Consider the following 60948-nt stretch of genomic DNA (forward strand, 5'->3'; position numbering starts at 1 on the left):
GACAAGTGTACGGGCGAGATCGTGGCACGATATTCGATAAACGATCCTAACGGTTATGCTTTTTCTATAAATACCCCCCCCCCCTTGTTGCCAAAAACCCACACAATCTGATCAAGAGCTCTAAGTTGGAACCTTTGTTTCATACCTGAGCCATTTTGATCTAGATTAGCATTCGGGGACCCTCCGTAAGTATTCTTTCGCTCTTTTATTCGCTTTTCGAGTCCGAAAGTCAACGTTTTGTTGACTTTCTGCATTGACCAGCCTATGGTCAACACGAAGTTCATGGAACTTCATAACGTGAGCGTGATCACGATGGTTATAGTCCGTAGTGACTATACCTACTGATTACCACGTTATCTAGGCTCAGTGACGAGTCGTAGTTTTGGCCAAAATGTGCATTCTTGCATATTTTGTAACCAAACTACTCGTGAGTATCAAAACCGTTTGTTTTGATACCAAACCTGTTTTCTAAACTTAGTTAAGCATGTTTTAACATGCTTAGCTCGTCACTTTTAGTTTAGTGCTTATATAGGGTCGTAAGGTAAGCGATCTAAACCATCGCTTATACTTTCAGACCCGACCCATTTGGTCGATCATTAGGATCCGACCAAACACATTAGGTGACCATAGCTATAACCTTCCGAGGTTATACCTTGTGGTCGCGATGTTAGGCGTTCCGAACGCGTTCTACGCGAACGACGCGTTAGGGTAGCATAAGCTACCTAAACGGGTCGTGATGCACCGTAAGCACTTAGGTTAAGTTTCATTTTAGTATGTAGGCTTTGTTAAACCATATTACACGAGTCTCCATACTCGTTTGGTTTACGAACCCGCGTACTATCCGATCCTTCCGATTTGGTCCGGTATATTAACATAGCTACCTATTAGGTGTCGTTTGATATCCCGTGATCTTTAGCATTATCTGGTTATTATACAAGAACTCCAAAGCAATCTTAGGTGAGTACATTGAACCCCTCTTTTACTGTTTTCCAAACTGTTTTGGGGTGAAACACATGTGCCTATCTGTTACTTTCATGCTTTCCTGTTTTCACATCATATACTTGCTATGTTCGATAGTACATATATAGTACATGATTTCATTATGTTTATGCTATGTATGCCCATTGTGTGCGTACTTAGTACATCGCTTTACATTTTATGCTATGTATGCCCATTGTGTGCGTACTTAGTACATCGCTTTACATTTTATGCTATGTATGCCCATTGTGTGCGTACTTAGTACATCGCTTTACATTTCATGCTATGTATGCCCATTGTGTGCGTACTTAGTACATCGTTTTACATTACATGCTATGTATGCCCATTGTGTGCGTACTTAGTACATCGTTTTACATTACATGCTATGTATGCCCATTGTGTGCGTACTTAGTACATTGCTTTACATTACATGCTATGTATGCCCATTGTGTGCGTACTTAGTACATTGTTTTACATTGCATTTCTGTTGCATATGCTCCTCCAGCATATGAACATATTATGCTTCATTTTGAACCGTTGTGACCATTTGACTATGTGAACCGTCTAAACCCGTTTGATTATATGAACCGTTTGTAACCATTAAACCGTGTGAACCAGTTGTATCCGTTGACATGATTTACATTTGACAATAGATATTTGACTATACATAAACATTTCTACCGTTGTTAAACATTTCATCTTGATGGTTTGGTTTGAGTAAGTGATTAAGTAACGAGGCGTGTGTAATATGATACAAGCATGGTGGATACGCCGCTGGTACTTCCTATATATGAGTGTTTGTATGGTATTACATATCGTAGCGTTATTTGAATCATTTCAATTTGAGACATATGACATTTTATACAAATAACACACTTTTCATGAGACATTGTTTTACAAACTCATTTTACATGGGTATCCATTTAACCATACAGTGTTCTCTTATTTATACATATCATCTGATCTTATCGTTTTTCAAATGATTTACAAGACAAAGCAAATTACAAGGTTCATGACTAAACATTTTCTCAAACATAAGTCATGAATCTCGTTTTCACAAAACCAATGTATCTCACAGGCATTTTTATGCTGACGTACCTACTTTCACATGTGTTTTCAGGAGATGATGCATAGGACTTATCAAGACATACTTAGGCGGACCTGTGCCTTAGTGACTTAAAACGAGACAAGAACTAGTTAATTCATGTTATGTACTCTTTGGTTCTTGTTTAAACAATGTATACTTTCATATTTGATCAATAAAACGAAACTTCAATTGCCATGGATTTGAAACAATTGATTCTGTTACAACACTCCCCGACGTTTCCGCCACGTTCTTTATGTTCTACGTGGTCGGGGTGTGACAAGAATAGCTGATAGTGGTGATTGAAGAGAAAGAGAGAGTTTGAAGGATGCTTCAGCGTCAAACATTTTTGGAAAGCGTGAAGACTGATCAAGACTGAAGTTTTGACGTACTAAAGTCTCATACTAAAGACTCCGTCAACATCCAAGGGGGAGACTGTTGGTGCATATGTCTGTTGACTTCGTCTTATATCGAGTCTTGGTTTCGTTGCGGATCTGAACAAGAATGATGTCATCATTCTTAATGATGAAATCATATATATGACATCACTCTTGCATCATGGAATTATAGCATCACACGAAATCACATGCACACATGAAACAGACTTTTAATTCCACACGAAATAGGAAATTATGTTATAATTTCGTTTGAACCTGTAATATCGCATGAACTCGTAATTTCGTTTGAGTTCTCATGTTGTGTTTCAAACGAGATTAAGTTGCCTATAAATAGACTTATGGTCTTTTCATTTGGCACGGAATTAGAAGTTGTGTAACAAAGTGCTGCTGGATTTTCAAGTCAAATGTTAATGAGAAACGTGTTTTAAAGTATCATACTCTGTTTCTACTCATTTCTTTAACTGATTCTAGGCTGTTTGTTTGTTTCTGCCTCTCAAACAGTTGTGTATTGATTCTAATTAACTCATTCGATCGTCAAAATGATCCTACATTCATTATCTGTTCCTCTGGTAGGGTTCAATCCCAATAGACATTCAACCTATTAGTAAAAATATCAATGGTTTTTGTCACGTCGAAGAATTTCAAAGATATTCTGATTTTTTGTCATCATTTTATGATGTGTGAGGATATCAATCACTTCCATAATTCATGATAGTAAGAATAGTAATTAAATATTAATAAAAAAATTAAAAACTTATATTTGAAAGGAAAACTACATGACCTACTCCTAAGATCTAAAATATTTCTCTTTAAATAGATTTGAACTCTCACCACATAAGATATAAATATCAATACAACACTCTTGATAGTATTATTAACTATGTGGTATATAAGCAATAAATATTTTGAATACTTAAAATATTGATAATAATAAAAAGAATACTGAAATCTGAAAATGTTATATTAAAATTTTAATTTAGACTCATGAACTTCTTTAAAAAAAATAACAATAACACTATTGTCTGAATTTAATTAATAAACAGTAATGATAATTATTATGGTAACACTGATAATTAATTAATAACAGTAATGATGATTGTTATGGTAACATTGATCATAATTAGATTGTTTCCTAATGTATCCATGTTTATTTAGAATAAAACTAGAAAATAAAAATATTTTAAATCTTGCAAGTCTATTTCTGATCAAAAGCTGTCAATAAAAACCATTTTTTAAAGAAATAGATAGTCACTTACTTAGTTTAGTATGCATACCAAATTTAGAATATGTGAGCGTGTCATTAGGTATGGAAGAATCTTTTTCGTCAATTATAATGGTGCAGAGGATTTGTAGCATGCTTCCTTTCTGAATAAATTGGAAGTTGAAGTTGTATCGTAGAATGAATTGTACCAAAATGGCTAACAAGAATTTGAGCATCATCATCCTCATAGCAACACTAGTGGCTCAAGCTACTTAGGTTAGAGCAGCAGAGCATATAGTTGGAGATGATAAAGGTTGGGCCGAGGGTGTCGATTACGAAGCATGGGCTAAGGGCTGGGAATTCAAGCAGGGAGACAAACTTGGTAAATATTACACATGCTTTGTTGATAATTATATGTCTATGTCTTGCAGCAAGCTAACGATGTTGTTGGTTTAGTGTTCAATTACGACCCAGCAAAATATATGGTATTATACGTCACTATGGACAAATACAAGTGTTGTTGTGCTGCGGGACCAATTATGGGCATAAAGAAAGATGTCATCTTAGGAGGAGTGGGCGACTATCCGTTTATTGCTAATCGAAATGAGTGTTTGAAAGGTATGAAGCTTTTTGTGTCCGTCAAGCCATCTGGAGGGTGTCCTGGTGGATGTCCCGGAGGATGTCCAGGTGGGTGTCCCGGTGGGTGTCCTGGAGGATGTCCCGGTGGGTGTCCCGGTGGATGTCCCGGAGGGTGTCCCGGTGGATGTCCAGGAGGGTGTCCTGGTGGATGTCCTGGAGGATGTCCATGTCCTGCAAAGCCATCATGTCCTCCATGATACAAGCATAAAACTCTAAGCTTCGAAGATGGCATGTCTTGTTTCTTTTTTTATTTGTTGTTTGTTAATAAATGTTAAAATCTGATCAATAATTATATCATATGTATTGGAGAATAATGAATTTAAGATTTATCATGATCAATATCAGTTGTTAAGTAAAGTTCTGTTAAGTAAAGTTCTGCATTAAAATAAATAAGAATTACGATATCTTGAGTGATGATAACTACAATATGATATTCTAAACCAAAAATATTAACTAGTCCACCATGAAACCCATGATATTTGTTGGAATTATGGTGCACATCACGCAAAAAGACCTTTTGTAACAGTTGAAGGCGTTGTCGAACTGTCACAAGTGCTCTTTTGTGGCTGATTTCCGCAGTTATGGAATCATTGGTCGGAACCTATTTTTGTGACTATTATTATTTATCAAATGAAATTTCATCTCAAACTGGGCATCATATTTGTTTGCAACTAAACCAATTACCACAGAATTCACACCTAGGTTGCTTTTGCCACAAAAATTGTGACAAAATGTTTTTGCAACCTACATAACTTTTGAAATTTTATTACTTTAAGAATTACAGTCACGGTCCTTTATTTGGAAAACCCATTACACCTTACGTCCTTTATCACTAACCTTATTAATTTTTTTAGTTAACTATGACATGTGCCTTGCACATGAGGGTAGGTTAGTCATTTTACTAGTATAAAGGACCAAAATTGTAATTTACCCTCTCTCTATCCAACTAACCCTCCCAAATCCCACCCCCACCACCATCGCTGAGATAACTCTCCATCATTCCACACCGACTGGTAAATTCAATCATCAGTTGTTTGGAAGCATGTCCCACAATATGGTTGTGTTTGTAGCGATAAGAATCGGAGAATCAACAATATGATGATCTCTAACATAAAACGATTTAAGACTAAGTTTCCCTTAATTGCACCCTAAATTAAACGGAGAAGACGAGAGTGAGAATGTCGAAGGGAATAAAAAAATATGTCATCATTTATATAGGCCCGGTAGCAAAGACTCTACCTGAACCAACCATCCTAATCCAGTCAAACCATTCTAAACCCACATGTAAAGCCTAACTGCTTGCTACTTAACTTGGCTTAAGTTGAATAAGGACATCATTTACTGATAGACAATTGGATGGCCTTGTTATAGTTAACCATATCGCAAACCCTGTCAATACGATTAGGTTGTTTCAGAAAGGGGCAAGTATGGGCGGCACAAACTTGTTTCGGTTTGAAACTTATGTTATGTATGCCTTCTTCTGAATTTGAAAAGTTTTTTTTTGGGGGGGGGGGGGGTTCATCTATGAGCTCACAAAGCTTTTCATCACATCCATTAAAGTGTAGAAATGCTCATTATTTGGCAAGAAATAGAACCCAATTGTAGCCTTTTTCAAAAACAATAACTCTACTTGTTGCTATGCATCCTCCAACCTTCAACATATGCCAATTGCCAATCTTCAACAAGATCCAATCCAGCCACAACCACTAAACTTTTTGGAAATTTAACCCATTTGATGATGGTGTTTTGATTTAGGGTTTGGTTTGGGGATCTGGGGGTTTTGGGTTAGTGGGGATTGTGGTGAAGATGATGGGAGAGAGAGCATGAGAGAGAGAGAAAAAGAGATTTGAGATAAAAGAGTTGGGTTTTGCTTTATTTATAAATTTGTTTTAGATATACTAGTAAATTACTAAACTACCCGCATGTGCAAGGCACATGCTATAGTTAACAGAAAAAATTAACCAGGTTAGTGATAAAGGACGTAAGTTGTAATGAGTTTTCCAAATAAAGGACGGTGACTATAATTATTGAAGTAGAGGTCATCTATTGCAATCTGATACAAACATAAAGGACGAAAAGTGTAATTTACCCTAGAAACTATCTAAACTCTGAGCTTCGAGGATTGTATGTCTCGTGTCTTTTTTTATTTGCTGTTTGCTAATTCATATGGATCAGGTATATATGAAACTGATCAACATTATATCATATGTATTGGAGCATAATGAATTTAAGATTTATATGTCATGACCGAAATGTTAAGTTCTATAATAAAACCAAACAAGAATCACAGAGTGATGATAACTACAATATGATGCTCTAAATTAGGAAATATTTTATCCACGCAACCATGAAAGCCTTGATACTTATTGGAATTATGGTGCACATTACGAAGATAAAAACGACCAACTACAACAGTTGAAACCATCGTAATACTATCAGAATTTGTGACAGATTTCACCATTAGAAAACCATTAAACACTTTAAACCGAGAAAACTACCGATCATTAAACTTTTTTATTTTACTTGTCCTTTCTTTTAATTGTAAGTGTTAGACAATTATAACATTTATGTTTTCATTAATTCTTTGTATGTATTTACTTCGTTCTCTATGGTGCACTATGTAAATTTGTTTGTTTATTAATATCCTAAAACTATTCAAGGTGACAGAACTATTCCCAATCCTCTGTGTGCTTCCTGTACTGCTAATGATCAGAAGGCCGTCATCCTCATCAACATAAGAAGATACAGCCTAACTCCTCGGGTTAATCACCGCTCATGAAATTTGGCTTGCACTTGAATTGACCTATAGTAACACATCTATACTACAAAGATTTCGGGCAATAGCGGCGACCACTACAAAGAATTCGCGCAATAGCGGCGCCTTTTGTCGCCGCTAATACTCCAAAAAGTCGCCACTAAAGTATACGTCGCCGCTAATGAGTCGCCGCTATTGATCTGTCGCGAATACTTACATGTCGCCGCTAATAGTATACGTTGCCGCTAATGCTTGTACCTTTTTAGCGACAAGTTTTGTTTCGCGAAGACAATTGTGGTCGCTAAAGACATCTGCGCCACGTCAGCAAATATTATTAGCGGTCGCCGCTTAAAGTCAAAACCAAAAAACTCTTATTTTCTCGCTTAATCCCAGTATGCCGAATACCGTAACCTACTGTTTCATTTAGTTTTCCAGAGGCAAACAATTCTTCAAACAACAAGTTTTAAAGATAAAACTACAACAAAATATTTTGTTTGGTTAAGTTAAAGTTTTGAAACCCCTAAATTCAATACAAATACATCATCTCCCCCCTCGTCCGTGTCATTTTTGTTGCCTTTTCTTGATTCCTTCTTATCCATAGCTTGGTAGACTCATTCCATAAATCTCGGGTCTTCAAACAATTCGTCAAAATAATCCCACAAAATAAGATGCACCTTATTAGTTGAACTATTTAAACACTTTTTTCTAAAGAATTTACCAATCTATTAATGTTTATCCAACCCATTTTGACCTATTCAAGCTTAAAATTGGATGTGTTAGGCCGAATTAGTGTGTTCTGGCCATTTTCACCCATTTAAGCTGAAGCTACTAAACTAACATCCACAATCATAAAATAAGTTAGTGTTACCTCATAAAATTGCAGTTGTGTCTTCTCCTTCACATGAGGACTCATGAAGATCAAGAAGGTTTACGCCCAAGTCCCCTATAAATTCCACGCCAAACACTAGACACCTTTTCAAAAACTTGAACATTACTAGGGGCAGGTGTACTACTTTCACAGAGTTCACCCCCACCTTCCAAGAGCGGGTTATATTGGGTCCTTTGGGATTCAAATTCTTCCTGTATTTCACAAAGATAATTATATATATATATATATATATATATATATATATATATATATATATATATATATATATAAACGGGATCAGGAGAAAACGCCCTGAAGTGTGAGAACGGATCCTATTTGAAAACGTGGTGCACGATATAATTAGGGCGGGGGGCTTTTTTGTCTTTTTATCTTCCTTTTTTTTTTCAATTCGTGTGTCACAGTACTGCCTCATTTTTGGCATCTAAAATTTTTTTGGCGTTTAGCTAGATTCAATAACTACCTAGCGTTTTACTTGTCTTTTTTTTAGATCTGTCTCGTTGAATTAATCGTTTTTGTGTCACATAGATAATATTTTGGCGTTTATGGCGTTCCCAAATTCATTAAAATTAATTAATAATTCTAACATCTTCGAGTTTTGTAGATTTTACCAAATTCATTATATACCTTTAATAATTCAAACTTTACATTTTTTTGGCGTTTTGTAAATTTTACCATTAATACCATATATCTTATAAAGGTAAATTTTTTGGCATTCATGGCATTCTTAATAATTCAAAAGATTACAATAAGACAAATTCATAACAAACTAATAGTCTTTGTGTATGGGATTACATTAGAGATGTACTCATCGCTTTGTTCATCACTTTTTTCAGATTCATCATCATCATCATGTTGTCCATTGGCGTATAACGCCATTATCTCATCTCGTCTTTACTACAGCCTATACTTAAATATCATGACAGCCCTAAATCTTTCATCATTCGAAGGTACTAATCACAGAGTTGTTCAAGAAGATGTAGTCTCTCGGTCTTCAGCATTTCATCCATCGGCAATGAATATTCCACCCCGTGTTGATAAGTCACTTTAATCGTTCTTGCTTGTTCATCCAAACCCCAACTGCTAACTGTTGTTAGACCAGTATCGTCAATATCATCATCATCATCATCTTCATCTTCATCTGCTGGAAATTTTCTCTTCAATCTTCTTATTACCTTTCGAGTCCTTTCATAATGGTCGGCCTTTGGAACCCCAAGGGCCAACATATCCCTCTGAAGAGCTTCATCCATACTAAGTATGGCCTTGTTTGTCTTGACCTTCACCCTTCTTCTGTTAGGGAACTTTAGGACGACACGTTTCCCCGAGCTCTCAAACCTCCATGCAATACTTAAGCCACGTTTTTAAGTTGTACGACGTTTTAGAAAATGTGTGGTGTGTTAGAGAATATGTGGAGTGTTAAGTTTTGTTTATGTGTTCTACTTATGTAATGATTTTTCTTCCACCATGTAGGATGCAGTCCTATAAAATGACATGTTATTATGATGTTTTTGAAAAGATAAATAAATTTAAGTACCTATGGAGTGCCTTCTAATATAATAAATGTTAGTAATAAAGTTTTTGTCGTTTCAGTTTTACTATTTGTAGTTACTGTTTGTTTAGCTTAATTTGTTAAGGCTGTAACACGTCCCATCTTTTAGATTTTCGCATTTTGTATTTTCAATGGCGTTTAGACAAGATGACACATTGTTCTATTATTGTTGTAGAGTTTTGGCGTTTGTGGTATCTTGGCGTTTTACAAGCATTTTGTTAGAGAAATAATGTATTTTTATAGCGTAAAATTAGATTACAAACCACAGAAAAAATAGAAGCGGAAAAAATAAATTAAAAATCCTAATTGAATTTCTCTTCCAAATCTTCGCTGTCTTTGGTACTTTCTTCTTTGAAACTACAAGAACTATCACAAATGTATGGCGCTTTGTTTTTGGTATGATTGATTGTTGTTCGTTTGTTGAAGTGGCTTTGTGGATGTTGGGGACATTAATCGATGTCGTGTGAGTGAGTTTTTTGCTTGGTCTTCATCTTTATCTTCATCCCACTCTTCAGTGTCATCGATCTCTTCTCCTCATCCAAGCCTTCTTCAAGAACAAAGAACACAAAATGACATATGACTATCATCGGTCTCTTTTTTCTTAAAGATTTGTCCATCTCATGCAGCAAAATCTTACTGAGTTACTCCCCTCAGCTAACAATCCATTCAGTGAAACTTCACGCAGAACAATACTGAATATCCAAGAAAGGATGTTTGCCATCTTTGATTTTTTAACTTTTTTGACGTTTTACAAGGAGTAGTATTTAGGAACCATGACGTTTGTTTTTTTGGTGTGATCAATGGAATGTGCTGAGATGTTTATCTTTATGGGATGTCTTTGGCGCGTTGTTTAGGCAGGATAAATGTGATTAATAAAGTATCTGTCGTTCTAGATACTGTTTGTATTTACTGTTTTGCTCAGCTGTATCTGTTAAGCCTGTAACACGTCTCATCTTTCAAGTTTGGCGTTTTATTTTTAATGGCGTTTTTGTAGACTAAGATTATATAATACACTAGCTAAAACATAGAAATTTACAAGGAAAAATATTTTTTATTATTTGGCGTTTTCTATTTAGGTGGCGTTTTATATTTAATGGCGTTTTTACATAAGAAACAATGTTTTACCCTTTTGTACCCTTAATGAAGCACCTTCCAAGTAATAAAATTGATGTTATTTATGAAAATGCCACCGCGCCAATCTAGTCCATAGATTGTTTTGATCTGACGATCCATAAGTGTTCTCACCGTTCTCACATTTTTCACCGTTTTTCCTAAATCCTTTTATATATATATATATATATATATATATATATATATAGGGGACCGCTAAAATGAAAACCACCTCTAGTTGTAAGAACCATGGGAACCACTTTTTAGCCCTTAGATCAACTAGATGGATGGATGAGATTAATCGAATATAAAATTAATTTCTAACTTTTTGTCTTTTGTGCTTTTGATTTTTTTATTAAGAAAAAGGGTATTTTGGTAAAACGTTTTGGTGAGCCAAAAGCTATATACCTGCACAATTTAGCATGCATGTCCAATCACAATTAAAATTTTTCAAATCTCTATGTTTACTAACCTTCTTTCTTCCCTCATAACACACACAACACCCAAACCTAAATCTCTCTGCTCTCTATTACGCGACGAAGAAACCCCAAAATTTGCCTTCGGCGATTCCGAACCCGGCGTCCCCAGTTGAAAGTGGCGAAGACTCCCATCTTTCCCCCGGAGAAGATTTAGGACCCCGGCGAGAACCCCAGCTTCAAACGTAGAAAAAATTGAAAAGGATGGTGTCTCCCCCCCTTCCTCCCAAATTGTGAATTTGTAATGGGTTTTTACATGGTTGCTTTTTGATATTCTTGGGAACGGCTTGTCACACCCCCAAAATCCACCTGCGGAGTATCACCGCTTGGGAGCGTGACTGACCAGGATCAAGCCACCAATCATATTGAACATGCATTTGATATTAAGTAAAGTAAATGAAAACCATTCATTCAATACAAAAGGTGATCAAACAAATTCATCGTTCAAAGTGTAGCGGAAGCATAGTAAATAAACCAGTAATAGTTAACAGTTTAAGTGTCATAATAGTTCAGGGAAAAAGCCACGATCCTTGTCCACAACGACCCGCTTCTCCAGCGCAAGCTCCAAGTACCTAGCAATCTGCAAGGCATGTAACAGAATGATCAACAAACTAGTTGAGCGAGTTCACTGAAAGTAAATGCGTAATAGTAAGTTCATTTGTAATAGGTGGCTCTTCTGGGCCGATTGTATGTTCTATTGGTGGTGGTGTTCCACGTTACTTGTGGTGGTGTTCCACGTTTCCTGTGGTGGTGTTCCACGTTTCCTGTGGTGGTGTTCCACGTTTCCTGTGGTGGTGTTCCACGTTTTCCTGTGGTGGTGTTCCACGTTTCCTGTGGTGGTGTTCCACGTTTCCTGTGGTGGTGTTCCACGTTTTCCTGTGGTGGTGTTCCACGTTACTTAACCACTAGACTACTCGTAACTATAGGTATCCTTCACAACCGAGGATAGTGATGTGGTAGTCTAGTCATAGTGTCAATAGAGTATCTAATCAACCTTTCAATCCCATTCCCAACACCCCGGGAACCCCATGCCTTGGTAAGAGTGTGAACTCACCTTGGTTTGCTCGGTATGCTAAGTTATGCACTCACAAGTAATTAATCACGTCCTAGTGTATGCACGTATAACAAATCAGTTCATGTTCGCAATTATACGCATGCAGTTTAATGTTCACATAACAGTCAGTTGCATAACAGCACACACGTATTATTTCACCTTGCACGAATACAGATGTTAACATTCATCACAAAGCATGGCATGCCAATTAAATCAGGCAAATATTCAATCAGTCAACATATTATCACAATTATGTTTCGACACAGTTATCTTTCGACACACAAATCATGTTTCGGTCAACACACTATCTTTCGGTCAACCTATTATCTTTCGGTCAACATACTATCGTTCGGTCAACATGTTATCCTTCGGTCAACAATTATGTTTCGACCAATATGTTATCTTTCGGGTAGCAAGTAACAAACAAAACACAATATTCTGCCAACCAAGTTAAGTTTCGGCCACATGTATTCAGCCGCCCAAAACACCCAATCCACACTAACCCACCATTACTTTATAACAAATGAAACAAGCATGGCCGGCATTTTTATTGTTCGGTTCTTTAATATTAGTGGGCCAAGCCCACATCCAATTGAATTCGGTTAGCCACCCCATCCCTCCAATCGGAGTTGGCATCTCCTCTGACAAGGGATTCCTTAACCACCCACTTTTATAAATTGGTTTCCTTGCATTAAATAGCCGAACCCCCACAGCCAATGGCTCTTGTTCGACCGCCCAACACCCACCACTCAGCAATTAACACCACTTGACAAAAATTGGATTCTTGACCATCACATATTCCTAGGATTTATGTTACTGACATTAGTTATTCATTATGCAATTTACAAAGCCACCGAACACAGATCATGATGACACCCACTATCCTTTTGTAACAATTTAATCAATTATTGCCGAAGATGTTAATTATTAATAGGTTGTGATTGGACCAAATATGTATATATATCACATGTTTCATCGATTCACTAACAACATCATCATATAATCGGTTCCCAACCCTTGTCCACCGATATAACCCACTATTTCGATTTCAATAATAAACAATTAGCAAATATCATCATAGGAGACATGCAAGCATAGTATTCACATAATCGTTTTAATAATTCGTACTAACCACGATGAACAAGAAACAGTTCTGATCGTTCTTGGGATTCGCCAAGTCACCAGGTTGCCGCCGCACGATGAGAAGTCCTAGGGCTTGAGAGTTTTCGGTAACCGCTCTCAAATACACCACCTAACTAATATAGCTACGCATAAGGGTTTGGGCCTATACTGGGCTTTGGCAAATCTGGGCTCCGCGGAACACATTTTGTTTCGTCGAGTAGGCTGAATGGCGAATAACAACACTGTTTCGTCTAGTTTGGTTGATGATGAGTCACGTCTCGATTCGTCGAGCCTTACGTGATTTAAGTGTTCTAAAAAAATTCTAATATTATATTTTACAATGGCAAATAATCACATATATACGTAATGACAATATGTTTCATTAAAACAAAACGCGTACAAATTTCAAGTCCAACAAATTAAACAACTAAGCAGTCAAAGTCAACGGTCAAAGTCAACGCGTAATAAATACATCAGTGAAAGACGGAAACTCGAGTTGTCACATTATCCCCAACTTGAAAGAAATTTCGTCCCGAAATTTGGTACGCACTCACTGAGGAAGCTAGGTGTTATATCGTTCACTGGTTTTCCTGGGGTGTCACATCATCCCCCCGTTGATTTGGAATTTCGTCCCGAAATTCAGTAGTAGTAGCTTCAGCCTCAGTAGTGGTTGCATTGGTTTCGAATAACTGGGGTACTTTTCTGTCATCTGATCTTCGCGTTCCCAGGTGTACTCTGGGCCACGTCGGGAGTTCCAACGAACTCGAATAAGAGGGATTCTCTTGTGTTTGAGGACCTTACATCCCGGTCCGTGATTTCAACTGGTTCCTCGACGAACTGCAACCGCTCGTCGATAGTAGGTTCCTTAAAAGGAACTGTGAGGGTCTCATCTGACAGGTACTTCTTCAGATTCGACACGTGAAATACATTGTGAACTGCACCGAGTTCAGGAGGTAGATTCAGTCTGTAGGCTACTGGCCTATTCTTTCAGTGATTTCGAACGGTCCAACATACCGTGGATTGAGTTTGCCTTGTTTACTTAAACGAACCACACCCTTCCAGGGTGAGACTTTTAATAAAAACCCGGTCCCCGACCTGAAATTCCAAGGCTTGCTACGCTTGCCCGCGTAGGCTTTCTGACGGTCGCGTGCTACCGCCATGCGTTGTCGTATCTGTGCAATCTTTTCTGTGGCGTCCACTACAATCTCTGGACCCGTAATCTGACTATCCCCCACCTCTGCCCAACAGAGAGGTGACCGGCATTTACGTCCGTACAATGCCTCGAATGGAGCGGCTTGAATGCTGGTATGGTAGCTGTTATTGTATGAAAACTCCACTAAAGGGAGGTGCTTTTCCCAGCCGTTGCTGAAATCGATAACCCATGCCCGAAGCATGTCTTCAAGTGTTTGAATCGTTCGCTCAGACTGCCCATCCGTCTGAGGGTGATATGCTGTGCTCATATCTAAACGAGAGCCAAACGCTTTGTGCATCGCTTGCCATAGCTCTGACGTGAATCGTGCATCCCGATCCGAAATAATAGAGGTTGGCACTCCGTGCCTCGAAACAACTTCTTTCAAGTAGATGTCTGCTAAGGTAGAAAACTTATCCGTTTCTTTGATAGCCAAGAAGTGAGCAGACTTTGTGAGTCGATCAACGATCGCCCAGATAGTGTCATTCCCACGCTGGGATCTAGGAAGGCCAGTAACAAAATCCATGGAAATTTGCTCCCATTTCCATTGTGGTATCTTAGGCTGCTGAAGTAGACCAGCTGGTTTCTGGTACTCTGTCTTGACTCTCGCACAAGTCAAACATTTGTCGACGTAGGTTGTAATGTGGGCCTTCATGCTAGGCCACCAATATGTAGTTCTGATATCGTGGTACATTTTATCCGAACCTGGATGTACCGGGTAGCGAGACTTATGAGCTTCATCCATCACAAGTTCCCGTAAGCCGCCATAAAGTGGGACCCAAATACGCCCCGTTACATAGTAAGCGCCGTCTCCCTTTTGTTCCATTTGTTGTCTTGAACCGCGTAAGGCTTCAGCCTTGACGTTTTCGGGTTTCAGAGCTTCCATCTGAGCAGCTCGTATCTGAGAAGGAAGACTAGACTGGATAGTAAGCTGTAGCGCTCGCACGCGCTTCGGTAGGGTGTCTTTCCGACTGAGGGCGTCAGCCACAACATTGGCCTTGCCTGGATGATACTTGATAGCGCATTCGTAATCATTAAGCAGTTCGACCCATCGTCGTTGACGCATATTCAATTCCTTCTGCTTGAAGATATGCTCGAGACTCCTGTGATCGGTGTAAATTGTGCACTTGGTACCGTACAGTAGTGTCGCCATATCTTAAGTGCAAAAACAACAGCTCCCAGCTCCAAATCGTGCGTCGTGTAGTTCCGTTCATGAACCTTGAGTTGACGAGAGGCGTAGGCAATAACTTTATCCCGCTGCATCAATACACAACCAAGCCCCTGTATCGATGCGTCACAATAAACCACGAAATCATCCGTGCCCTCCGGCAGTGAGAAAATAGGTGTGCTGCAAAGCCTATCCTTAAGGTACTGAAAAGCGGTCTCTTGGGAATCTCCCTAACGGTAGGTGACACCTTTCTGTGTCAGCATAGAGAGCGGTTGCGCGATCTTCGAAAAGTCTTTGATAAACCGCCTGTGGTATCCCGCCAAACCCAAGAATTGGCGTATTTCTGTTGGTGTACGCGGTGTTGGTCTGTTTCTGATCGAATCAATCTTGGATGGATCGACATGAATCCCATCCTTGTTTAACACATGGCCTAAGAAGTGGACTTCACGAAGCCAGAAGTCGCATTTTGAAAACTTTGCGTACAGTTGCTCCTTTCGAAGAAGTTCCAAGATAAAACGTAAGTGCTGCTCGTGTTCCTCCTGACTCTTGGAGTAGATCAGAATGTCGTCGATGAAGGCAATGACGAACTTGTCAAGATAAGGTTTGCACACCCTGTTCATAAGATCCATGAAGACTGCAGGCGCGTTCGTAAGCCCGAATGGCATGACAAGAAACTCGTAATGGCCGTAGCGAGTTCTGAATGCTGTCTTGGAGACGTCCTCATCCCGGACTCTCAGCTGATAATAACCAGACCTTAGATCAACCTTGGAGTAGTAACTCGACCTCTGCAACTGGTCGAATAAGTCGTCAATGCGTGAAAGAGAAAAACGGTTCTTCACTTTGACCTTGTTCAGTTCACGGTAATCAATTTCACATCCTGAAGGTGCCATCCTTCTTTTCACCGATAAATGGTATCTAATAGTTCTTGTAGCTCCCCAAGGCGAAGAGATAGGTCGGATAAATCCCTTATCCAAGATTCCTGGTAGCTGCGTCGATAGTTCTTCCGATTCTGGTGGAGCTAAGCGATACGGTGCTCGAGCTATGGGTGCTGCTCCTGGAGCGAGCCCGATTTAAAATTCGTCCTGATGATGTGGCGGTAGACCAGGTAAATCCTTGCGGGACACCTGAGGAAAGTCGCGTACAACTGAATGGTCTTCCAACTTCTTTTCTTTCGTTGATGTGTCAGTAACGAGAGCCCAAATTGCGGTGTGGCCCTTCCGCAAACATTTCTGAGCCTTCAAGAAAGAGGTGATGCCAACCACGGCACCACTCTTGTCGCCTTGAACTTTGAGAGGTTCTTGACCAGAACGAGGAATGCAAACAATCTTTTCCTTGCATAGGATTTCTGCTTGCTGTTGCTGCTGGCGATTTCCGTGGGCTCCTGAATCCTTAGCTTCTGCTGTGCTCTGGCGATCACTATTCTTGTGCTGCTGTTGTGCTTGAGACCGAACGGTAGCTGAACCCTTGCTGGAATACCCATCCTATTTCCGCTTATTGTCACTAGGAGTAGCGGGAGTAGCAGAAGTGGTAGCGGTAGTAATAGCGCTGATACAACTAGGCAAACATGTTCTGTTCCACTGCCTGATCCGTGAGGCGATTAGCAAGACGCTGAATGTCTTGGATATTGTTGTGGTTAGCCGATGAAGCATGGCTCTGAATCTCTGAGGCTAAACCCTTGAGGTAAAATTCGATACGCTTGCTTGAAGAGTCCACCATTGTTGGACACAAGATGGTCAGTTCGTTCGACCGTTTCGTATAAGCATCAATTCCTGACCCCGTCATTTTCAAATGGTAAGGCTCCACTTCCAACTTGTGGATGTCATCACGCGTGCAGTATTCCCTTTTAATGCATTCTTTGAATTCGTTCCAGGGGTGGCGTTAGCAGCTGCCAACCCTAGCATCCGTACTTGCGCGTTCCACCAGGTTAGCGCGATTTCTTCCAAAGTACCAGTGGCGTACTTGACCCTGCGAGCCTTAGGGCATTCACACATCTCGAATACCGACTCGAGCTTCCCAAACCAAATGGAGTAGTCCCACTGTTCCTTCTGTGCCACTGAATGTGCTTGGACGACAGTCCATGAAGTTCTTGAATGTGTAGACAGGTTGCTGTGCGTTCCGACCCGTTGCGCGAGAAAGATAGGTCAAGGTTAAGCGCGAGAGTTGGGTCACGAGAGTAGGATCTAACGTCCTAGGATAGGTTTGGAATAGCAGGTTATACCTCCTGCTGGTGCGGCTGCAAGCGCCGCAGCAACTTGTTCGTCAATGAAAGCCGTCAACTGGGCTTGAGTCATGTTAACACGTCCAAACATGTTCGAACAGTAAAGGTAGCATATGTATGAATAGTTCGCGAGTAGTGCGATGACAGAAAAGTGTAGGCACATAGGTGTTCTCAAGCAGTAACAAGTAGTGAGCAAAGTAATGTAGGCATACTACGAGCAAAGTTCTATGCAATTCTAGCATGTAGGCAATAAACATAAACCTTATTACCTAGGAAGTTGAGTCTTGCACGTGGAGCGAAGCGTCGTTGTGGATCGTTGAGAGCACTGTTCTGGTTATAGTCTGGTTTTAATAAAAACGTTTTTCCATATTAAAACCAAGTTCTCTATAACCAATGGCTCTAATACCAATCTGTCACACCCCCAAAATCCACCTGCGGAGTATCACCGCTTGGGAGCGTGACTGACCAGGATCAAGCCACCAATCATATTGAACATGCATTTGATATTAAGTAAAGTAAATGAAAACCATTCATTCAATACAAAAGGTGATCAAACAAATTCATCGTTCAAAGTGTAGCGGAAGCATAGTAAATAAACCAGTAATAGTTAACAGTTTAAGTGTCATAATAGTTCAGGGAAAAAGCCACGATCCTTGTCCACAACGACCCGCTTCTCCAGCGCAAGCTCCAAGTACCTAGCAATCTGCAAGGCATGTAACAGAATGATCAACAAACTAGTTGAGCGAGTTCACTGAAAGTAAATGCGTAATAGTAAGTTCATTTGTAATAGGTGGCTCTTCTGGGCCGATTGTATGTTCTATTGGTGGTGGTGTTCCACGTTACTTGTGGTGGTGTTCCACGTTTCCTGTGGTGGTGTTCCACGTTTCCTGTGGTGGTGTTCCACGTTTCCTGTGGTGGTGTTCCACGTTTTCCTGTGGTGGTGTTCCACGTTTCCTGTGGTGGTGTTCCACGTTTCCTGTGGTGGTGTTCCACATTTTCCTGTGGTGGTGTTCCACGTTACTTAACCACTAGACTACTCGTAACTATAGGTATCCTTCACAACCGAGGATAGTGATGTGGTAGTCTAGTCATAGTGTCAATAGAGTATCTAATCAACCTTTCAATCCCATTCCCAACACCCCGGGAACCCCATGCCTTGGTAAGAGTGTGAACTCACCTTGGTTTGCTCGGTATGCTAAGTTATGCACTCACAAGTAATTAATCACGTCCTAGTGTATGCACGTATAACAAATCAGTTCATGTTCGCAATTATACGCATGCAGTTTAATGTTCACATAACAGTCAGTTGCATAACAGCACACACGTATTATTTCACCTTGCACGAATACAGATGTTAACATTCATCACAAAGCATGGCATGCCAATTAAATCAGGCAAATATTCAATCAGTCAACATATTATCACAATTATGTTTCGACACAGTTATCTTTCGACACACAAATCATGTTTCGGTCAACACACTATCTTTCGGTCAACCTATTATCTTTCGGTCAACATACTATCGTTCGGTCAACATGTTATCCTTCGGTCAACAATTATGTTTCGACCAATATGTTATCTTTCGGGTAGCAAGTAACAAACAAAACACAATATTCTGCCAACCAAGTTAAGTTTCGGCCACATGTATTCAGCCGCCCAAAACACCCAATCCACACTAACCCACCATTACTTTATAACAAATGAAACAAGCATGGCCGGCATTTTTATTGTTCGGTTCTTTAATATTAGTGGGCCAAGCCCACATCCAATTGAATTCGGTTAGCCACCCCATCCCTCCAATCGGAGTTGGCATCTCCTCTGACAAGGGATTCCTTAACCACCCACTTTTATAAATTGGTTTCCTTGCATTAAATAGCCGAACCCCCACAGCCAATGGCTCTTGTTCGACCGCCCAACACCCACCACTCAGCAATTAACACCACTTGACAAAAATTGGATTCTTGACCATCACATATTCCTAGGATTTATGTTACTGACATTAGTTATTCATTATGCAATTTACAAAGCCACCGAACACAGATCATGATGACACCCACTATCCTTTTGTAACAATTTAATCAATTATTGCCGAAGATGTTAATTATTAATAGGTTGTGATTGGACCAAATATGTATATATATCACATGTTTCATCGATTCACTAACAACATCATCATATAATCGGTTCCCAACCCTTGTCCACCGATATAACCCACTATTTCGATTTCAATAATAAACAATTAGCAAATATCATCATAGGAGACATGCAAGCATAGTATTCACATAATCGTTTTAATAATTCGTACTAACCACGATGAACAAGAAACAGTTCTGATCGTTCTTGGGATTCGCCAAGTCACCAGGTTGCCGCCGCACGATGAGAAGTCCTAGGGCTTGAGAGTTTTCGGTAACCGCTCTCAAATACACCACCTAACTAATATAGCTACGCATAAGGGTTTGGGCCTATACTGGGCTTTGGCAAATCTGGGCTCCGCGGAACACATTTTGTTTCGTCGAGTAGGCTGAATGGCGAATAACAACACTGTTTCGTCTAGTTTGGTTGATGATGAGTCACGTCTCGATTCGTCGAGCCTTACGTGATTTAAGTGTTCTAAAAAAATTCTAATATTATATTTTACAATGGCAAATAATCACATATATACGTAATGACAATATGTTTCATTAAAACAAAACGCGTACAAATTTCAAGTCCAACAAATTAAACAACTAAGCAGTCAAAGTCAACGGTCAAAGTCAACGCGTAATAAATACATCAGTGAAAGACGGAAACTCGAGTTGTCACACGGCTGTTGGGGGGGGGGGGCAAGATACGTAGGGGCTTTTTTTTACTAGGGATTATAGTGTTGGAAACCTAGGTTCAATGTATGGGTGCCGAACATTGCTGGATGCTCTCTTAGGTCGGGGCACGGTTGGGAGTTTAAGGGTAGTATCGAGATTTTTAGATTTGTGGGTACAGTCCTCCTTCGGTATATTATTTTTTGGTGTTTTTTTTCTTTTTTTTTTTTGGCGATTCATGGGCTTTTTTGTGAGGGGGGATTCAAACTTATCTTACAGGGGTTTGTATATTTACGATGTTTCTATATTTTTATTATTATGATAGGCGTCACACGAAAAAAATGGTTACACGGACAAGAAGCTCGAGCCGGAGAAAGGGGAAGGAAAATGTAGAACGAGATGTTATATGCCTTAGTTCCGGTAACATTATATTTTTTTTTCTTTCTTTACGTACTGAGCAGCTAGTTTTTGTTACACCACGTGTAAACGACTTCTCAATGTTAATAAATTTTTTGCCCGCGTACATGTAGGGACGAGGTCCAGGCCTCAGCGCAGTAGTAAGGTCGCTTGTGTGCTCTTTGACTCGAGCGACGAAGCCGACACACCCCCACGGGCGAGGGTGAAACAGCAGACAAAGAAAAGGAAGCAATCGATCTATTGTGGTTCCCCAACGAAAAGGAGCAAAAAACCCAGACCCACGGCACAGCAATCCATTCCAGCATTGAATACACGATCTTCCCTGAAGCAATTATTCAATGCAATGATGGGGTTAACTGATCGTCAGAAAGATGCTAATAAGAAAATGGGTTTTGGGGGTTTGATAGGTTTGAGTGTCAACGACATTCCTGAAGTTGATCCTTGCTCAACACCCACGGGAAGGGCTTCGTCATGCATGACCCCCGGCATTCCGGAGAAACAAAATTGCAGTGGAAACAGAGTGCCTCCGACATCAACCCCTACCCCGGCACCCCGTTGGGGGGTGCCAATGATCAGATTATCGGCATCACCGGCAATGCCCCCGGTGATTTCTCCTTCACCGTCGCCAATCGGAGGATTATACATTTCTGGGAGTTTGATTTTGGGTTGGTTTTTTCCAGTGAAGGGGATGATTGATGCAGGAGGTTTTTAGGGGGTGAGAGCAGAGAAAAAAGCCAGAAGGTGAGAGGTGGGTGTTTCAAGCAGGAGAGTTTGTTTATAAAGAATGAGTCTTGATTCTAAAATATTGGGATTATGAAAAAGCTATAGTGGAAAGCATATCATTTCTCTGACAATTGAAAAGGGGGGAAACGGTATGACAAAGGGGTGATGGCTAATTGAAAAGGAGAGAGGGGTAAATTATACTAACCTTCACAAAAGACATGTGAAGAAATGACATGGCAGGTTGTTATTGTTCAATATTAGTTCTCATGGTTCTTACAACTAGAGGTGGTTTTCATTTTAGCGGTCCCTTATATATATATATATATATATATATATATATATATATATATATATATATAGAGAGAGAGAGAGAGAGGGGGGGGGAAGGTTAACGTACATTACGGCTTAGCGTACATCACGTACGACAAGTAATTACGCACGTTCATTTTAAAATCACGCAAGTTATAATTCAAAAATCCAAAATCACGCATGTTGAAACACAATAATCATGCATATTGAAAATATTAATCACGCATGTTATAGAACAAATCACGCACGTTGTCTTATGTGAAGTACGTTAAGCCGTAATGTATGATATACTTTCTATATATATATATATATAGTGGAGAGTTCAAATGAGAAGAAACTTTTTGTAAGAAGACAAAAGAAGAAATTTCAACCAATAAGAATGCTTTATTTTACTTCATTTAATATAAGTATTTTATGTTACTATAAGGGTAATATAGTAAACCTACAAAGATCATTAATTAGTAGTATTTCTCTTTAATAACTAACTACATTAAAATTTGTAACCTATCTTCAAAATATATATTTTTTTCAAAAAAATAAAATAAAATAATTTAGAATGTAGGATAAATTACAATGTGTATATGATAAATTACGAATTGTGTAGGATAAATTTCAACATGTGTAGGGTAAATTTCGAAAGGTGTAGGGTAACTTTTAATGTGTGTAGTCAAAAAACATTAGTGTGAAGGATGATAGTTTTTACAACTAATTAATTAGTCAATGATGATAATAAATGAGATAAGTGAAAAAATAGTTAATGTTTTACAATTGTATCCTTTGTTCTTTTTTTTCTTAGTTAAATTTTCTTTTCAAATGAACCTTCCCCTATATATATATATATATATATATATATATATATATATATATATATATATATATATATATATATATATATATATCAAGGGGATGGTTCAAATGAAAACCACTTTTATTGTGAAAACTCGAAAACTAACTAAAAAAAGCCTAAAAACACACCAAATTTTTTTTTCAATTTTTTTTATAAAAATCGCAGGTTTTTATATATAAAAAAAATTTCAAATTTTTTTTTGTAGTACACATGTGTAATAATACACATGACACATGTGTATTATTACACATGTGCACTATAAAAAAAATTTTGAATTTTTTTTATATACAGAAACCTGCGAAAATTGGTATGCAAAAAAATGGTATGTTTTTTTGGCTTTTTTAATTAGTTTTCGAGTTTTCACAATAACTAGTGGTTTTCATTTGAACCTTCCCCTATATATATATCATGGTAGCTTATTAGTATAATAACTTTATAATCCTCTATCCTGTATAATTTAATACGCATAAATAAAAAGATGCATAATCATTTAGATGTTTCAAAACTAAAAGAACATACAAAAATATGGAGGAACAATATATGCCACGTAAATAACTGAGGGTTAGAGGAATTAAAAAAAGCCGGTGGAGAACAATGAAAAATCGAATATATTAATATTCTATTTATATAATTTAAAGATAATTTTATCTGAACTTAATAGATTATTTTATATATCTTTGAAAATTTACAAGAATAAAATAGCATATTATTTGTTTCAAAGTGAATATGACAAATTTAAATTTGTTTTTGTTCTAGCCTTCTCATTTATTAATCTACTATCTACTACTTCTAATAAAGCAAAATAATTTTTAGCCACTTGTCATGGTCTTATACCTCTAAATGCCACGTGGCCTTCTAATACTTCTTATTGTTTTCGTTTGAGCGGCAAAACAAGACTACGCTCTTCCGCTCTTTCTCCTCACACCACTATTCAATCAAACCTCTTTCTCTCTCCTGTCATTCAGCGGTTTCTCTCCCTCCTCAAAGAAACCCTAAATCTGTCCACCACCACATTAATGCCGCCACCATGGTGATGAAGATGATGAATACGATTTTTGAGGATTGCAATTATGGTGATGAAGATGATAGTGACCAATAGGTTAACCGGTACGTTTATCTTCCCACAATAATCTCCATTGAATTCAGATCTTTTTCTTTTATCTTCCCATAATAATCCTCACCACACCCCTTAATCTACCCCTAATTTCATCAATTCTTCTTTCTTGCAAATCAATCAAACCCCTGTTCGTTGATATTCATTTCCCCCATAAAATATATGAGCTTTTCCATCCACCTATTGCTTTATTTATTTTTCTCAACAAGTTGATTGGTAATTACCTGTATTTCCTCAACCCTAGATTCGGCAGTGGACTGATTGGTGTGGTACGGATGATTATAAAGGTAAGGATGATTCTAAGGGTTTGGGTTTTGATGATTGTTTGAATTTTAATTTAAATTCAGGTCGTAGTTTCTTTTTTCAATTCCCCTTTTCATTCGATCTTATTACAATCAGGAATCTAAATCTCTTTCATTCAATCTTATTACAATCAGAAACCTAAATCTAATATGTATTAGACCTTGGTGATTTCCGCAATTTCATCCTTCGATTTCATCTACATCTATATCTTCATGATCGTGATATGTTTTCTGAATCCATGATTTGTACAGGTTAAATTTACTTATATTGGCACAATCAACACTGTTGTTCATTACCATCAAGGTTAGTGTTTGCTTCGGATTCTGTTTTTTTTAGGATTTAATTTTTGTAATATTAATTATCACTGTTCCTTTGTCAACCTGATTTGTTCAATATCGGTGATTTAGATTAGATTTAATTTCCATACGGTAAATTGAATTTTTGTTTGAGCAACATTTTTTTATAAAGTGCTTTGATTCGGTAGCTTTCATAGTTTCATTGATTTTGGATAGAATGTGATTGCAAAAATATGTTGTCGAGAAATACCAAGGTATTAATTTATAGTTGGTGATGAATCCCTTGGGGTGAGGTAAATTGATGGATTTTGCAAAGAGATGGCTAGCATCACAAATTTCAACCTAGAGATTGATTGAGGTCTAATACAAGAAGGGTAGATTCAGTTAATTCTGCAAGGATTTGTGGTTAGAAACAAACACATTTATATAGAAAACTTAGTTCGAAACATAGTTCAGATTGCCTTATGCTTGATTTAAACCATAGGGGAACATAAATCATACTGATTGAATCATGTAAACCTATATGTTTGGTTTTTTATTTTTGTTTCCTTCTATCACTTAGGGGTTATCAGTATTTGTTCTTTATTATTGTTTGCTACATATGTACTTACTACAACTCAAGTTTACATGATTGTTTTAGTTGTATTAATATATCTTAGTTGTATTTATATATCTTAGCATCTATGCTTTTTGTTTCATCATTCAATGGTGACGCTAATATCTTCTCCCTATTTACCTTATATAAATGAACTACGAAGACTTTTGCCACATTGACATATATTTTTCCATGGGATTATTTCAGGAACAGTCAAGCGCTCGATAGGTGCAAAATATCATCTATCTAAAATTGAAAAGTTTTGAAACTATACTCAGCTGGAAATGTGATCAAATACCAACATGTCCCTCTAAAATATGTGCTGATGATAATCCAATAATAAATATGTGCTGATGAACCGTGGTTCAGTCTGACCCATACAAAAATACCCATTTTAATTAGTTACCCAATATGTTTGATCCGACCATTTTTCTACCTTATCATATCTCGAAAGTCATAAGCTTTTAGCTTTATTTGATGAAGCAATGACTTTTGATTTGCTTTTGTAGGTGGCTAAAAGGCGAGAAACGTTGTTGATTTAGCTTTTGTTAAGGTTGACCCCGACACTACCTAATATGTTCAATGTTGAATGTTTCAGTTTTGTATTGCACATACTTTACTAAAAGTGTTTGATAGGGATACTTAGTCGCAAGTGATGGCTGCTAAAGGCTACCTGACTAGAAGATCATAAAAAATATTAATTTCGATGAGCATATGTGCTATTTTTAGTATGTTTTGGTTACTATGTAATCACATGAAAGGTGAGTTTGTGGTAGTTTGGTTGTTTCGTTTAGTTAAGAATGAGTGGAATTTCTAATATCATATGCACTAACGGCCTAACACTAAATTTTGTTGCTTTCTCTAGCTGTAGGTGGAGCAAAAGAGAGCAGCCCAAGTCTCTAGCCACTGCAACCGGCTCTATCCTACAGGTAATTCACCATAACAACGAACAGAACTGTGTAACTTTAATGTAAAATATATAGACAAATGATCTTCTTAAGCAAAAAAAAAACGAACGAACAATTTGCCAAATGAGATTCATAAATCTTAATAGTGTTGTATTTCAATATTGATTGTAGTCATCTGTTATACTTCATTACTCAAGAGTAGCAGTTGAGTCTTATATGGTTGAATATAAAACATGAATTGGAATTTGGGACTGCTACATATATATAATTTGGACTTCTCTTTATAGGAAGCAAAAGTTCGGTATTGTCTTCTGTATATGTGTATCTGGAAGGAGTGTTGCAATGTTATCCGAGTTTCACATACGCATATGTAAGAAACAGAAAAACGAGGATATCATAAGACCAAATTAAGTATAGATTTAGATAAGCGGCAATTACCAGTACCAAAATTCTCCAAAACTGGGTAACGATACCTAAAATGTTTGGTATGGTACAGGTACGAGTATTTTACTGGTACCGAACGGGTCCGAACCAAAAATACCGGTACCGAAAACATCAAAATGGGTTTCAAATCTGTAATGAAATAATTCAGTACAGGAAATGCTCATCCCTAATTAGTATTATATGTTTTAAATTGTGATCTGGTTCTACTGAATTGGCTCTTTTTTGGTTAAAAGTATATGAATGAGATGCTAAGCGTTTAATAGTTTTTTTTTCTATAACCATATTTTTTGTAGTTATAAGATTATGTAAGAACCAGAATGTCGATAAAACATATGGAATCATCAGGATAGAATACTAATAAGTGGAGATGATCAATGATGGGTTGCAAATGTCTTATGTGCACTTCCATTGACCTGCTGAAAGTAAGCCCTCTAGAGTTATTTTGATTGATGTGTCCTTCATTTTAATGTGTATTTAAAAAAGACTAATATTATGTGTTTTGGGTGTTCTTGATTTGAGGTAGAAACAACTGGTATGAACTGGGTTACACCGGACTTTGACTTTTTCTAATTGTTTTAACAGTGTCCTTATTTCATTCGTTTTAAGGTTTCGATTTTGTTGCTGTTTTGTTGAAGGTTGATTGTGATTGGGAGCAACACTAAACTTTCCGATGGAGAAGATAAGTGGCAATGGAAAAGAAGTTGTGATGGGAGGAGATCACAACCCATTTGAACGAGGACACCTCTTTTGTTTCATGGTAAGATCCTAACCTAGAATATTAAACAATAATATAAAGGAGGCAATTTTGGCCCATTTACTTATGACTGGGTCCATAATTTAGGGGTGTGAAAAGTTTTTTCATTACAAACTGTAGATACGAATTTGGTATTATTTGTTGTTTTAATACTGAGTAATAGCAACAATTTGATTGAGTTCTGATGCCATTTGAGTTCATCTTTTTGGACACCTATAACACTTGAAGGGGAGATTCTGAAAATCAACTGAAAGGGAGACTACCGATTAGATTCGTGAAGCACGACTCTGCTTTGGACCCTAAATTGATCAATTTCTCACACTCTAATCCCTTACTGATTATATCATAAATTAATTTAAAACGTTGCTGATTTAATGCTTGCTTCGTTATTTGTTTTGACATTGTTACTATTTCTATGGTTGATGTTAGTAAAGTATGCTAAATGCATTTGCTATTACTAATTAGTCATTATTCAGATGTTTGAGTTAGCATTCATGCCTTTATTTTATACACTTCTGCTTTGGTTAACAACAACACAAATACTGAGATGACATTTTCTTTTGTTGGAAACTTTCAGGGAGCTTTTCTGATAATTTGATACGTTTATAGTGGTTCAGGTTAGTATATATAAACACACACAAACATATAAAGCACCTGGATTTTGTCTAAGCTTAAGTTCATTCAGTCCTATGCAGTTAATATCGGTGATATATCGGTTATCGGTCCCCATGTAAAATATTGGTGTCAATTATTGGTCAGAATATCGATACCAATCGGCGATATTGACCAATATAACTTATATATCACCGATATTTGGCCGATATATCGCCGATATTTGACCAATATATCACTGAATTGTTAGTGTTAAACTACTCTATATGTAAATTCTGCATGATATTAAAATTACCGTCGTCCAAATATAACAATGCCTTTGCGTATAAGGCTTTTGCATTTTGCGTCACTGTCATCCAAATCATATGGTTCCAAACCCCATGCTACTGTATCTTCTTCCTTTAATAATTTGGAGACCACTGCGCATGAGTCAGGACCTACATGCAGAACTTTATGCATGCTGTCACCGTATGTAATACTTGATTAATCTCTGCTGAGCATGAAACACCACCACATGCACATAAGATGATATTTTTAATAATTTTGCTTTATAGAGAGATTCTCTTTTCTTGCACAGAATACAATTTTTCATGAATAATGAATATGTCAGTGGTGAATATATTTTTATTTTTTTGGCAATGTGAAACAGATGTAGTAAAGGATGTATATTTTAATGTTTAACCTTCAAGCCTACTTAAAGTTGCTTTATTGCCATTGCTTCCACCTGTAATGACAGTAACTTTAGTCTGATTTGTTTTGTGGAAAGTAGCATCCATACGACTGAATCTATGCAGTTAATGCGGTTAAATATCGGTGGGATATCGGTAATTTTAATATTATGCAGAATTTATATATATAGTAGTTTAACACTAACAATTCAGTGATATATTGGTCAAATATCGGTGATATATCGGCCAAATATCGGTGATATATTGGTTATATTGGTCAATATCGCCTATAATACGGGTACCGATATTCTGATCAATATTTGACACCAATATTTTACATGGAGCTAAGCGGCAATTACCATTAGGGATGACAGTGATGCAAACTGCAAAAGCCTTATATGCAAAGGCATTGCTATATTTGGATGACGGTAATTTTAATATCATGCAGAATTTATAAATATAGTAGTTTAACACTAACAATTCAGTGATATATCGGCCAAATATCAGTGATCGGTGATATATAGTTTTTTTTGGTCAATATCGTTGATAATATTGGTACCCAAGCTTACTAAAGTAGACCCAAGATTATTAAAGTATACTTAACTATAGATTTAGATAAGCGGCAATTACCATTAGGGATGAGCGTGGTACCGGTACCAAAATTCTCCAAAACTGGGTAACGATACCTAAAATGTTTGGTACGGTACAGGTACGAGTATTTTACTGGTATCGAACGGTGCGAACCAAAAATACCAGTACCGAAAACGTCAAAATGGGTTTCAAATCTGTAATGAAATAATTCAGTACAGGAAATGCGCATCCCTAATTACCATTGTATGTTTTAAATTGTGATCTGGTTCTGCTCAATTGGCTCTTTTGATTAATTTGAGATTGGGTGGCCGGAAAGTTAGATAGAGAGAGGAGTAGAGAGTTAAAAGAGATTTTTTTTGTTTGATAGTTAAAGAAAATATTTTAGTTGAATCAAGTGTAAGATGGTAATTTAATAAATTGTTTTTAGTGAAGTGGATATATATGATATTTTAACTATTTTATAAGGGTATATATATGATATTTTTAGTTTTGCATGGGTATATATGATATTTTCAATATTTTTAAGGGCATATATGAAATTGCCCCTAAATTTAAAATCTAATATATAGATTAGTAACATAAAATAAATAAATTACAAATATAGTTGTTGACATACAATTATTACTTTGGTAAACAAGTACGGGGTTGCTGCAGCTATTGGTGGTTCTGCAATGTAGCTTCTTAGAAGAACGAGTAGGTCATTAATATATTTCTACTATTAAGGTAATCTCAACACATTTACTTATAAATGGGTTGATTCAAGTTATGTTTATCTTTGAAGAGTCAAAGTGGTAAAAAGGTAAAATAAAACATTAGTTTTGAAGGAAACGAGTCAAATGAGTGAACCATTTTAAAAGTTGACAGGCTATTTTGATGCATATCACCTCTTGATTAGGTTATTAAAACAATTAAATTCTATTAAAGTGATATAGTTTTTTTGATATACCGGAAACACTTATTTCTTTAAAAAAAAGGGTCTCGACGAAAAATATTTCGGGTAGACCCAACCCGACGTGTTCCAACCTGGAGAAAGGTATTTATATTATCCTCTTTTGTTCGAGGCTTTGTAATATTCTCTGTTTTCAAGGTCTTTAAGAGAGAAAAACTATTATCTTCATACGTAGGATCCATACGTTCACACGTACACACTAATTTTTCGCATTGGTTTTATTAGTTTTCTAAGACACATACACCCTAATTTTTCGCATTGGTTTTATTGGTTTTCTAGGGTATGAAATTAGGGGAAACTCATGACAGAAATGATGGAAATGGCTGGGGTTGAAAAGGAAGACTTTGAGTTAACTTAAATGTTTAAGAAGCCATCTTGAAGTAATACAAGAAGACTTTTTTTTACCAAAGCCGATATGAAATAACGTTTCTGAAATTTGTCAAGAAGCACGATCCTGGTGATAGATACCATCTTCTCAGAGTAAGTGAATATATTGTTACTACTGGCTTATATTGTTTCATCATTGTTTGGTATGATTCTTGCTTTAATATATTTTTATCCTCATGTATTTCAGGACCATTTGTTAATTGTATCTGAACTTAAAGCAAATTTATATGAATTCCAAAAGTTCAATAGATAATCTGGTGGCGAGGTATTGTGTTTGTATCTATAAACCATATAAAAAACCGGGCAACTGAATTAGATGATTTTGGATGGTTAATCTTGCATCATGTGGTGGCGTTGATAGCCGAACGACAAGGGAATACATGCACTAATTGGCCTTTGTCTTAATTGCCGAGTGTTATGTGCCTTATGTCCAAGGCTTGATGCAAAACTATCATCATCATGATACTCAGTAAGCCTGTCTACATCTTACCCTCCTCAGAACCTACCTTAGCTTTGCTATTGGTTAGATTTACTGAGTATGGTGATGATGATGATGATGATGAGTTATAGGTTAGATACCAAGTGTTAATAACTTAATATTGCTTTTTGTGTGGTATTATTTTTATTCATTTAGTGATTGCACCAGGTGGAAAAGAATTGATGTTCGAGACTTGGAGCTGTGAAAGTACTATGTAAGTCTATTGTTAAGGTGTTAATACTGAGTTTCTTTAGCAAACTATATAAATTAATCATTTTTTTAATGGTTAACAGGGTAGAGTTTTGGTTGCTTCTATTAGTGGGAGAGGTTTAGATCAGTAATTTCATGCAGTTCTTAATGTTGGTATAACGATGATTAAACAAGCACTGGGACTAGAGATGTGGATAATCCTCAATCCCAATCTGAATTAACATGGAACCGTATGGAACTATCGGTGATGTTGGAACATGTGCAGTTTCACGTGGCTCCAACTGATGTTGATCCCGGGGCTGGACTTCAATGGTTATCAATTCGTAGAAACTCCCACAAAGTAAATCACACTGGGGCTGGACTTCAATGGTTACTATTAAAACGACAAATGTAGTTTATAAAGAAGTATTTGGTGATTTGTCATTTTCATGTACTCATTTATCTATAATTTTTTATTTCAGTGTCATTTTTTTACATTTATATTGAAAAATTATTTCATTACAAAGTTTATCTCAATGTCAATAGATATTATATGTTTGTGTTAAGCTACGCGCGAAACTCGCGGGATCTTAGGCTAGTAATTATATATAATGATATCTTTAATTATAAAAGATAAATATATATAATTAAGTAGGAGATAATTAAGTAGGATGGGTTTCTTTTATTATATATAGCATATAAATAAACAAATTAACTCATTTTATTACATAGTATATATATAGTAGATAAATAAACAAATCAACTCAAACTCAGTTTATTATATAGTATATATAGTAGGGTTTAGGATCAAATACAAAGGTTTCTAAAAATAAGAAGTGTATAAACACTCATAAAAATAAACTTACTACACAAAAAAAAAAAAAAAAAAAAAAAAAAACCCCACCCACCACCACCCAAAAACCTAAACCTCCACCCCCAAAAATAAAAATTTGATCGCGCGCGCGCGGTGGGGGGGGGGGGGTTGTGGGGGTGAGGGTTTAGGTTTTGGATGGTGGTGTAGTGGGTTTAGCTTTTAGGTTTTAAGACTTTGTACACTTGTCACTCTATAATGTTTTCTTACACTTCTTATTTTTAGCAGCTTTTGTAGAACAACTTAACCCTACAATAAACAACAAATCAACTAATACTATTTGTCGTCATCCTTTTTCTGTTATTATACTACCTGCAAGTAGAAACTTTTTGTAAATCTCTTTCAAATACAAAAACTAACGCTTTATGTAGTAAAAAAAATATTTACAAAATATTGACAAAGCTAAGTGAAAAATTAACACCTGTAGATATAAAAGTGACACTTTATGTAGTAAAAACAGATAGTTGATAGTTGAGTTGTCACTCTAGACAACCTGTTGGTGTGGCTTTTTTAAGTGGTACGATTAGTTATATAAAAAAAACTTAAATTAAATTAAAGAGTCTTAAAAAACCACACATCAGATTATATATATTTATCTATATTCAATTAAATAAGATAATTTTAATCAGTTTTATTATTCTTTCTCTTTTTCCCACTCAAAAAAAAATTATAAGACATGAATAAGATTTCTTATATTTAAGAAAATGGATAAGGATCCCATATAATTTTATGGATATGTTCAGGTTTAAGGAATGAGTTGTAGGACTAATTTTAATGGTTTTTTTTAATTTTTCCATAAAATATAAAGATAAGTAAGAATTTACCAAATCCAATGCGAACGCTCTAATACCCATTGTATGTTATAAATTTCTCTTTAATTTCCACTCAAATCTACTATATGACTCTCGCATGATAGAATTAGAAAGAGTGGGGATATGAGTCGAGATGGTTCCTAGTAGTGCTTTGTTGTTTATGTTTTCAGCCCTTGTAATCCTGATAAAGCTCTTATACACATCCACGATTAGTTGTTAATTTTTACCCCATATTTTTGTTTATGTTTTCAACTATATTTATATATATATATAGGGGAAGGTTTAAATAAGAACGCTAAATATTTGTGAGAACCGTGAGAACAAATGAAAAAACCATGAGAACTTGGTCAAAAACAATTCAAATTCAAATTATTTTTCTACACTTATCATTATTATTCGAATACAATGTTAGAAATTCAATTTACACGTTTAAATTTACGTGAATTCATAAATAAAGAAAATTTACACATGTGTAAGTTTGCCATTTACATATGTGTAAATCTGCTATATTTACACATATGTAAAAAATCTAAAAAGAATGATTTTGAAATGAGAAATGAATTATTTGATGTTATAAATTCTTGTTTTGATGTTGTATCTTAATTACAATGAGGTTTGTATAAAAAAAATTGGTTTTGATTGGTTTTTTCATTCGTTCTCACGGTTCTCGCAATATTTAGCGTTCTCAAGATAACCCTCCCCTATATATATATATATATATATATATATATATATATATATAGGTAGAGGATCCTGTATAAAGTGGGACTTTTGTAAGAAATGTGAGAAATAATTTGGGAGTGACAAGTGTCCTTTATCCTAATTAATTCAAAAGGGTATATTAGTAATTTGATTTTCTTATCATTTAATTGATTTCAAAGATAACTGCCAAAAAAAAAAACTTGCGATGAGTTTTTATAGGGATGAATCGAATTTTGAATTAGGAGAAATTTTAGGAAACATTATACATCTGATTCTTTTATCTTCTTCATCATCTTTTAATCGCAACATCTTTTAATCATATATTGTTCATGACGTGGTGTTTTAAACATCTGGATACATTGTTCATGGCATGGTGTTTTAAACATCTGGAGACATTAACTATGAATCAAGTCATGGTGTTTTATCAGGAGACATTGTTCATGGCGTGGTGTTTTAAACATCCAGAGACATTGTTCATGGCGTGGTGTTTTAAACATCTGGAGACTTTGACTATGATTCAAGTCATGGTGTTTTATCTGACTCGAATTCCAGATAAAACACCATGACTTGAATCGTCTGTATGTTTGATGATTTACAATGTTTTTTGGATTCCAGATAAAACACCATGACTTGAATCATAGTCATGGTGTTTTAAAATCTGGGAATATTTTGTATTGATAAAACACCATGACTTGAATCATAGATGTTCTGGGAATGTTGTGTATTTGATAAAACACCATGACTTGAATCATAGATGTTTAAAACACCACGCCATGAACAATGTCTCCAGATAAAACACCATGACTTGAATCATAGATGTTTAAAACACCACGCCATGAACAATGTCTCCAGATAAAACACCATGACTTGAATCATAGTCAATTTATCCAGTTGTTTTAAAACACCATGCCATGAATCTGATTACAGTTCTCGTTATGATAATGTATGACGAATATGCAACCAAAGACCTCCTATAATTAAGGTGAATCATTAATTCCTATATTTAAGGAAAAAGGAGTAAATATAAGAGTTTTTTGGTCGTATATGATATGGTTACCATATTTCAAACATTGAAAAAGACACTATTGCCCTTCAATTTTACATAAGGTCCCTCTAATTAAAACATAATTTACATTTTTATACCCTATTGATCTCAACCATTAGATCAAATATCCAATGGTTTAAAACACTTCTTACCCTTCTTACATTTTAGACACTTTTTACCATATCCCTACCCTATATATATATATATATATATATAGGATAATGCTTAGTAAGAAACCCCATTATTTTAGAAAACTTAGCAAACTATATATGTGGCTTACATTTTGCCACGTTGCACAGATCCCTTTCTATTACTTTTGACATCAAGGTTATATTAGTAAATTACATTAACCCCCAAGAACTATCCCCAATATGAATTGACATGTTCATTAATTGCCCATCAAATCGTACCATTCACCCTCCCCCATATTTCTTTTTCATATTTTCCTTTATATCTTCTTCATCATTCATCAGAGAAACCCCATTTCACTTTTACTCCAAATTAGCAAGTAACTCCATTAATATCCATGGAGACAAATCCACCAACCTCAGAATTAATGTCGCCGGTCCGTAGTTTCCCAAACCGGTTCTTTTGCAGCGACTTCCAAAATGATGAGGAATTTAATGCTCCAGGTTTGTCCATATATGTCAATTAACTGTTCAAGAAGTTCTGTTTTTTTTTTGTCTTTTACAACTTTTTAATCTAATAATCCAAATTATACTGCATGGCCATGTTCACTTGTTCCATTCGAAGCTTCTGTATACACTTATATGCATGTTGATTGTTCTCGGTCATCTGAAGCCCCTGTTAGATCCCCGGATGTTGTGGTATCCAACAATTTCATGAACAACGCGTTTATTGATGACCAGGTTATGGATATTGAAGAAGGTTTGTTTTTTCTATACACTGGTCTTGTTTTTTTCTTCCCCAGATATGGCATTGTTCAAACATATTCCATAATGTTCACATGTAGCATCCCTAGATTCCCAGATGCAGCCCATGACTGTTGCTGTTTCTGGATCATCTCATGGTCCTTCTATGTTTGCTGAATCATCACGCGGCCAGTTAGACGGTTGTACAATGCACAATGGGAGCACACTTTATTCTCATATCACAGATTTATAACCTTTTTTGTTATGCCATGTATAGCAGATTCCTAACTTTTTTCGTTTTATGGTACAGGGCCTTCGAATCCATACTTTGTTTTTGATACCCCTCAGGGAACCCGTTACTGGATTTCTAACGTCGCTGATAAGTTCATACCAGTGTGTGGGAAATCTTATCCAACCTTTGCGGATGTTCTTTCCATGTATGAACTTTATGCGTTTGAAGCAGGTTTTTCTGTAAAAAAAGGGCAAACTAAAGTCTGGAATGGAATTCCCACACACAAGTATCTCCGATGCTCAAAATATGGAAAACCACAACCAAAGAGGACTTTTGACACCCTAGATGAATCTTCTGTTAAGCACCGGAGGACCACCTTCACATGGTGTGACTGTAAGGCAAGCATACTAGTCTCGATCTCGAACGATTCATACACAGTTATGAGTTTCAATGATATTCATAATCATGAACTTGTTGAGAGTTACAACCGTGATCTTAGCAAGATATCACGGAAACTGTCATTCTCCACGAAACAATTCATTCACAACATGAGTCTAAACCGCATCGGACCAATGAGAGCTTATAGATGTCTTGTAGCTTTAAAAGGAGGGCATCACAATGTCAATGGGACGCCGGTCGATTTTAAAAACTTTAGCCACCAGTTGCGAATTTTTATTGGTGAACGCGACGCACAAGTTTTCCTTGAACGCCTGCGTGAGCGTTTTGACAACCTACCCAACTTCTTTTTTGATTACACTGTATCAAATGGAAAGTTGTCCTCTGTATTCTGGGCTGATGAGATTTCAAAGCTAAACTACAAAGCTTTTGGCGATGTCCTAGCATTTGACGCAACTTACAGCACAAACAGGTTAGTCCCCCCCCCTTTAACATATGTTAGGCCTGATCCCCAAGTATCCAATCTTAACCCCAAAAAGTTTTACATATTGTTAACATCAAATCAATTTTTTGTTCATAGGTACAAGATGGTTTTTGTGCCATTCACGGGTGTGGATCATCATTTCCAATGTGTCACCTTTGGAGCGGGTTTGATATCAACCGAGTCCATTGAATCTTACGTGTGGTTGCTTAAGGCTTTCTTGAAGGCACACGGTACTCAACCAACTCTCGTGCTGAGTGATCAAGACCCATCCATGCTACAAGTTGTTCCTATAGTCTTTACCGAATCACGACACCGTCTATGCATGTGGCATATAATGAAAAAACTACCCTCAAAGGTATACAGAAGTTTGTTAGCCCTTAACATGTGTTATTCAACATAACACAATTTTTATATGTCTTCTCAAACTGTTTTAATCTAACTCGTGTTATAACTATTAAATTTTTCAGATCTCTGCCGACGTGCTCGATAACACTGACCTTCGGTCCTGCATTCACCGGTTGGTTTGGAATGTTTATATCAAACCTGAAACGTTTGAGTCCCGCTGGAATGACCTCCTACAAACATTTGGGCTTCAAGACCACAGCTGGTTGAACGACATGTACAACATCAAACATCTCTGGGTACCAGCCTACTTCAGGGAACTGCCCATGTGTTGCTTGATGAAGACCACCTCCCGCTGCGAAAGCTCTAACGCTGCCTTCAAAGTTAACTCAACAAGCGCAAACACCCTTGTACAATTTATGATGTGCTTTGAAAATAGGGTAGACAGCCAACGATATCGTCAACGTGTTTCAGAGTACAAAACCTCATCCACAATGTTCACTGGCAATACTGATTTAGCGATAGAACAGCACGCGTTCGCCATTTACACAAACGCTGTTTTCGCGCAAGTTCAAAAAGAGATAATTAAAGGGAAGTTTTTATGCTACATCACAAATCAAACCGAGACCAGCGATTCCAGTCTTCTGATAGACGTCACTCATTTGGATAAAAGGAACAACATCACAAACGTCTATCAGGTAACACATGTTAGGCAATTTCATTATTACCCATCCTCTATCATATGTTACATCTAAAGGGCTTTTCTTTTTTGTTGTCTATGTTCAAAACAGGTTACGTATAACACTGTGGATCAATCGGCCAGTTGCTCATGCAGGAATTTCACACGTATCGGATATCTGTGTCGCCATGTCTTCTGCGTCTATCGCTTGAAAAATGTTGAAAGGATTCCACCACAATACATAAACGATAGGTGGCGTCGAGATGCCCTCCCCAAACATGTTTTTTCAATTTCCAGTCGATACGGAGTCAACCCACACGCACCGTCCGTTATGCGGAATGAAATCCTCGACCTCGTTACTGAATGCGTTGATGTTGCCAGAACCGATGAGGATGCGTTGGCAAAATTGGTTGTCCAACTCAGGGATTTCAAGATCAATGTTCTTTCCAAGCGACCTTTGTCAACAACTGAAAATGAATCAAATGAGTGTCAAATAGAAGAAATAGTTGGACAGCCAATCAACATTCCAGTCGAAGTTGCTAATCCAGAAGTTGCACGCAATAAAGGATGTGGTACTCATACTCGCATTTCTGGGCCCGGTGAGAAGGCCAAAGCAAAACCACCAAAACGTCCAAAGCAGCTTCGTTTATGCAAGCGTTGTGGTCTGTATGTCGACGACCACGACTCACGCAACTGCCTTAAGGTGGCTGCAATGAAAGCAGCAAAGGCAGCTGCTGAACAACAAAGGCAGACCGCCACTGGCGACTGATCCTCTGATTAAAATCTTTATGTAGTACTATGTAATGGGAGACTCTCTTCATTCTGGCCTTCTTACACACATGTAACAGTCTTTTGACATCATCCTGCTATTCTCTGTTATGTGTGTAAGAAGGTGGAACTATTTTCATCCCAATAACCATAAATAGGATTGTAAGAAACTCTATGGCTTTGGCCACTTTTGTGTTTGTAGGACCGAAGATCTTCGGGGACCGCTGTGGTCTATTAACGGGTTTATCTTAATATTATCTGCATTTTGATATTTGTTTTTCTGTGTTTTATTTTTTTACTATGGCATAAAAACAGCTGCTTAACACATGTTATTCCCCATAGTGCTTTGGTCTTTTTAACTTGAAAGGATCAAAACAATCTTTGTTAACCACACAATCTGGCATAAAAACAGCTGCTTAACACATGTTACTCCCCATAATGCTTGGGCATTTTAACTTGAAACGATCAAAACAAGCTGTGTTAACCACACAAAAACAGCATATATATTAAACCAAGTCAGGTTATATAAGTATACTTCACCTCTAGACAACTTTACAGTGTTATAAAAACAGCTGGTTAACACATGTTAGTCCCCATAATGCTTGGGTCTTTAAACTTGAAAGTATCAAAACAATATGTGTTAACCACATAAAAACAGCATATATATTAAACCACGTGAGGTTATAGAAGTAGACTTCACCTCTAAGCAACTTAAACAAACATTCTACTAGTAGGTTACAAAAACAGAAAAAAAAAACATAATAAAATACCAACAAGACGACATTCGTATGTCGTTTTGTTACAACATAGGGTCATCAGGTTAACACATCTTCAACCATTTTCAACATACTAACTACCCATTGTTATCCTCCATCTGTAACAAGCTTTTCATCATGGTGTGGGAAATTCCTCATCATGAAAGTACAGAGGAGAGGGGTTGCGCTCACTCTCCCATAGGTCATGGTAACACCAGGACTGGATTGTTTCGGGTGAGTATGGACACAACGGGCAACCACACATTTCATGGTCTGGATCCGTCAGCAACCTAACCAACTCATCTGGTAGCCCCTTCAACTTTTCATCTTCTGGAACAACGTGCTCCCTTCGGCGTGACGGTTCTTGCGACACACCAGCTACATCAGTTACATTTTTGGTTCCGCTTTCTGAAGCATCTTCACCAGAAGCTACTACAGTTTTCCCGTCTTCTCCATTCTGGTGACACCCTTTTCTTTCGTTAACCTCCCCGTACCGGCCCTCACATGCTTCCTTCCCCTTTTGCTTCCGCTTCTCCATGCCTGGTTGGCTAGCCGTAACCTTACCTTCACACGGGTCCATCACATTAAAAGACTTTGGGACCTCTACCAGTTTATGGTTAACTGAAGTGGTGAAGTATTACAGAATATGAATTTGGTTCTTCACTACAATACTTATAGAGGTGTTCCCTGGCTACATTTAATATAGGTCTTTGTGACTTGACTTTGATGTGACCAAAAGGTGATAAAAAGCAATTGTTCCTTTTCCCAATAAAGTTGTTTTATAGACACCAACCCCTATGCTTGTAGTATTCTGCCACCAACTTTCCCCAATTTCCAATATTCGTACTACCTTTTTAGAAAGACTGTTCCCCTTGGAAGCAGCATTTTCTCTTTTTCTATAATGTTACACGTACCTTTATATAATTTCAAACAATTTCTAATAAAATATTATAAACTACGTCAATAAACTAGATTAATAATATTCTAAGACATTTAACAACACATCAATATTCTTTAGAGTTTAGAATTACCAAGTTACTAAACATCAGATTGAATATAGATAGTCTATCCCCAAAAAGAAATCGTGACGATGCCATACCCAACAAAACACCTACCCCGCAATAACTTTAAAGCAACATCCCCAAATCCATCAAAGTACATTACATGTTTCCAAAAACATAGCTGGCGCAATTAATGCACAATGGTTCTACAGTAACTTCCGTTTCACCCCCCTAACACGTGTTACTCCATTCGGCAATCCTCCTTGATTTTGGGCAGCAACACATTCACCTCCGAACATAATATGTGCGCCGCATACCTCTTTCTCAACTTTCTCACCTCCGCCATCTTCCTCGCCCCACTCGTGCTGAACCCACAGTTAAAACTTTTGTTTTTCCCCATATAGCACTCCATGTGCCGCATCAAGAAGACCCCACAATCAGTTGTGTTTGCGGTGGTCGCCCAAGGAACCGACATACGCTGGATGTTGCAGTACTCTACGTCATCGGCTCGCGGATTCCCAACCTCCCGCAGATATTGCACAAACATATCTTTCTGCATACGCATACACAATCCATGGTCAAAAAAAAAACAGATCCTCAATATTATCACACTTATTTGTTCAACAATTGTCAGTTTAGTAACTTACGATCTTATACGCTGTGTCCTTGTGTAGGTAGTAGACTCTATCTTCTATCAACTGACCTTGTCGGGCTTTGTCATTATCAACGACATAAATCCCGGGGTCGCGTAACTCAAACACTAGCAAGTAAAAGTGTTTGTGCTCCAATATAGGGAAGAAAACAATGTCTTGATTTCGAAAATCAGGAACGTTTTCACCGCTGTTAACCGCACCTTTTATCCCAAGCCGAAACTTGTGCATCCGCGCCTCTACTCCGCCTTCCTCAGATGTGAGCATCCACGGAAACTTTAAGCACAACAAAGAAATTAATAAGGTCAAAAAGTCGCCACACTGTAATATCTATATACATGACACTCACCACAACTTTAGTACCAAAGAATTGCCTACTGTAAGCCTCCCGTGATTTTCTTTTCTCTTGGAAGTTTAGCACCTCCGCCCAACAGTCAATAATACCATCTGAGACCTCATTGCCAACGTTTAAACTCTTGAACATAGACCGAGACGCTTGTACATGGTTAGGGCTTCTAAACAGCAACTCCCTGGTGTCAGATGTACAAATTATAAATTAAATTGCATACGTTAACATATGTAATTTATTGTTTTACTAAAATTTCGTACGGTGACCCCCCTACTTACACAGCCATGTGTATCGGACTATCTACATCAACCACCGACGACGAACCCTGTTCCCTCCTGCGGAAAAAAACAAAATATAACCAATTATCTAGTGTGGAACTTGGTTGATGGTTTACCCTATTACTATAAAACAATAAACCACGTTGCAGTTCTACTTACACGTTTGCCTCCATTGCCCGCTTCCTACGAGAATACCCACTTAAAAGGTGCAATGGGCTTTCATCAGCGTATATGTACTCCCACAGATTTGTCTCCTTCTTAGTTATTGGCTAGCCCATGTCAACAGTCCTTATATAGTAAGGTGATCTGTTTGGTTCCGCTGCCACTTTCTCTCTGAAAGGGAGCTTCCTTTTTTGTGCCCCCAACTCAGGCAACATACGCACACGGTTTGCAAGCGGAATATTGTCCTCCACCTCATACATATCACCCCCACAAAATTCCAGACCAGTTTGACCTTTGTGGATTGCAATGGCCGGGTCATAGGAGCTAACTGGGTCTACCATTATAACCATACTCAAGTCTGTGGTAGCCTCCATATCGCCTAACACATATAAAATAAATAGCTCACGTAACGCATTAATGATTACAACACACTTGATGTGGTAAATGAATGTGTTTCAGCTCACCGGAACGCTCGGTTTCTGTCCGAGGAATGTCATCCATCTTCCCACTTGTGCAACCTGCACGTTTAATGCAAATAAGTATATTATATATGACTCGAACTAACCCATCAATACTAAGTTTGTTTAATGCTATATCGTAGCAATTTCCTGTGCCACGTCGAATTGACCCCCAATTTGTGTCATCCCAAGACTCCAATTCGGGCCATCTAAATTCCGTTCATCAAAAAGGGTATCGCCTTCGCACACTGTGTGTATGATTAACACATGTTAAATCACTAAATGATACATGTAGGAAACCAGTTAACACATGTTAGAGCATGAAAGTCCTTACCGTTCTTCTCCGCAGGAGGGACCTCTTCAGCCGCTTTCCCTTTTCCATCGACAACCTGGGCCTTCTCGAAACCGTCGCCCGAAACTAAGTCTACCCCCGCGCTACTGCACCCTTACATATTTACAATAGTAGCATGCATCCCATCATGCTCAATCTTACCTTCTGCAGCTGCATAAAACAATGCTGTTACATCTCATGCACAACTTAGTACCAGAAGCTGCATAAATAATTACCGTTAACAACACGGTCACACTCATCAACAGCCCCCTTGCCTTCGCCATCCAGAACCCCATGTTCATCCTTATCATTAACAGCACCTTCCACAGATGAAAACACGACGCCACCACTCTCTTCTTTTCTTCCATCAGATGCAGCCCTAACTTCATTCTCAATCTTACGATCTGTACTTGCATAAACATTTTTCGAATAAATAAGGCATGGCTAAGCATGGCTAAACAAATAAAACGGTTTCCGAAGATTACCTTCCTTCTCATTCCATTCAACCTGTTTGCTATCCTTAACCTCCATCTCGACCATTTTGGCCACCTCTTGATCACAAACAAACCTTCCTTCGTAAATGTCATCCTTTTTGGCGTCATTCGCTTCCAGATCGGTGTTCTGTTCATCATTGTCATTCGCAGCCACTTTATTGTCTGTATCCACTCTATGTTCATCTTTACTAACAAACTGCATGTCCGAACCACGGTAATCTGTCCAAACAAGATGCCCTATGTTAAATCAAATAAAGTAACAAAGCACACTTTTAAAGTCAGGCATTATTAAAGGGGTACGGGAACTACCACGTGCACCATGCACTTCTGCTGCTTTAATACGCAGTATTGCACGCATTAAACCCAGCGGCTTATGCACTTCTTCAGCATCACTTTTATCCACGCCTCCTGCTCCTTTATTTTCTTCAGCCCCACCAACACTACAGTCACCTCCACTTGAATTACCAGCATCATGAACACTCTTATCACCTTCGACGACTTCATTTGTTTTTTGCCCAAGTTCACTAAACCCCAGTTCTCTCTCTTCCAGTTGCTTCTTAGTCTTGTTCAACCCTATAACATCACATGAATATTAAATGGGTTTCAGACACGTACGCATATTAGAGGGTACTAAATTTTAACGAGCAACAAACTACACGTTTTAATTCTAAATCTAAAAGTATGATGAAACTGGTAACACATGTTACAGTTTACCTGATTCGTTGCCATCATCCGTTTTTTCCCGATCAATCTTTATTTTCGTCTTCGGGCAATTCGGGGTCACAAAGCTTGCTTTCGTTTCGGGAGCATCCTTTAACTTATTCAGACGGGGAGATCTCCTTACCCGCGACGACATACCTCCTTCTTCCAGCGCTCCGGTACACTTAGTTCCATCAGCAAATACGCATGATCCCCCCGCACCATCTGCTGCAACCACAAAGGAAGGTTATACTATACGATAATTATCACCTTAACGTGTGTTAGAGTAAACATTTCATTCCATAACATATAGTAAAGGTACATAAACTCTTTTTGCGCTATAAACGTACTCTTAAAATGGTAATACATGTAACAATTTACCTTTTTCTTTGCCACCATCCGTGCCTTGTCCACCAAACTTCATAGTTGTCTTTCTTCTTTTTGGGGTCACAAACCCTTCTTCTGTCTCACTAACATGCTTTAACTTCTCAAGTCTTGCAGATCTCCGCACCTCACCCGACTTTCCACCATCTTCCATCTTTTCAGCATAGTCTTCTCCACCATCATCTACGAATGATTGGCCCACAACATCAGCTGCAAACCCAAAAAAAAATGTGAATCAATACAGGTTGCCACACCGTCAAAATGTGTTACAGTGACCAAATTAAGAATGATAACCAACACAACAGGTATAACATTTAACACGTGGTTCCGTGTTCATTTCATAAACATCGTCAGCACACCTTCTTGGGCATCAAAGTCTATTGCTGAAGATCCTACTGCTTTCAATCTACTTTTACCGATTTTTTTGTCTTGCCGGATAAGCGACTTCCTGTACAAGCTCGCTATTGGTGACCCATCCGAAAAATCGTCGTCCATGCCATCCCCTACGAAATCGTTTGCACAACGATCAATGGGTTACAAAATATTTAACTAAATAACACAAACAATAACAGTTACTAACCAGCGTTCTCTCCTTCGTTGATGTGAAACCTTTCATCATTTCTCAAATCTCCCAAGACCGAATTAATCTTGTGTGACGCTAAATCTACCGCGTCATCGTGATCCTCCCTTTCACTAACTTTCTTCTCAAACATACTTTCAAACGTTGCCTTCAACTCTTGTACTTCTTCGTCTTCATGGCTCTCCACCAATAGCGATTCTAACATACCCTCAATTTTGACTTTGTTCTTCTTTGTCACGCATATTAACTGTCGTACTATCGTCAACCTCTCCTGTTGAGAATAGTTTTTCAACATTTTTCATACTATGAACATATACTAATTGCAAAAAACACATGTTAGAGCATCTAACTTTACCTCTTTAGTTGCCTAGTGTTCCACGTTATAGTTTCTAGGACGTGTTAATCCTTTAAACCGTCCTGTTCCAAACCCACCAGCAAGGATTTCAAGCCTTTCTCTCTCTCTCAATCTTTTCAAGTTCCAAAAAGCAAAAGGACACACCGCACTGTCTACCTCCATCCCCGTGCACTCAATGCTATCAACGCACAACAACTACAAGAAACAACGATCCGTTCAGCCCGGAAATAATCAACTATTCTAACACATGTTAATTATCTAAAATAATTAAAAGTACACTTACCATCAGAATCGCTAGAGGACCGACGAAGAAACTTTGTGGGTCAAGCCGATTCCAGGTATCCTTGCAAGTTCTCAGCTTTTCTACAACAAGGTCACACCAGTCTATTGTTGCAAAGTCCATTTCTTCATCCAGATACTCCAAGATTTCTTCCCGTAAACAACTTTGTTTATGACAATCAACCAGCACTGCCACAAAACACATTACAAAATCCATCCTGAAATCAAAACTGTCTTCGCCATCGGACTCATCTATCATTTTCACCATCTTTGTTGGAGGCACCATTGCCCCCGGGTATCTCGCCCTCCAATCCGCAATGGCATCAGTCAGCATCGGCAGCTTACCAATCGAACTAAACTTTTGTCCACCAGTCGGAATCCCTAATAACTTATGAATCACTTTCCTGTTCGCCTTGATATCACCGGCAGGCGTACATAACACCATCTTATCTGGATTAAAATTGTCCACAACAAAATAACCTAACTTAGCCGGCAAACCATCAACGCTGAAAGTTAGCAAACGTCCAAAGCCCATTTCCCTGACTGCGTCACGTTGTTGTTCTGTCAATGCCCGTACACACTTATAAAACTGCAATGGTGCAGATCTTGTCCTTATGCCTGGAAATTCATCCTTTTTTGCTCGCTTACGGGCTTTCTGAACCTTTTCCGGTTTGTTACCAACTACCTTTGGTTTCCCTGCTTTACCTTTCCCATTGTCATCCGAACCCTTCTTCTTTTTGGTCCTTAACGCCCTGCCCTTCGATGTAGCCGTCACTTCTGCCCTACTTACTGAAATAACATTTTATACGAAACAACAACATCCCAAACAATTAGTCTACTTTACAACCACCGATGACAACATGTAAGAATTTTTCATTCGTAACATCCAAATTTTTGAAGGGCTTAAAAAATAACTAACCACGGTTTTTTCGCATTACATTGCCATAATTATCATCGGCGCTGTTTCTTTCACCTGCTGATTATCACATGTTAGTGAATATGCAAGGTCATGCCCAATTAACACATGTTAAACAAAGCCAACAGTATTTAACTAACCACGTTTTCTTTTATTTCCACACCCAGAAATATCCCCGACAATGCTTTTCTTCCCTACAGTTTCAAACATGTTACTCAGATTTATCTGGATACGCAATTAGCCTCTATTGCAACAAAAGGAACTTACCACTGTGCTTTTTGTTATGTCCCCGTTTGCTTTCCACACAACCTTCATTTAGCACCGATACATTCGTAAGGAAAACGATTAGCCCAACAATACTTTATACAAATTATAAACAATATTACTGCTTAACCGTTACCTGTTTTCCGTCTTTTCCCATGGCTTGCTGACACACTATCGGTATCATCATACACTGCAAGGCATCCAACAAAATTCAGTTATGCCCAATTTCTTATCCAACACACTATCAATATACAGATCACCTTGAACTATGTTAAGTGTTCAGAAACATAAAAATTCTAACCTAACTCCTGTTGGGTCGGACCAAAGTCACATTGTTGTTTGGAAGGTCCGGGCTTGGGTTCGTCGGATAAAATCACAACGCTAGGGCTCTCAGACCTTTTTTGCCCCAACCTGTGTTTCGAAGTCCTACATATATAAAAGAAAACTAACTCAGTGCCATTTTCCAATAATCCGTTGAAGAAAACCACCTTTTACATGACGGATAACAACAAACTAACCTTTTACTTGAAGTCTGAATCTTCCTTAATCGTTTCAGCTTCAACGACGACGACAAGATTATGAACGACTTCCTCATTCTCCAAGCTGGACACTATCGGCTTCTGTGTTAGGGTTTGTGGAGTAGCTTTTCAATGTTTCTTTTGAATGGTAAAGAAGAAAAACTTTTGAATTGTGTTAGGGTTAGGGACGAGAGAGAAACATGAACAGGAGGGGAGAAATGGGTATAATGGATTAGACGGCTACTGCATGGCAGTGGTTTCTGTTTCCCAATGTGTATGTTCACTTCCGAAAATGCCCTTGGATGGTACAAAATGGCAGTCCTTTTTATTTCTTTTTATTTTTATTCATACCAAAATAATCATGGCCTTTGATCAAGTTTGATGTAAGCTAATCAATGGTTCACAATGGGTTTCCATAGTTTTCTTAAAAAGATAGGGTTTCTTATATAACCAAGCCCTACATATATATATATATAGGGGAAGGTTCAAATGAAAACCACTAGTTATTGTGAAAACTCGAAAACTAATTAAAAAAAGCCAAAAAAACATACAATTTTTTTTTTTTGCAAACCAAATTTCGCAGGTTTTTTTATATAAAAAAAAAATTGTGTAGTGCACATGTGTAATACTACACATGTGTATTATTACACATGTGCACTACACAAAAAAAAAAATTTTTTTGAAAAAAAGTTTTTTATATATAAAAACCAGCGATTTTTATAAAAAAATTGAAAAAAAAATTTTGTGTGTTTTTTAGGCTTTTTTAATTAGTTTTTGAGTTTTCACAATAAAAGTGGTTTTCATTTGAACCATCCCCTATATATATATTGGTTTAATGTGTTTCTCTAATCGGTGAAGTATTAATATAAAAAGGAATAGAAAAAATTAAAAATAGGAAAATATATTAAAGAGTGGTTATATTTAGTGAGAATGTAATAATTAAATGTTATTTATTTAATGGCAATTAACTTACTCCTAATCTACTCATAATACTTGGATCTTATATGATTTGAATCATCCACCTCTAAAATAGAGAAAAGATATCTTCTCACAAGGACAAAATTGAAGTGCACATCTTTAACGCTTACACTAAATTGCATTGCACGTCCTTTATGTTTAAAAGTCTTACTGCATGTCCCTTACATTTATTTTTTGTTTCAGTGCACGTCCTTTACTACAAACTTAGTTAGTATTCTTAGTTAACTTAATCACATGCCTAGCACATAATGGCAAAATAGTCATGTTAATTCCTTATTTTTTATAGGTTTTGTCTACTACCTCTTTATCTTCCCTCGTCCGATCGTTTCCTAATCAAGTTACGCCTCAAGCTCCTTAAACCTTCCACCAAAATAAACAATGACAAATGAAGATAGATTTCACATACGAACAAAAGTTGATAATTATGCTATTGAATTAGTATATGGTACGATCAATCTCTTTAAGTTATGCTCTGACTTTTTGTTAAACCTGTAAAAGAACAAATGATTGCAAAAGCCAAAATATGCTATCTTCATCCAAAATAAAACAGGTTATGAAGATCATCTCCTCCCAAAGATAGTGAATCTTGAACACTAACAGAAGATCTATTTGAAGACTCGAAGATCTGTATGAAGACATAAAAGTTCTGTTGAAGAAGTATAAAAGTCTGTTCAAGGCCAAAGTCGTGCTTAAGGTTAAAACACTGATGAAGAAGACTAAACATCTGTTTGGGCCTGAACAAAATTTAGAATCAATAAATATAGGTTTAAAGAACATATATTACCAATATAACAATGTCTGTAAATCAACTTTATGAGTCTTAAAATAGTTGTTAGGATTCATAAGATGTTTCTAACATCTGAGGAATCTTTTCCTATTAGGAATGTTAGATGTCGCTATTAATGTGATGTCAACCATGAGTGCCAATGGATGTTTGTACTTAGTATAAATAGATATGTCCTCTTTAGATCTATTTCGTCCCTTGACATTCCTTATGTCCAAACATAAGTGAGTGATCAGGCTGAGAGGGAGTGTAAGTCATACTTGTAATTTTGTAATCTTTTGATTATAATCAGAAAGCAGTATGACAACTTTCCAAATATGTGTATGTGTTTAACTCCGCCGCATTCATATTATTTCCATTTATACTTCACATATTTCATCAACACTTCACTATATCACACACAAAACACACACAAATCGAAACTCAAATCCTAACAATTGGTATCCGAGCCTGGTCACATTAAACTTAAATAAACAATCAATCTAATACAAAAAGATTAGCTCACATAATTAATAACCAACTCTTCATTTTATGAAATTACTTAGTCAAAGTATCAAATTCACAAAGAATGATACCGTATGTTATGTTTTCACAAAGATCAAAAGGATGTCTCAAAACAATCACGAACATTGGTTTCAATAACATGCATCCGATGTTTGTCAGATCAGAATACAATATATGGCAACATCGAATGCCACATGTTATAGCTCAACAGAACATTGGATTGGAAGTCCATTATATTTAGACCACGTGTTCCAATGGTACCTAGTACCCAAGATCTAAGAGTTCAAGAGCCAAAGAAACCCGAAAATTATTCCAAGCAGGATTTCGAAAAGTTTGAGTTAGATGCAAAAACATTCAGTATTGTTTCTATGGCTCTACGAAACGAAATATATGCTGGACTATTACAGTGTAGCAGTGGAAATGAATTGTGGGATACTTTAAAAGAACAATTTGGTGGAACAGAGGCTGTGATTAAAAACACCCGTGAAATTATCAACCAACAGTATAAGACCTTCGGTCATGTTAAGGGAGAGACCTTAACTCAACAGTTTGAGAGTTTACCAGTTTGATAAGTGAATTAAAATTGGTAAACAAAGAATTTTCCAATTCCACTCTGAGTAATAGGTTTCTTAGGTCACTTCCTGAAAAGTGTGGTTAGGAGGTTTTGGGTTTTTCGTAATGTTACACATGTGTAATACTACTATTTTTTTCAATTTCTTTTTTGTATTTTAAAAATGTAGATTTACAACAAAAAATACTTAAAAAATTGGCGTGTTTTTAAGCTTTTTTTTAAATGGGTTTTCTCATTTAAATGAGTTTTTTTTTTCATGAACCATCCCCTATATATATATAGGAAAAGTGTAAAATACAATACGGCTTAACGTACATCACGTACGACAAGGTGCGTGATTATATGTATAACGTGCGTGATTAATGTTTTCATCATGCGTGATTAATGTTTTCCAACATACGTGATTTGGGTTTTTTAGTTTATAACGTGCGTGATTTTCAAATGAACGTATGTAATTATCTGTCGTACGTGATGTACGTTAAACCGTATTATACGTTAACTGGCCTATATATATATATATATATATATATATATATAATTAAAATTAAAATGGATTTTAACTCTAATTAAATTTAAGTTGATTATTCAAGGGCTAAACCTGTTTCATATGATCAAATCTTTAACACAATTTGCTACCAATCGGCCATCCCCGACCCCTTTTTTGAGTTTTTTTTTTTAGATTTAACTTTCAAATTTCCAGCTTAAAAAAACTAATAGTAGTATTAGATGTTAAAAGCCAACCTAGCCACTCCCATTCTCCCCGCTACAACATCAACAAGCCCAAACCATGAAACTAAATCGGAATCAAACCGTTACTAACGGTTTGGTTTTGTTCAATTTAAGAGTTATACCATTTGGTTTGAATACAAAACAAAATTTGTTACTAATGGTTTAGTTAACGATTTAACCTAAAACCGAACCGTAAACAACCCTAACACAAACACATAGTCATAAAAATGACCACTTTGACCCTATATGAAGTTTGAAAAAGCTAGAGAGAGACCATTGAAATAAACTCCAAATAAAATGGTAATGGTGTTTGGGAAAGTATTCATTCTTTCGACAGTCCTTTTTACCGGCACCGCCCCACGCAGCTTCATGACCTTTCCAATTCAACTCTGATATCCCCCCAGCTGTAAAGAAAGTTTCAATCTTGCACATCATTTTGGGTCTTCAACAATCTTGATCCTCTTTTAATCTTACCCTTTTAAGGTACCAACTGTTTGATCATCATATCTTACGAATTGACCGATCTATTATGCTGATTTGTTCTTTGTTGCAGTGAGTTCATACTAAGTTGAAATGGGTGCTGAATTGTTCAAAAAGTATGTTAGCAGTTCGATCATAGTTTGCTTCAGATCAGTTGTTAGACATCCGGTTCTTGTGGGTATGATTGTTTTTGTGTTTTCCATGTACCGATTGTTTCCTGTGTTGTTTTCGGTTTTGGTGTCTGCTTCTCCTGTTATTGTGTCCACTTTTGTTCTGCTTGGAACTCTGTTGAGTTTTGGTCAGCCTAACATACCCGAAATCGAAAAGGAACCTGAATCGGAGCGGGTTGAGATTCGGAAGTTGGAAAGTAAGGTTGTGGGTCATACTGAAGTTGTTGGGAGAGATGCAAACTCAAGTTTTGATTTTGAGGCGACTAATGGGAGTCGAATTGAGGTTGAAGATGATAAAGTTAATGATGGTGATAGACTTGGTTTGTTGGAATTAGGGGAAGTGAAGAGTGAAGGGGGTGAAGAGAAGGTAGTTTTGGGAAGTCGGTATACTCCACTTCGCCAGTCGGAGGATGAACATGAACATGAACATGAACATGAACATGAACATGAACATATTGTGTTGGAAAGTGATAAGTTATGGGAGGGTTCGCCAGATCCGTTGAATTCTAATTCGGGTTTGTTGTGGAAAGGTGTGGAAGGGAGTGGTGGTGGTGGTGATGAAGATGATGATGGGGACGATGATGACGATGACGATGATGGTGATGGATCAGAGTCGGGAGACTCGGGGTCTGATGCTGCGGAAAGTTCTTCACCAGATGCGTCAATGGCTGACATTATTCCGATGCTGGATGAGCTTCATCCGCTTCTTTCTGAAGAACAAGAAAGTCATCAACCGTCACACGTGTCACGTGATGGCACGGATGCGGCTTCTGAACATTCACTTGAATCAAGCGATACCAGTAGTGAGTCTAACGATGATACTGGTATCGAGAACCGTGTAAATTTGAAAATTGGAGATGATGAAGATAAAGAATCGGAACATGTTGACAAAGAAGATGACGCCAGATCGGCCATTACATGGACGGAAGATGATCAAAAGAATTTGATGAATTTGGGAACATTGGAATTGGAAAGAAACCGGCATTTGGAGGATCTTATTGCAAGACGAAGAGCACGCGATGATACTGGTATTGAGAACCGTGATATAAAAATTGAAGATGATGAAGAGGACGATAAAGAATCAGAACACGTTGACAAAGAAGATGACACCACATCCGCCATTGCGTGGACGGAAGATGATCAAAAGAATCTGATGAATTTGGGAACATCGGAATTGGAAAGAAACCGGCATTTGGAGAATCTCATTGCTAGACGAAGAGCACGTGATGATACTCTTGGAGATGATGAAGATGACGAAAAAGAATCAGAACACGTTGACAAAGAAGACGACACCACATCCGCGATTACATGGACGGAAGATGATCAAAAGAATCTCATGAATTTGGGAACATCGGAAATAGAAAGAAACAGGCGTTTGGAGAACCTTATTGCAAGACGAAGAGCACGAAAAACTATGAGAATGCAAGCAGAAAATTACCGAATAGATTTAGAAAGTGCCGATCTTCCATGGAACATTCCTCCGATTTCAACTTCAAGAAACAACCCTTTCGATTACGACGCAAATGATAACATCCCGGGGTCCGCTCCATCTGTTTTATTGCAAAGAAGAAACCCGTTTGATCTTCCGTATGATTCAAGTGAAGAGAAACCCGATCTAGTCGGGGACACTTTCCAACAAGAATTTGCAGTTTTTCAACCAAAAGAGCCGTTTTTTCGTAGGCATGAAAGTTTCAATGTGGGTCCCTCGATTTTCGGGGCTTCGAGAAGCGAGAGGCAGGAAACTAAACTAAAACCGTACTTTGTTCCTGAACGAAGCTTTTCAACATTTCAAAGACAGTTTAGCGGACTTAGCGACTCTAAGGCCAGCTCTGTACCTGATACAGAGTCTGTTTCTTCTGATCTCGATAATAAAGATCGCACCGAAGAAGATGAACATTCGCTAGAAGCAGAACATGAACATGTTAGTCACAGAAGACCGTACTTTGTACCTGAACATGTTGCTTCTGATGAAACCGGCCTTTCTTCTTTTCAACGACAATCAAGTGAAGTTAGTGAATCGAAAGCGACAGAATCTGTTTCTTCTGAAAATAAAGATGACAATGAAGAAGATGAGCATTCTCTAGAAGCGGAACATGCTTCGGAACTAGAGGAGCATGTATCTGATCACGTTAGTCATGCAAGACCATACTTTGTACCTGAACATGTTGCCGCTGATGAAACCGGCTTTGTGTCTTTTCAACGACAATTAAGCGAGGTTAGTGAGTCAAAAGTGAGTTCGGAATCTGATTCAGAATCCGTTTCTTCAGCTGGTGATCGTGAAAATAAAGACCATATTGACCTTTCTCAAGAACCGGATCTGATTTCTTTTGAAGATCACGAACATCCTTCTGGGATAATCGAGCATGTTAGTCCGGTAAGCGAGTCTTTCGAAGAGGATGGAAATGTGGACCCCAGCAGACCCGATGAGGCTGAAATAAGTGTTGAAAGTGCGACAAATCTATTGCATAGCAGTGGGTCAAGTTTGTCATCATCAGATGAAGCGAGTGAGCAAATATATAATTTGAAAGAAGGTAATGAAGTGGCAACGAGATCGGTTTCAGAAAGTGTGACAGTGACAGATCAGCAAGAATTGCACAGCAGTGGATCAAGTTTGTCATCGTCAGATGAAGCGAGTGAGCAAATTTATAACGACAAAGAAGGTGACGAAGTGGCAGCGGGATCGGTTTCAGAAACAGATTATTTTCTGGATCGTGATAGCTCGATAGAAAGGTCTGAGACCGATGTCACGAGTTTAGTGGTGGACGAGAGTCAGCCAAACGAACCTGTGTATGATTTAAGTCCTCGATCTGTTACGAGGAACCTTTCATCTTCTTCAATCTTAATGGATTTGCATAAAGATGAAAGCGTTCAGCACAATGATGACCATAATCAGTCGTCGAGTTCTGCTTCAGATGCTCAAAATCAGGGTTCGGCTGTACCAGATTATGAAGAACATGTGTTGGCTGATGATAACGTTTCAACATCCCTACAAGATAAGCCCGTTTTGGAGGCAGATGAAGAATCTTTGTTGGATAGATCGAACGACAAATCATTGACAGAGGATCCTGAAGAACTACAGGTAATATACTTTGATTAAAATTATGGTTGCTTTTTATCTAGTGGTAGAAATTTTAAACCGTTTACTTATGAACAGGTCAATTCGGGTTATGTTTTATCTCAAATGGGTCAGATAATTTTTCTGGCTAAAATAGAACGTGTCAACTGTTAAAACAGGTTGAACGTTGGTCCAAGTCTATTTTTAATGCATACAATCTCCTAAATCGTTTTATTCAACAATCCAGATTATAACTTTAATTGTTTAATAATCTTGTTTTTTTTTAATCATAAGTCGTTAATTAGTTATTATTTGTAGCATTAATATCTGGACAAAAGAGTGTTTGTCTATCAATGGTCAACGTGACCCGTTTTTACTTGTACTAAAAATCACGTTTTTCTTACCAAACCGGTTGACCCGTTAGGCCGTTACCCAATCCACCTATGTTGTCTTTATTTATATTCTTAAACTATTGGTTGTTTGGTGAACTCTACGCTTCCTACCAGTACCATCTGTGTTGACTGTGCTAGACAAAGTACTAATTACTTGATAAGAAACATGACTAGTAACAATGTAACGTACATATAAATCATCGTTAATATACATTTTCAGCTTCAAATTTTAATCTTTTTAATTAACAGGCTCGTGATCTTGAACATGGTGAAGTCGCTTTACCAAGCTCTGAAGCACAGATCACTGAGGTTGTCCATGGAGAGGATATATCACAGCAACAAGAAGAGCTCCCGTTGTTAGACACGTTTGTGAATGAACCATCAGAAGATAACACCCAAGTATTGCAGGTAAGATTGTAATTTCAAGGCCTTTTTAAATGATTGTATTGGTTTGATAATCCTTTCAGTTTATATAATTCTAATTTGCAAGTTGTTTGTGCATAGTGGGGTTGTACCTCATGCTTGGCAAGTATGATGTGCGTGAGGGGTTGTACTCATCATATGTTTGGTGGGTTGTACCCACTTTTGGGTTTTTGTTCTTTTTTTATATTTTTTTGGTTTTTTACTTTTGACACCATATTTATACATCTTTTTACAATTTAACCCAATCACTTTTTCACTTTCAACTTTGGTCTCCTATAGTTTTTATCTTTTACAAATTTTTCGTTTTACGTTTCGGTCTAAATATGGCGAGTTAACATACCGCAGTGTGCGTGCGTGGTTCAATGTTTTTATGCCTATTTTTTCCGTTTAACAGCCCTGTCGCAATGCGCGCGTCTAGATCAAGTTTAGTTATTGTTTTCTATGATTTATGTTTCGAGTGCGTGGTTCAACGTTGTTTTGTCTACTTTTCGTTTTGTTTTATTTCTTCGTTTTTATTTTTTGTTAGTACAAGCTTTTCCGGTGTTGATGATCGCTAACGGTGGTGTGGCATTGGTGCTACTTGGCATAGTTTTACGCCCCTGCCGCAACGCAAGGGACTTAATACTACTTTTAATTATTTCCATAAGTTTGTTTTATGTGAATGACTCCTTCGGTAGGTTGTTTTGTGATATTTATTAGTACAAAACACGTATGGTTTAGGTAAAGGCTCTCTCGAATACTGGGTAGCTATAGTTAAATTAGCTCTTATACATAGGAATAACTTTGTTTTTCAGAATTGTTAATACAATAACACAAAAGTGTGTCTGTCTGTAAGTGTTACACAAAAACTTACTAAAAAATGTAACATATTGTCACGTGCACTGCAAAACTAAAAACATTTGTAAATTCTGAAAATTGTAACACTTGAAGTTCAAAATTTTTGAAAAAACTGCTATCAAACCCCATAAAATGTGTAATAGGTGAAGTTCAAAAAAAAAATGTAACGCTAAAAAAATGTAACAAATTCACACATTATCTCTCCTCTCTCTTCTGGCAAAAAAGTGTACATAGATTCGGAAAAAGTTGACTATCAAAAAATTGTAACACGTGGCATTTTTGTGTCCATACAAATGAGTTTCTTAAGTTTTCTTAACTAGAGTGGGATTTCTCTATATAATTCACCTATATAGGTATAGGTTCAGGTTCCAGTAAAAAGGGTGAAGTTTGTGAGAAGTGTGAGAAATATTATGGAGATGACACATGACATTATTTAATTTTATGGATTAAGGGTAATAAGGTAATTGACTTCAAAAAACCAATTTAATTATAAAATAGATTGTAACCGCTTAGAAGTTATTTTAGGAGATAAAATTTCTGGAATGATTGTAACCGCTTTAGGAATTATTTTGCATGTATAAAACACCATACATTTTCCAAAAACACCACGACTTGAATCGTAATACACTCATGGTGTTTTAGCATCTGGAATGATTGTATTGCTATTCAAGTCATGGTGTTTTAACATCATCTGGGGATGATTGTATTGCTATTCCAGATCTTAAAACACCATGACTTGAATACAAATGCAATCATTCCAGGTGTTAAAACACCATGACTTGAATCACAATACAATGTTTCCAGATGTTTAAAACACCACGCCTGAATCACAATACAATTAAAACACCATTGTATGAACATAGACAAAACACTATGTACTAAAACATGATCGAAACATAATTTTTTTCTCTATATAAGTATAGCAATATGGTACTCATATTAAAGATAAAAAACATTCGTTATTATGGTGTAAACTTTTTTTTTTTTTCAAAGTTGCATATAAAAAGTTATGGATGTTTAAAAAAAACGGGAGGAACTTGCACGTGCATTGCATGTGAGTTTCTGAATTAAAAAATTAAATTTACCTTTATACCCTTAATTTAGAAAATTAATTAGTTTAATGGTAACACTATTTACAAATTGGGTTTTTTACATATTTCTCCCTCCTAATCTGACTTATTACGTATTTCCCCAAACAAAAAGATCAATTACATATTTCCCCTTCCTAACCGATGTATATTACATATTTCCCCTTTTTATTAAAAGTACTCTTAGAATGACTATTTTACCCTTAATGAACTATTAAATGAATATTTACATATTTCTCTTTTCTATTATCATCAATCAACTAGTTCTATATTATCCCAGCTTAGATGATAAAAGAACATAAACATATATTAATTGCATATTTACAAAAGAAAATGTAGCACTCAATAACAACTGATAATTAGGTAACCTAAAGTAAAACTTACCCTTTTGTGATGTTGCTAATCGAATTGGGGAAATATGTAATTGATTAAGGGTAAAATGGTCATTCTTAGAAAGGGGAAATATGTATATGTTCATTTAATAGTTCATTAAGGGTAAAATGGTCATTCTAAGAGTAGTTTTAATGAAAAGGGGAAATATGTATTGTAATATATATGTTTTTTTTTTTGGGAAATACGTAATAAGCCAGCTTAGGAGGGGGAAATATGTAAAAAACCTTTTACAATTTTGCCGTTATGATCTCAATCATTAGATTCTAGATCTAAGGGTGTAGATTCCTTCCTACACTTCTCACAAAACACACCCTTTTTACACAATAACCCCGCCTGGTATATATATATATATATATATATATATATATATGGATAGGAGTTGGCCAGAAAGTCCAAATTTCCTAAACACCATAATGTCAACCATAAAACACACCAAAAACCCACAAATAATATGATGAAGATTACTAAAACATCATGTATGTGGGTTTTGTGTTGTGTTTTAGATGTTAAGGCTCTGATTGTGGAATGACAAATATTATTGTGTTTTATGTTGTTTAGCATTGTGTGTTTTATATTCATAGTTCTACGATGGTGTGTTTGAAGTTTTTATGGACTATTAGAGTTTGAATATGGTGTTTTAGTAATATTCATTCTATTATTTGTGAGTTTTAGGTGTGTTTTATGCCTGAAATTATTGTGTTTTATGACTTTTTACACTTTTTAGGAAAAACACACTTTCCGTAGGATCCCCACTCATATATATATATATATGTGTGTGTGTGTGTGTGTGTGTGTGTGTGTGTGTGTGTGTGTGTGTGTGTGTGTGTTATCTTAGATGAATATGAGATTGACCGTCATGGGAGTAACTTTGTTTTCAGGTGCAAATCACTAGCAACAACCCGGACAATTTGCACATACAAGAGCTTGATGTGATTGAAGTTGCCGATATTGAAACTAAAGCACATGAAATTCCTGCGTACGCAAGTGACACATATAGCATCGAAAGTAACATTGATGATGTAGATGAGATTAAAGAATTTGATGAAGATTTACTGGTGGAACTGGATGCTGTTGGCGATTTCAGTGTCAGAGATTTTGGATCAACTTTGAATGAGATGAAAGATGACCCACAAACATCAGAGCATGTTCTTGATAATACGGGAATTACAGAAGAAGATTCTTGCAACAACGATTTAGAATCGATGAAACAAGACCCACATGTTTCAGAGCGTGATCTTGAAACTAGCCATTCTGTAGATGAAGTTTCTTACTCCGGGGATTTAGGATCGGCTTTCGATGAGATGAAACAGGAATATGATATTGAAACTAAATCTTCAGGAGATGAGGATTCGGAATCCAAGGATTTAGGAACCGCTTTGGATGAGAGAAAACAGGACCCACGTGTTTCGGATCATGATCATGAAGAGATGGAACATGACCCGCATGCATCGGATCGTGATCTTGAAACTAAGCATTCTGAAGAGGTGAAACAAGACCCTCGTGCATCGGATCGTGATCTTGAAACTAAGCATTCTGAAGAGATGGAACAAGACTCACATGCATCGGATCGTGATCTTGAAACCAAGCATTCTGAAGAGGTGGAACATGACCCACATGCATCGGACCGTGATCTTGAAACTAAGCATTCCGAAGAGGTGAAACAAGACCCACATGTATCGGATCGTGATCTTGAAATTAAACATTCTGAAGAGGTGGAACGAGTCCAACAAGTCTCCGATCATGATCTTGAACCTAAGCATTCTGAAGATGATGATTCTTACTCCAAGGAAGCAACTTTGAATGAGATGAAACAGGACCCACATGACTCAAATCATGATCTTGAAACTAAGCATTCGGGAGATGACGATTCTTACTCCAAGGATTTAGAATCAACTTTGGATGAGACGAAACAAGACCTGCATGCTTTGGATCACGATCACGAAACTAAGCCTTCTGAAGACGGCGATTCTTACTCCAAGGATGCGACTTTGAACGAGATGAAACAGGACCCACATGACTCAAGTAATGATCTTGAAACGATAGATGAAGATTCCTACTCCAAGGATTTTGATACCAATTTTAGTGAGATGAAAGAAGGCACACATGCGTTGGAGCATCGTCTTGAAACATTCTATTCTGTAGACGAGAACTTCTACGCCAAGCATGTAGAATCAGCCTTTAACGAGATGAAACATGACCTACATGCCTCGGATCAAGATTCTGGTGATACGAAAATTAAAATGGATGCAGAAGTAGTGAAATCCCAGAACGAGAATGACATCAGCAACACCAAGTTAGAAGGTGCTTTTCAAGCCGAAGCGGTTTTGCCCCAAGAGACCGAGTCATCTACCACGGTTAACCATGGAACAGAGAATGCATCAACAACAAGTAATACAGATAAAGAATGAGGTTATTTGAAGATTATGTGCTAAGCTATTTTATATTGGTTTTGGGTTTTGCTCCTTCAGGCTTTATGCAGTTGGGTTTGAAATTATGGATTTTTTAAGTGATTTTTTTGTGTTTTTTTTTGTTGGTGGTGTTAAAAAGGGGGTGGTTTGTGCTTTTTGAAGCATATGTGTGTCTCTTCATTTTTGTTTGAATTGTAAAGCCTTCCTGATTAAGGTTAGGGCTGTTTGGGGATTGATGGACCGTTGGTGTGTCCGAGTCGAGTGTAAAGTTATATAGTTGAAAGAGTTATATAGTATGGGTTGCCTATTTTTTTTATATAAAACCATGACATTATAGTTGATATTTTTGCTGTATCTAAAATGCAAGAATACATTAGTTTTAACTACAATTAGACACCAAATAGACCAAAAATATATACATAAAGAAAAAAGATTTAAAAAAAAAAAAAAAAACAAAAACTAGAACAAGTGACTGGTCAATATCCTCTTGTTCTTCCAATGAGTCTGGACCTGGCGCTTGAGCCTGCAGCAAATCATCAAGTATATATAATGTATATGATTTACTTTAAAGACTTTCCACAACTTCGCCTTGCGCCTTTGCAACCAACTAAACGCGTTTGCGCTCTGTCCTTTTTCTGAAATTATCTAAGTCGGCACTTATCCTAAGAACTCGATCTTTCGCATTTACAAGCTCGCCTAACAGTGTTGCAAGCTGTGTTTCTAAAGCTTTCTGCCATTTGCCTTTCGAATTACAAGGTCAAGATAACCATCTCCCCACATTCACCACTTTTAAAAAAATTAGTACAAATCACGGTTTCTAATGGCGATTCATTACACTGGTGGTCCCCTAAACAAACAATTGTTGTTTCTTAGCGGAATAGGAGAGCATAGAGTTGATTATATTTTTTCGGATCCTACAAAATTAAAAGATAACGGGTGATTACGAGTTAGAAGGGGTAATGAGAAGCTTTGGAATTTCATTTACGGAAAACCTATTCCACCCAAAGTTATGAAATACATAACTTTGGCTGGTTTCGCTGGTGTTATCATGTGTGATAATAGGAGGGTTGACAATGCTTTGATATCTACTTTAGTAGAAAGATGGCGGCCTGAAACCAACACGTTTCATATGCCTTTTGGAGAGGTAACGGTAGCACTACAAGACGTTGAAGTCTTGTGGGGTTTAAAGGTTGATGGGTATGAAATTTGTGGCAATGATCAAAATCTTACAAAAATACAAGTTAGGGAAAAAAA

General features: G+C 37.2%; 2 protein-coding genes and 2 long non-coding RNA genes across 8 annotated transcripts; 3 read left to right on the forward strand and 1 right to left on the reverse strand.

Annotated features, from left to right (window-relative positions):
- Nucleotides 1–23841: 23841 nt before the first annotated feature.
- Nucleotides 23842–31684, forward strand: LOC110865410. Of its 5 annotated transcripts, XR_004861247.1 has the most exons (13): nucleotides 23842–24025; nucleotides 24277–24319; nucleotides 24587–24638; nucleotides 25736–25779; nucleotides 25863–25987; nucleotides 26092–26155; nucleotides 26872–27000; nucleotides 27214–27335; nucleotides 27910–27949; nucleotides 30432–30632; nucleotides 30727–30804; nucleotides 31186–31231; nucleotides 31311–31684. It is a non-coding gene; the product is annotated as an uncharacterized LOC110865410 (long non-coding RNA). The 5 variants fall into 5 exon arrangements; XR_004861245.1 differs by having other exon boundaries at nucleotides 25736–25987; XR_002550645.2 differs by lacking the exon at nucleotides 24277–24319.
- Nucleotides 31685–35635: 3951 nt separating this feature from the next.
- Nucleotides 35636–38410, forward strand: LOC110944710 (protein FAR1-RELATED SEQUENCE 5-like). Its single transcript, XM_022186356.2, has 5 exons — nucleotides 35636–35708; nucleotides 35819–36608; nucleotides 36717–36975; nucleotides 37088–37660; nucleotides 37754–38410. The coding sequence occupies exons 1-5, from the start codon at nucleotides 35636–35638 to the stop codon at nucleotides 38408–38410; spliced, it is 2352 nt and encodes a 783-aa protein (XP_022042048.2).
- A 7708-nt stretch (nucleotides 38411–46118) lies between these two features.
- On the reverse strand, nucleotides 46119–46556 carry LOC110926825. Its single transcript, XR_002585405.1, has 4 exons — nucleotides 46501–46556; nucleotides 46368–46409; nucleotides 46241–46294; nucleotides 46119–46157 (listed from the first exon to the last, which is right to left on the reverse strand). It is a non-coding gene; the product is annotated as an uncharacterized LOC110926825 (long non-coding RNA).
- Nucleotides 46557–50743: 4187 nt separating this feature from the next.
- Nucleotides 50744–60035, forward strand: LOC110926823 (dentin sialophosphoprotein). Its single transcript, XM_022170496.2, has 4 exons — nucleotides 50744–50931; nucleotides 51002–54177; nucleotides 54795–54953; nucleotides 58165–60035. The coding sequence occupies exons 2-4, from the start codon at nucleotides 51022–51024 to the stop codon at nucleotides 59692–59694; spliced, it is 4845 nt and encodes a 1614-aa protein (XP_022026188.1). The 5' UTR covers nucleotides 50744–50931; nucleotides 51002–51021; the 3' UTR covers nucleotides 59695–60035.
- Nucleotides 60036–60948: the final 913 nt, after the last annotated feature.

This window comes from Helianthus annuus, chromosome 6 (assembly GCF_002127325.2).
Source record: "Helianthus annuus cultivar XRQ/B chromosome 6, HanXRQr2.0-SUNRISE, whole genome shotgun sequence".
Classification (NCBI taxonomy): Eukaryota; Viridiplantae; Streptophyta; class Magnoliopsida; order Asterales; family Asteraceae; genus Helianthus; species Helianthus annuus.

Bases quoted from the DNA above. Each gene is read 5' to 3' on its own strand.
- LOC110944710 (XM_022186356.2), top strand. From the start codon at position 35,636: ATGACTGTTGCTGTTTCTGGATCATCTCATGGTCCTTCTATGTTTGCT. The intron at 36,609-36,716 runs GTTAGTCCCCCC...TTTTGTTCATAG, and splicing joins GCAACTTACAGCACAAACAG to GTACAAGATGGTTTTTGTGC. The intron at 37,661-37,753 runs GTAACACATGTT...TGTTCAAAACAG, and splicing joins ACATCACAAACGTCTATCAG to GTTACGTATAACACTGTGGA.
- LOC110926823 (XM_022170496.2), top strand. From the start codon at position 51,022: ATGGGTGCTGAATTGTTCAAAAAGTATGTTAGCAGTTCGATCATAGTT. The intron at 54,178-54,794 runs GTAATATACTTT...TTTAATTAACAG, and splicing joins AGGATCCTGAAGAACTACAG to GCTCGTGATCTTGAACATGG. The intron at 54,954-58,164 runs GTAAGATTGTAA...CTTTGTTTTCAG, and splicing joins ATAACACCCAAGTATTGCAG to GTGCAAATCACTAGCAACAA.